The sequence below is a fragment of the Miscanthus floridulus genome, chromosome 2, assembly GCF_019320115.1.
Source record: "Miscanthus floridulus cultivar M001 chromosome 2, ASM1932011v1, whole genome shotgun sequence".
Taxonomy (NCBI): Eukaryota; Viridiplantae; Streptophyta; class Magnoliopsida; order Poales; family Poaceae; genus Miscanthus; species Miscanthus floridulus.
The window spans coordinates 143,590,200-143,656,318 of record NC_089581.1 but is presented as its reverse complement, the minus strand read 5'-3'; the positions used below and the strand labels follow the sequence as shown (position 1 = coordinate 143,656,318).

The following is a 66,119-nucleotide window of genomic DNA, read 5'->3' as shown; positions in this document are numbered from 1 at the left end:
GTTCTTATTGTCAAAAGCTTATATGAACCAAGCATGTTAAAAACCTCAACTCTTTCACATACTCGAGGTGGTATTGTCATCAATCACCAAAAAGGGGGAGATTGAAAGCATCTAGACCCCTAGTTAGGTTTTGGTGATTAATGATAATACGTGATTACTATGACTAACGTGTGTTTTGTAGAGACAATTAAGTTAGGTCATGGTAATGGAGATCGATTGGGCTATCATGGTGGTCATGCCTGTACGATGAAAATTGTTTTGGTTTTCAAAGGATGGACGACAAGGTTAAGGATGGACTACTTCTAAGTGTTGTTTGGTGTTGAAGAGACACTTAGAGTAGTTTAGGACTTTGTTTTTCCTTTGGTCGTACTATTAAGGGGGGTATGGACGGATAGCTTGACCTAGGTGAGTCTAGTGGATTAGGTGTGGTCAACACTTGCTAAACCTAGCACTAGGTAGCTCCTAAAAAGCCCTTAGATCTATTAGAGCAAACTTTATTCACGTATGATCAAAAATTGGAAGTGAATGGAGGGTCAAATACTGACCGGACGCTGGCTTCAATGTGACCAGATGCTGGCGTAGAGTCCGGTCAGTTTATTTGATCAAGGTGAAGTCGTCTGGAAGTGACCGGACGCTGAGAGGTGAAGTGACCGGACGCTCGGACGCTGAGGGCCAGCGTTCGGTCGACTCCAGTAAGGTTCCAGAGAGGGAAAATCATGACCGAACGTGTTCGGTCAGTGATGACCGGACACTGTCCATCGTTCGGTCACCATTTGATCACTGGAATTCAGGGTGAACTGATCGGCGCGTCCGGTCACCCCACAGAGGCACATAACGGTTCGTTTTTCAGCCCATGTTATAAATACTTCCTCTATTCGTGTGTGGGGGTACTTTTGCTCATTCCAACAGCTGAGAAACATCTTTATGAGTGCCAAGAAAAACAAGGTCCTAGTGAGGTGATTGAGATTTAAGAATCCCAAAGAGAGCCCTCATTAGTGAGATCAAGAGTAGCAAAGTGTGCATCCACCCTTCTCATTAGGCTTGCCGTGGTCAAGTGAGAGTCCGTGCTTATTACTCTTGGTGATCGCCATCACCTAGACGGCTTGGTGGTGATTTGGAGCTTGGTGATCATTCGGCGGAGCTTGTGGATGACCCAACTCAAGTTGTGAGCGGTTGTGGATGATTCACCATGACGGAGTGTCAAAGAATCAACCCGTAGAGAGCACTTGATCCTTACGTGGATCAAGGGGGAGCTACACCCTTGCGCGGGTGCTCCAAAGAGGACTAGTGGGGAGTGACGACTCTCCGATACCTCGGCAAAACATCGTCGTGTTCCTCCTTCTCTGTTTACTTTGAGCATTTACTTTGAGCAATTCAATACTTGTCTTTACATCCATAGAATGTCATGCTAGAGTAGAATTGGAACTTAGGTTGCAAGACTTTTTGTACGGTAGAACATTAGAAACACTTTATAGGCACAAGGGGTTAATTGGGCTAACCGTATGATTTAATTATTGAAAGAAAATTTAGAATTAGGCCAATTCACCCCCCCTCTTGGGCATCTTGATCCTTTCACCGTAACGTCGTCTGCTGGGCCGAGCTTTTTGCTGGGAAGCAGGTCCATTAGGGACCCCGGATGTATGAACCCGACACTCAGACTTACAATATCCTAGCCCGCATGAGGTATGACAATAATTCATTTTTATCAACACGCAACGTGAAGGACGATGAACGAGATTTGGATCACGATCATGATCATTGTGTGGTGATATTCCAATAAATTCCTTTCTCTTCCCATAATTCTCTTTCTATTTTATTCCATTTTATTTACTTGCCTTCATGCGGTGATTATTTGCCTGCTGGTGATTCCGTGAGGGTACATTCCTTCCATGTTTCCATTGCGTTCCACGGTGTTTGCGAGGATTTTTTTTGCCGCGTGCGCGGGATTGACTTCCGTGTGTGGGTGATTGACGTTGATTTTTTCCTGTTTGTGTGATTGATGGGGATTTTTTTATGCCGATAGTCATGGATCGTATGAGTGTTTTGGTCCTGCCGGGTAGATGTTGATAATCTGTATGCTGACAATCCGTATGTTTTGATTCTATACAACTAAAACATATGTATTATCAACGTCTACCCGGTAGGACCAAACACCCCTCAACATAGGTCCACCCGGCAGCACCAAAAACTTGTACCTAGCAGGACCGAACACCCCTCAACATAGGTTCACCCGGCAGCACCAAAAACTTTCCATATAATCGCTTCCCTACCGGCGCAATTAAAGGAAAGAAACCCAGAATGGAAGGCAATGCCGTGCTTGAGGAGGGAAAAAATTAATATGGAAGGCAATGGCGTGATTGACTGATTGAGAACGAGAAAAAAAATTATACCATAATTGGGAAGGCAATGCCGTGATTTTCCTGTTGCAACGCACGGGCACGGTCCTAGTTCTAAAAAAAAGATGTATAAATACTTTTTTTTTACAAATAGAAATACTTTTTCTTAGAGTAAAGGATGATTAACTAGACTATCCTAATTTATTTTTTATAACTTTGTTGTATACTCGGAGAAGCCTCATCATCTGCTTCAGCTAATCTACATGGTTATCCGACGACCTGAATTTAGAGTTTACACACTAAAGCGAACTTGAGGGGATAGTTTCGCAGAATCTACATGCTTTGATCCTGCCGTCAGCAGTCAGCACGTTTGCTTATTGCTCCGGCGTGCTAAAGTACTCACCAAAACCAAGCTATGTGCACGACTGACCATTCTGGTATCCAGCACAATCCCCAATCTCGCAAGAGCTGACATGGCGTCACTGAATGTTGGAGCCTCTACAGTTAGTTAGGACGACATGCTTGCTGTATACGTTTGCACTAAACCTAGCACCAAATAACCACGAAAAGTTTCGACCGAAAACTCTTTGATAATTCGATTATATTTGTCAAAAGTAGTATTACACTTTTTTTTATAAGGACTCGAAGGCCCCGTTCGCTTCGCTGAAAAAACAAGTCGAAACACTGTTTCGGCTGATTTATTATGAGAGAAAATACTGTTTTGGCTAAAAAATAAATTGAAAAAGACGAATTATAAGAGAAACGAACAAGCCCGAAGATGTATTAAACCCTAAAGCAGAGTATAAATAGTTGTAAACGTTGTTCCCAAAGAACAGATTTGTAGCAACATAGCTACGGCAGGAGAGTCAACATAGTGACCTGATAAGGGAGCTCCTTTGCAGAGGTACAAAGCAAAGCACAAGAATAAATCTGCCATTTCACTGGAGAGGACATAGTTTTTTTTAAGCATGTAGTTGTAGACCACGAGTTCCCTTTGTCCAGAGCCCCAAACGAAGCTTGCAGTAGTACGGATTGCTGCTGGCTGCCTTCTCCCTCACAAGGTACTGTACGCCACACCAGTCACAGTCACCTTATTTCATCATCCGTAAATGTCCGGTCCATAATTTAGTGGAGCGTTCGGCATTAAAGTTCTACTGTAGCAACAGAAACACTGTTCATACTAGAATTTGGTGAGAGAAAAACGCTGCTCCGGCTAGAAAAAAGCAACGGAAACACTGTTCATACTAGAATTTGGTGAGAGAAAAACACTGCTCCGGCTAGAAAAAATGGCCAGCCAGCCAGCCGAAGCTGACCAGCCGAACAACCTGTAGGGCCCACATAAAAATAAAAAACCCCATCCCAACTAACGAACATTCAACATGTTAGCTGGTTGGTTTCTGAGCTGATAAGCCCGGCTGATGTTGGTTTGTTGTGAGAGAAAAATATTGTACCATGGCTGATAAGCCCTGGCTGAAACCAACAAGCGAACATGCTGAATCATCTTCTCCCCGCAGCCCGCTCCTCTCATGGCGCACGCGCATCTTCATCTCGTGACTCCGCTCTAGCACGCCGCTCGTTCTCTCCTCTCTCCGGACCCAATCTTCCATGGTGGGCGTGAGCGGCGTGGATGGCTGTGGCGGCCTCGGAGGTGGCACGGATGGCCGAGCACGGCCTCGCAGGCGGCGCAGATGGCCGGACACACGGCCTCGCAAGCGGGGCAGATGGCCGGGGCAGTAGCCTCGAGGGTGGCGCGCATGGCTTGGGGAAAGTCTTCACTGGCAACACGGAGGGCCGGGACGGCGTCCTCGCGAGCGGTGCAGGCAGCCCGCGGGAGCGGCAACAGCCAGAATCCAAAGAGAAGGTGTCGGGTTCATAAAACCCGGGTCCCTCGGGGACCGGCTTCCACGCCAAGGCTCGGTCCAAGAGTCTAAAACGATAGGCCGAAAGGGCGGTCCAGTCACCGACCGAAAGGTCTGACCAAAGAGGAACAGTGCCCGCTCGTCGGCTACTTCGGCCCACCTCTCCGACCAGAGCGTTCGCTTCGACTCCAGCCGCCTCCGGACGGCCTCTCCGATCAGAAGGCCTGGCCCAAAACACTACTTCCGACACCGACCCCGTGTCGCCGACTCGAGTTCGCAGGAACTCTACTCACCGCTCTTCTCCGACCGGCACACTCAGAGCCGACTGGAGCCATCCGACCGGGGACGCTCGCTCGGTGGGAACCAGAAGACGTGCGGAGAAAAACAAGGCAAGGCTCATAAGTCAAAACCACTGTACCAGGGACCATACCCTGCACGGAATAGTACTCTGCAGCCACCCTGACACAAACAGTATTGTAGGCGTCGACATCTCCCTCTACAGTATTGTAGGGGTCGCTAAAACTCCCATACGGTAAGGCTCCCAACATGCCTCTGGGCATCGATAACGGTATGGGCGACATGATTTACCGTACCGGGTGAACATAGCGAGACTCCTCACATGCCTCTAGGCATCAAACAGTATTTGTAGGTACCGACGTCTACCATCCCTGAAAAAGGCAGCACGACCTCCCGCATGCATCTAACATTCTACAGTGACATCAACAGTGTTGTAGGCGCCTATCATTATCTTGTACCCGTCGGCGTGGGCAACGAGGCTCGGTAGGCGTGGACAACAAGGCTCGATAGCATACGTACCCTCACCCTCTCACCTGTAAAGTCATCCCCTTTATCTATAAAAGGGGACGTGCCCCTCCAACAAAGGGAGAGCCCTTCTTGAAGATAACAAGCACCGATCAAGTTCACTAGCTCACGACCACAGAACCGTCGGGTTCAGACTTCAAGCACACACTTGAACACTTACTCATAGCGCAGGTCCCGTCGCTCCCGGCCCTTCCGACCGGAGCCGATCGGACCTCCTGTACACCCCTTCTTCTTCCTTCTCGTTTATAACCCCACAACAAACTTCGAGCACCTGGGCTCAAGAATAAAGTCACTAACCGACCCAAACTGGACGTAGGGCACGTTGCCTGAACCAGTATAAATTCTGTGTCATTGAGTGCTAGGCCACCTCCGATCACAACGTAAGGTAAAACTACAAATATTCACTAGTTAATCACTTTCTGCACCGACAGAAGGAGAGAAATATTTTTTTATTGTTTATGGGTGGTTTATAGGCTTATGGATGACTTCTATTATGGCTGTTCTACTGTTGCTTCCACAATGTTCCAGACAGTCTATAAGGAATAATTTAGTCCCTATGAAATGCTTTTGGAGCACATTGTGGTTGTTTTAATACCAGCCGAACGGCCTTCACCTGCAGGGTAAATTAATGCGTCAATAGACATGATATATGTGGTTTAGTACTAAAAATTAGCAGCTAAATTTAGTACCAGAGGATCCAAACAGACTTGCTGATAAATCCGCTAATTGTTAGCTGATGAAGGACTGCTAACTTAAGCCATTTTTTTATTTTTGAGGAAGTTGATCTATTTTGTTACGTAAGGAGTTTGTCATTTTTTAATTTTACTTTTATTTTTTCTTTTCCATAAATTATATTGTATATCATTATAATTGCTTAATTTGAAAATCACGTTAGCCATGGATGCACGTTTATTGACTCTGGCCTGCCATGCATGATCCGTTGCTTTTCTAAACCGGACAGACGGTGAAGAGTCCTCGATCCTATGCGTTGGGTAATTAAAAGTAATTATGGTTTGGGTAATAAAGGCCACATTCGGCTTACCTTATAATCCAGACTATTCAATTTTTTTAGTCGAAACAGTATTTTTCTCTTACAATAATCCAACCAGTACAGTATTTTTAGCCGATTTAACTAAATTTCAGCGTGTCAAACCGGGAGCAAAGAAGAGTCCTGGCCGGACAGAGGCGTGAGGGAACCTGGTTGGTGTGCGGTGCGCGCGGATGGCACGGTGTCCGGATAATGTATGTATTTGTTATATATAACAAATATATATATATAACAAATATATATATATATATATATATATATATATATATATATATATATATATATATATATATATATATATAGGTATCACCGGGTAGACAATTATAATTACTTTAGAGTTTTTTAGTGTATAAGTAGATATATAGATTTAATAAGAAAAGAAAGTGTTCAAGGATATTATATTTTAGGAAAGAATTACTTTCCTTCGTTTGTTTATGGCATTTGTTTTATACTCCCACGTGTACTCCGTATACCTATATAAATTTTATATTTTAACGTATAAACGGCTCTTTGGTGTGGGAGGAAAATCTGCCGGCTGAAACCAGCAACCGAACAGCCAAATCTCTCGCCTCGGCGGCGCGGCCTCCTCGGCTACTCCTCGCCTCGCCGCCTGCTCGCCAGACGCCAGCCGTCGGCGCCGCAGCCCGCACCGGGCAAGATCAGGGCGGCGGAGCCTGCCCATTTCGCCCCCTTGACCCGCTCCGCCGAGGTAAAGCCCTGCTCCAAGTCTTTGCCGCTTCATTTTCCGTGGGGAGTTTTTCACGGTTTCTTTTCCTTTTCCGAGTGAAAGATTGGGGTTTTTCGGGAGGGAGGATGGGGAGAGGTTCTAGGAGTTGCCGAAGCGATTCTGCTCGATCGATTCAAATGCGGGCGACCCGATGGTAGCGCTAGCGCAGGGGGTTTAAGTGCGTGCTTTCTGGTCGGTTGCCAGGGTTTCAGTAGGGTTTTTTTGGGTTAGTTTCTCGATCTGATGCGATTTCGTGACGCGTTGATGCGCTTCTTTCTTTGGGTAAATCACGTTAGCTTTGCTTGTTTAAGCCATGTAGGGTTATTGGCATTTTTGTTTAATTCGCTAAAGGCACGGAAACTACAAGTGCAGAAACGAATGAAAAGTTCAGCGCAGACAACACATCCTCGCTATCAATGTGTACAGATTTTTCTCCTTGTGAAAGACATGCTAATGAAAGTTTGATATAAGCCTGCCTGAAAACTTTGAACGAGTCCATAAGATAACTACCTGAAAACTTTGAACAAGTCATTGAGACTTAGAGACCATGTGCTCCATCTATTTCAAAATCTTGTAACAGTATCCAATCATATCGCTAGACTGTGCTGGAACTCTAAAATTGTGCTTATACTCGAGAGATGGTAAGGAAATGTTTCGTGTTAACACTATCAGTACTCGAGAGATATGGTCCCTTTACTGAGCACAGTATATCACTCCCGTGCTCTTTAAATCACATAGTAGAAATGAAAATATTCGTCCTTTTTTCATAGCAGGACCATATAATTCCAAGACCCTGATGATGGCCACAACTGTTTATATTGATGATTCCTGTTCGGAGGTTATTGATCCCCCAAAGACTGAGGTACTGGATGTTGCTGAACTCCCCGGTGACCATACTCAGCACCCACCCAAACCGAATGTGGTGGTGTCTAGCAGTGTGCGTGAACTTCTGGAATGTCCAGTCTGCTTGAGTGCCATGTATCCTCCTATTCATCAGGTGCACATTCATACTTATCCATCACATGTTTATATCTATTCTCGTATTAATTAATAAATTAACCTGTTCAAATGTAGTCACTTGGATGAAAATTATGAGTTACTGGTTTAAGAGTTCCTTTCAGTATCATGAACTGCTATCACAATTTTAGTCTGACCTTTAATCTATAGCATTTAGAAACCTGAACTTTAATCTACAGTGTTTAGAAACCGTAACTTCTAGTCTTTTTTTCTTTTTGGTTAGCATGGTGCAAAATAGTAACATGTTCTGCTTTTATAACTTTTATATTCAACTATGAAAATCTTATTTCATATGATAGTAATGCCATCTTTTGTCTATGCAGTGCTCTAATGGTCATACCTTGTGTTCCGGATGCAAACCAAGGGTTCATAATCGTTGCCCAACCTGTAGGCATGAACTTGGTAACATAAGGTGCCTTGCTCTCGAGAAGGTGGCTGCATCTCTTGAAGTTCCATGCAAGTACCAGAGCTTTGGGTGCTCAGGCATTTATCCTTACTACAGCAAGCTGAAGCATGAGTCACAGTGCCAATATAGGCCTTATAGTTGTCCATATGCTGGATCTGAATGCACAGTTGCTGGTGACATTCCATATTTGGTAAATCACTTGAAAGATGACCACAAAGTTGACATGCACAATGGCTGTACCTTCAACCATCGCTATGTAAAGCCAAACCCTCATGAAGTTGAGAATGCTACCTGGATGCTTACGGTACTTCACACTATCATCAATATGTTGCTTAAAAATTTATGTGGTTTTTTTTTACTGTGGTTTGTTTCTGCAATGATAGAAGTCCATGTCTTAGAAACTTTTGTATACTTGTCAAATATTGATGTAGTGTGTGTTTATCGACTTCCATCTATTTGTAGCATATATACAATGAAGATGCTGACCATGGTACACTCTTGTTGGTCCAAAAATATATATATATATAGGTGCTGATCATAATACACACTTAAAAACTCAATTAGAGGGAGATACGTCCACCCTAACATTTTAGTTGTTCTTTACAGTTTGCTTCTGCAAAGATAGAAGTTCATTTTTGTATGTCTCAGAAACTTTTGCATATTTGTCAAATATTGACATAGTGTGTATAGACTTCCACCTTTTTGCCACACATATTCAATGAAGATGCTGACCATGGGACCGAATTAGGTGCTGATCATGATACACACTTAAAACACGACTAGAGGGAGAGATGTCCACCCTCATTTTTAATAGGTAGAAGGTGAGAATAGAACCCTGGTTGACTGGGTGACATACACCCTCGCTATCCAATTCATCTCAGGGGGATTCTCGCTTATTCAACTGAGGGCGTACCCAGTGCAGAGAGCTCCAGCTCTGTGCGGGGTCTGGGGAGGGGTGTCAGTGGCAAGCCTTACCCTTGCCTGTGTAATGCGAGGAGACCACCCAGGACCTTCCGGTCACAGGCGGTAAGACTCTACCGCTTGCACCAGGCCCGCCCTTCCGCTTATACAACTGAAAATATTTTTTTTTCTTATACAAACATACCGCATATATGTATCCATCTTCATCCCTTTTCAATGAAAAAGTCATGCTGTTATAAGGCTTGAGTGCATTACATTTCAGATTGCTTCTAGATTTGCTACCTTTTCTCACTGTTTTAAGTGCAATAAAGAAACACTGCTATTACAAAATCACTTCATGATCTGCTATAATTATCTCGTGCAGGTTTTCAGCTGCTTTGGCCAGTACTTCTGCTTACACTTTGAAGCCTTTCAGTTGGGCATGTCACCTGTCTACATCGCCTTCCTGAGGTTCATGGGAGATGACACAGAAGCAAAGAACTACAGCTACAGCCTGGAGGTAGGGGGCACCGGGCGCAAGATGATCTGGCAGGGGGTGCCCCGGAGCATCAGAGACAGTCACCGGAAGGTCCGGGATAGCTACGACGGGCTCATCATCCAGAGGAACATGGCCCTGTTCTTCTCGGGCGGTGACAGGAAGGAGCTCAAGCTGCGTGTCACTGGGAGAATCTGGAAGGAACAATAAGATGATGGTCAGCTAATACATCTCTTCCGCTCCGCTGCTGCCGTGAACTCATGAATCACACTGCAAAGAGCTTTTTGGCATGCGTAGGAATCGAGAACTCTGTGATTCATTCCTTTTTCAGCTTCTTCTAGCTTGCTATTGCCTCTTGGCTCTTGCAGGGTAGGTGCTGGTGGATGTAGAGGTTGGTAGTTGCTACTGATGCAGAGTTCGTAGAGATTTGCTCTATTTTATTTGAACTGTGTAGGAGTCGCCATTCTGTGGTATAGGAGAATCTAATGGCAACTCATAAGATTGAACTGGTTTATGCATGAGAGTTTATTATGGTGAAAATGCTACAAAGAATCCTTGTGGAGTTTGACGGCGGTGTCGCAGCACTCATCATCGTGGTGCTCTGGTTGATGTGGCCTCCCTCTCGCTGCTTTCCTTTGTCGCCGCCGCGGATCCGCATTCGCTCAGAGTTTGTGGTCCACGCAGTACGCGACCGTTCACTAGCCAGACAAATGATACGTGGGCAGAGGTGTGGCGGAGAGACAGAGGGCGCGGGCGACGGAGCATGAAATGGAGAGAGGTACGTGTGATTCTAGAATGAGATCTATTTGGATATTGCAATATTCCGATGAGAATACGATTCTAACACCCCTTAAATTTTACTATGAGAATGAGGTAGAATAAGATCCAGACAGGATCTAAGTATTTAGATGCCATTCTCATTTTTCTTAGCAGATTAAACAGGGCTTCGCTTTCCAGCTTCCAACAAGCATTGGACGTGTTTACTGCCTCTCTATGGACATATTTTGATACCATGAGCTAATTTTAGCTCAAATTAGCTTTAGTGCACTTAAATAGGAGAGCTAATTTTTTAACTAGTTGTTAACCAACTAGCTAGTCAAGCACAATTAATTTAGGCTAAAATTAGCCTAACTAGTAACTAGGTGTTGAAGCACCATTAGAACAGCTCGTGGACTTCATTGTCAGTGCTCAAATCAGGAGTATCCTCTGGAGGACTGAATTACTGTATGCTGTGATGGAAAAAATACTTAGCTTGCTTCAGATGGGCTTTACCGAGGAACCGGTATCATCAGCTATTGACAATTTTGACCAGAGAGCAACTGTTCAGGAGCTGGCTGACTCAATTTTGGCAAGGCGAATAGCCAATAGCATTGAGCAGAAAGAGGTAAACCATGGTCTATGGGGCACTGTGCAGATTCATTTAGAGGTAAAAAATGAATCTGACTTTCTAGGCGAGGCAGAAACTGATTATTCTTCGTACCAGCCCTCATACTCTGCTGTAAGCTATTATGCCAATGACAGCAACAATACACGGGTTAAAAGGGCAAAGCATATATTTATAGATGACACAGGGGCCTCCGGTAGTCAACCTAGGAAACCATGGTCTATGGGGCACTGTGCAGGGACAAGTGATATGCCTGTTAAGGTAGAACTTGAGGCAATGACACCAGGCCACCGTGCAAATATACAAGGTGACCTTGCTAAACCCCATTTTTCTTGTATGGAAATGTGGTAGAGATCCCAAAAGACACATGTCATCAACTCAAACAGTTCTTATATAGTGTGGAGCCTGAGTTTGTGAACAGTCAGTCCTTCTCCGCTCTAACTCCAAAGGAAGGTTACATTCTCAATCTTCCAGTGGAGAAGAGACTGTCGTGGTTCCAAAGTCTCCAATGACTATTGAAGAATCACTTCCATTCACCAGACAGTGGTGGCCCTCATGCGATACAAGAAAACATATCAGTGTTGTTACTACAGACGTTGCAGGGATTGAGCAGACATGTGAAAGATTGGGGAGCATGGTTAAAGAGTCAAGAGGAGTGCTTTTACAAGCAAGATAAATGCAGATTATACACCAATACAGGGTTTCAAACCTTATTTGGGTTGGCCGGGACAAGTTAGGCCCTTTGGAGCCTCGTCAAGTGGAAAGGACATTAGGCTACCGACATAACCACACAAATCTGTTTGAATTAAACCAACCTGATAGATTCGCTACCATGAAATATAAATCTGTTCAAATTAAACCAACTTGATAGATTCGCTACCATGAAATATGTATTTCAGACTGATACATTGTCATATTTTTATCGGTCCTGAAAGGCATGTGTCCAGATAGAATAAGAGTGCTATCCATCTATAGTGGTATTGGAGGTGCACAAGTAACACTTCATCGGGTAGGCATTCCTTTGAAATTGAAATGTGTAATATCTGTTGAGGAATCTGAGGTGAATAGGAAAATTCTAAGAAGGTGGTGGTTGAAAACTGAACAAACTGGAGTGCTAAGGCAGCATGCGGGAATCTGGAAGCTCAAAACACATGTGATTGAAGACTTTTAAAGAGTTTGGTGGTTTTGATCTGATTATCGGTGGGAATTATACATCTTACAAAGGTGGTACTACAGTAAGTACGACAATGGGCATGGATTCCAACCGCTTCTATGAGTATACCCTTGTTGCTAAAAGGGTAAGGACAGCAGTTGGACTTAGTTGATGAGTCCATCTTTGATGAGGATCGCATATCTTCATAAAACTAGCCTGTAGGAGGATGTAGAATCATCTGATCTGTAAATGTAGGATGCTACAAGTAAACTTTGACAAGAGGATGGTACAAGTAAACTTGACAAGTCTTGGGACATGATTATTGCAAGGAATTGACTTGTCCTTAAAAAAAATCACAGCACTAGGGCCATCCAAGACAAAAGCGTAGTATTTGAAGATTCTGCGGTTATATATGAGCTAATAAGCTCCATCTGTTCTCGAATATATAAGATACTGAACTACAAGATCATCATTCATTTATCATGTGAAGAAGATAATGTGTTCCAACTAAGCTATGAGTAAGAGAAGTGCAAAATCATATGCACATTGTTTACAAGAAAAAAGGCACACACATGTTTCAGAGCACAACAAATGCTTACCGTCTACTAGATACTACCTAGGAGCCCAGCAAACATCTTTAAAAAAAAAAGGCAAAATAAGGGGAGATATGAAACAAACCATGCCTAGCACACAGTCTCCATTGCTTATATTGATCAAACCCACTCTAGTTATGAATGTACAATATACATTTTTTTATGCAAACACAAATATACATGAGAAGCCATATCGTGAGGGCCAGAAGCCATATTGCCCTTCCCAAAATGCTAAGAGCATATCCAATCTCAAACTTGTACCCGATCACAAGATTTACAACATACAACAGGCCAAAGAATCAAGGAAGGCTCCATCTTTTCTTGCCTCTATGTAGTACAACCTCTAAATCTCTAACCCTTTGGCTTTGGGCCTTCTTCCATGACATGAAGAAGGTTTATCAATACACATTTGCATATATGAAGTACTATGAGATAGCACCTTAACTGCCAGGCACTATCGATAGTACTCCAGATGTGACAACTTCAGGGCCAAGAACCAGGCCTTGTTTAGATTGCAAATTTTTGCAATCTGGACACTGTAGCACGTTTCGTTTGTATTTGACAAACTTTGTCCGATCATGGACTAACTAGGCTCAAAAGATTCGTCTCGTGATTTACAACCAAACTGTGCAATTAGTTATTTTTTTTACCTACATTTAATGCTCCATGCATGCGTCCAAAAATTGATGTGATGGAGAGAGAGTGAAAAAATTTGGAATTTTGAGGCAATCTAAACAAGGCCCCATTCGCTATACTTTCGAAACACTGATGGCATACCCAATACCCCAGTCTCCAACTGTGTGCACACTATACAGCAGCCCAAGAACACATGGAAGGCTCCTTCCCTCTCTCCACCGCCTCTAATCAAGCAATCCTTAGGTTCTTGTATATACTACTACTATTAACAATTTAACATGAAAAGTGTATATGCCAAACAAGCTATCAAGAACAGCAATTGGGGCAGCGTACCAAGCCGTTCTCGTTGCACTCTATGCAGCGGCGGGCTCGCTCCTCTTCCTCCACGAACACCTTGCGCGAGCCGTCGCAGGCGGGGCAGGGCGCGAACCGGAACCCACCGCAGGCACCGCAGACGAAGGCCGGGTCCTGCCCGGGGGCGCCCTCGAGGATGTGGCGGAGCTCGCCGGACTCGTGCAGCCGGCGGACCTCGTCGGCGCCGCCGACGAGCACGCCCCCGACCAGGAGCTGCGGGAGCGAGAACCCGCGGCCCCGGGCGGCGAGGACCCCCTGGAGCTCCCGCCGGAGCGCGGCGTCCATGGAGACGTCGCGCTCGTCCACGGCGACGCGGAGCCCCCGCAGCGCGGCGCGCACCGCGCAGCAGTCCGCGAACGTGCGGCGCACGCCGCGGAGCGACGTCGTGTAGAGGACCACCGACTGCGGGCGCTGCGGCGGGGTGGGCGCCGGCGCCGGCGCCGGCGGAGGAGGCGGCAGGTGGCGCCCCTGGTACGGGTGGTGGTGGTGGTAGGTCAGCGATCGGGACTGGTGCCGGGGCTTCTTGTTCTTGGGGCACGCACCCGGTGCACCGCCGCTGACGTCGTCCATCTCCCCGGCCGCCTCCTCCGGCCGGTGAAGGGTGTTGTTTAGGGTGCGGAGCTCCGGCGAGAGGAAGGGGGAGACGAGGTGTGGCGATTGGGGAATGAGAGGAAGGCGGGTTTGGTACTTGGGTTCCAGTCCTGGTGGTCTGTGAGTTGGTTGTTGCCTTGTTGGTGACGAACTGACGATGGCGATGAAGCTTTCTGCTAACGATATTGTTGTCAGCTCTAAAAACCTTCAAGCTTTTACCTATGTGCTATTATAAAAAAATATAATTACCTATATATCATTACAAAGTTTGAGCAGAGTTACAAGTGCCATCGGTCTAAACTGCTCTATGCGCCTCCACCTTCCGTTGAGTTTTCTCCGTTTAGCAACTCTCTCACCTGAGCCCGGCTAGTCAAGAAGTCCAAGATGCCCTCCCCTCTCCCGATCCTACTCTCTGCACGTCAACGCCGTCCGCCGCCTCCCGCTGCTCCGGGGGCGAGCTCGCCCAGGCCGCCCGCGGTGGCTGGTCCAGAGCTCACGCGTGGCCGGATCGGAGCTCGCCCACGTTGGCCGGGCCGCCTCCTCGCATCATGCCTGCTGGTCACCGAGGACCAGCTGCGGCAGACGTGGCCCCGTTCCGACCTCACCGGCCTCAGCAACCCCTCTCGGCGCATCCATGGCGAGGACGGTGCAGGTGAAGGTAAGGGAAGGGGATTACTGCACGCTGCTGTTGCTGCTGCAGCTTGCCGCGGTGACGGAGGTGGCAAGGTGCAGGTGCTCTCAAGGGCAGCGGCAACAGACCCCGGGGGTTCGCATTCGTTGAGTACCTCAACGACGAGACGGCCCTCAGCGCCTGCCGCAACCTGCACAGCCGGGCCCTCCGTGGCCGCGACCTCCGCGTGGGCCTGGCGCAACGCCCGCCGCCGCCTTCCGACCAAGGGCGTGGGCATTGACGACACCACGCACGTCGCGTCGCTCCTCGCGCTCGGCGCCCGCCCCCGCGGCGCCGTCACATCGTACATGGCCGGGCTGAGCCACCGGCAACTGCGCGAGCTGCTGGACGCTCTGGACCAGGAGGACGCGACGCTCATGGAGCATGCCAAGCGGGAGTTCGCCGGGCTGAGCACGCTGATTGAGCAGGTGCGGGTGCTGCTCCACATGGCTTGGGCGCCTGGCGCCGCCGCGGGGTGCTCTTCTCCCCCAGATCCCGTGCGCCCGCCCTTCCAGGAAGCTCATGCACCGCCCGCGGAGCTCGCCGCCCAGCCCCGCCCAGCTCGCACGTGGCCGCCAAGCGCCACGGAGCTCGCCGTGCGCCCGCCCAGCGCCGGCAGCCCATGGACCGTCCGCGTCGCCGCTCGAGCCGGCTGCCGCCCTACGCGCGCGGATTTGTTCCCGCACGTTCCTACGCGGAGTCCCACGTGGCATGGTCGTGTCGCGTGCACCTGACTGCCCTCCTCGCCAGCGACGTCGGCGGCGGCGAGCGCATGGCTCCTGTGCTCGGTCACGCTGGTGGAGGAGCTCAAGAGCTACCAGCGACTCTCCATGGTGGACACCATCACTACTCCATCAGTGTCATCGTCTGGATCCCCGTCTAGGACCGCGTCATCGTGCCCCGTCGTGCGCTCCTATATTGGCCGGCCCCATGGGTTCACGTAGCTACAGCGGATGGGCATCGGCCTTGTCGTTTCCATCTTCTCCATGGTCGCGGTGGGCATGCTGGACATCGTTCAGCTGTGTGACATCGCGCGGCATGGCCTATATGCCGAGGACGACACCGTGCCCATCTCCATCTTCTGGCGGATACCGGCATACCGCCCATGCGGCCGGGCCAGCTGCGCTAGGGAGGCGTGACATCGTTGTCGCATGGTGCGGCATGATGCAGACTTGCAAAACCTGGAGTGGGTCAACGACCTTGGATCACGCCCGTGCTCGCCGCGTCGGTCCTTGGCTACACGGCCGCCGTCACGAGGAAGCCAGAAAAAAATTTAGGATGGACTGAAGAAAAGAATAGAGATTTTTTTATTTTTTTTAACCTTAGCCTCTTATACTTAATACATATATGTATAAAATTTTAAAGAAGGATTTATGAGGGCTCCACGTGCTCAGGATCGGTAGGGGGGCTAGAGCCCCCAGCCCCACCGCTGCCTCCGTCGCTGCCGCCAACCCCTTCGCTCTGGCGCATATGGGGTTAACTGTCCCTGTATATGTCCGATGGTGGTGGTGTGGACACGTAGTCTGGAACTAGCTCGTGCATGCGCTGCTGCCCTGTGTGTGGAGAACCTTCAGTGGCACTAGAGGAACAGGGAAATTTAACATGGCGTTCAAACATAAGGGCATTCTAGACTTTTTCAGCGCAGATTGACACCGTTGCGACAAAAGTGAACGGAATGGCGCAGAGGGCAGAAAAGTTCCGACCGATGACATTTGTGACCGCTCAAACTTTTAATGGCTTATGGATAATTGCAATATTTTATAATAGCACACAGGTAAAATCCTAAAAGACCTTGCATATTATAGGTCCATTAAATAAGCTCGCTTTAATAATGTTCGGAAAAGAAACGAATTAGCTTTCTCTTGTTTGCTTCAATTAAATTTGTATGACATCAGTACATCACTATCTATGGTTGATCGATCTTTACTTCATCTCTATGAATGTTCGTCCAATGCTTGTTTGTACTCCAATAATGCTATTGATTTTGGCTCTGTTGCACTACTTCAGCAGTATTTTTCAGCGAACGAGCATTGTTTTTCTCTCACAATAAATCAGCATAAACATCAACACAAGTCAAATTTTAGCGAAACAAACAGGCCCTATTCCTTTTACACTCTTTGTTTAATCTCAGTTTATCAAGAATTCAAGCAATTTGTGATGTCCTATGGTCGAAATAACTGAAAATAATAACATTCCTTGTCTAATCATTGCACACCAGATATACAAATAAAATAAGAAAATAGTAACTATTATAAATTGAATTTGGCCGAAGTTCATAAGTTCCGTTGAAGTAGCCACGAGGCCAACATCTAGTCATCTACATATTTTAGTTTCTTTTGAACTTTGAGAAATTTTCGAAAGCCATATATATGCCTCCTTTTTCATGCAACCATGATATACCCACAAGGCCCGAACAGTATACTCTGTGTGGGGTCTGGACCGAGGCCCTGAGCCCATTGCCCAGACGGGCTGGGCCTCACCTGACCTCCCCTTCGCAAGCGGATAACAGAACCGGTGTGGGCAAGCTCCGGAGCGTCAGGATAAGAAAACCGCGCGGCGGCTGGCAGCTCCTCCTGCGATTGCGAGCGCCCGTCCATGGCGTCCCTCTCCCCTTCCCTCCACCTCCCTTGGTACGCTACGCCCCCTTTTCCCGCACATCCCCTCTGCTACCTCTCAATAGTCAATTCTGTTGGACACTTGGAGTCTTGGACACCTTTCTTCTCTGCAAACCTTTGCTGAGGGCTGAGGCGCACCAAGTGCGGACTGCGTCGTGTTTCCAAGAGCCGGCGTTTTCTTGGTTACTGTCGTACTGCTCCGCCGTCAAATCAAAAGTCCGTTAAATGCAGCCATCAATTTTTCTGTATTTCAGTAACCGTAGGAAGTCGCAGGCTCATTTGTTCACACCAAATTTAGCTTGGGTTGGCAATACTGTATCTTAACGAGTCAAATGGGGTACCAATTTGGATGCGTTTAGTCCTCTGTCTTATAGAAACGATGCCTGGTAGTTCAGTTCGCCTATAGGCTATAGCTTGGATGTAGGGCCTTGTTTTACTTGCATGATAATCTGCCTGCTATATGTTTTACTCACAAAACATCGTATGGTATTAATGACAAATACCAGTAAGTGTACCAATCTACAACAACAAGAGAGATATCTAAAGTTGTACTAATTATCGGAGAATTAAGTTGGAGAGAGTCATCGAGCAGCGCCTGCGAGGAACGACGCAGAACAAACCAATTTGGTTTCATGTCCGAAAGATCAACCATAGAAGTAATCTTCTTAATAAGACAAGTTATGGAGCGGTTTAGAGAGCAAAAGAAGGACCTCCACATGGTTTTCATTGACTTAGAGAAGGCTTATGACAAGATACCAAGAAATGTTATGTGGTAGGCTTTGGACAAATATAAAGTCCCATCAAAGTACGTGACCCTCATCAAGAACATGTACAACAATGTTGTGACTAGTGCTCAAACAAACGATGGTAACACAGATTACTTCCTAATTAAAATTGGACTTCATCAAGGGTCAGTCTTAAGCCCGTATCTCTTTGGCTTGGTAATGAATGAGGTTACCAGGAACACACAAGGGGATATCTCTTGGTGTATGTTGTTCGCTGATGATGTAGTGTTAGTGGTCGAAAGCCACGCGGGAGTAAATAGAAAACTAGAGTTATGGCGGTAGATCCTTGAGTCTAAAGGTTTTAGATTGAGCATAACTAAAACCGAATACATGATATGCGACTTTGGCGGAGCTGCACAGGAGGAGGGAGATGTGAGTTTGAAAGGTCAAGTAGTGCCTAAGAAGGATACCTTTCGGTATCTGGGATCGATGCTACAGAGGGATAGAGATATTGATGCGTACGTTAGCCATAGAATCAAAGCAGGGTGGATCAAGTGGCGACAAGCTTCTGGCATTCTCTGTGACAAGAGGGTACCACAAAAGCTAAAAGTCAAGTTTTATAGAACGGCGATTAGACCGGCTATGTTGTATGGAGCAGAATGTTGGCCTACAAAGATTCGACACGTTCAACAACTGAGTGTTGCAGAAATGCGTATGTTGCGATGGATTTGTGGTCACACAAGAATGGACCGAGTTCGGCATGCCCAAAGGAGACCTCCAGAGGTACCAGTACATTGTGGAGTCTTAAGCCAAGCTAATAATATGAGGAGAGGTAAAGGAAGACCGAAATTGACATGGGAGAGACAATAAAAAGAGATTTGAAAGCTTGGAATATACCTAGAGATTTATGTTTGAATAGGAGTGCTTGGAAAGCAGCTATTGAAGTGCCTGAACCGTGACTTTGAGTTTTTGGTGGGTTTCAACTCTAGCCTACCTCAACTTACTTGGGACTGAAAGGCTATGTTGTTGTTGTTATTGTTGCTGCTCCTCTTAGCAATGTGCTACAGTATAGCCTCATGACCATGAAAGCATCCTTGAGTTCGAAGCTACAAGGTTCAAAATGTGAAGGCACCATTTAGTAACCAGTTTTGATATTTGGTAGCTTTTGGTGTTTTGTCTTTGGAAGTTTAGACTTTATACCCCATCGGTCTATCTTTCTAGTTAGTAGCAAATGTTGTGCTGCTCATTCATGTTTTAGATCCATTTTGATGTAATAGAGCGTTTGAAGCAAATTTATGCATTATTGATTATTAGGAAGGCTTGTTTTTTTCTTCTAAAGCTCAATATGCAAATTTTATTGGAGCTCTTACTTTCTCTGAAATAACCAGCAATTCAAGAACTGGCTTCCTTGGAAAGACACATGGGATTCGTCCTCGTGTTCTCCCTGCTGGAAGAGTTGGATTTGTCAGAACAGTAGTGGAATGCAAGGAATCTAGAATTGGAAAGCAGCCGATCGAAGTTCCATCTAACGTTACTCTGACATTAGAAGAGCAGTTTGTCAAAGCTAAGGGTCCGCTAGGGGAGTTATCTCTCAGCTTTCCAGGTGACGTGAAGATTGTGAAAGAAGAATCTGGTAAGCTGAGAATTTATAAGACTGCAGAGACCAAGAGGGCGAACCAGATGCATGGACTTTTCAGGTAAACATCAATTGGAAACTACAATATGAGTTTGCCCATATTATTTTTTACTGATTTACTTGTCAATAATGCGGTTCATTGTTTCACTAGATTTATTCCTTGTTTTATATATCTTCTCCTGATATTCCAAAAGTTAGATGCCAACTTCTGTGCTCTCTGCTCTTGTCAAAACTCTTATATTTGTGCTATCACTTTGTACAGTTAAGAGCAGTATTGATTCCCATGGTTATTTCACTGTGATAGTACCAGTGTCTTGAATAAGCTGTATCACACTTGCTATTTTCATATGCGAGTAGATAAACTGTCCTATGATCCTACTGTCTCTTACAACTACAAGGATTCAGATTCTAGATAGCATTATTCTGGTTCCTGTATTTATTTTCTTCTGACCTCTTGTCTCACCAGTGACCAATAAATATGATGGCCTTGCTTTTGTTCTAGACCTGAGAAACAACACTTTCTACTACAAAATCCACCAATCAATCTGCATTGAAATAATAAAACCACAGTTCTAGTAGGACTGACAAAGATTTGCAAAATGAATGCCTATCTTCTTGCATTTTCCATTCTCTGTCCGGTATTGGTAGGTACCAAGGAAACAGGCTATGATATTGCACCCTTCTGATGTCCAGGAACTGTAAAAATCTGTCTTATCTATAACAAACATCATCAAGTGTCTGTATCACTTCCGCTATGATTTACCGTGGTACTATTTGGTAAAAGCACCCACCTCCGTTAAGAGAACACACATGCTAGTATTTTATGCACAACCAAGGGTTGACCATAAAGGTGTGAAAAAATTACCATATTCTTTATCTGTCACACCTATGTTTTTTTCTTCGCGCTTCAGCTAATCCTTTGCTATTTGACTCACAGTATGTACATTTTCTCTGGTTAAGGAAAGGATCAATGATCTCTCTATTCTTTACTGAATAATCTTTTATGGTTTCCGATTATAGCTTGGTTAGAGAAATCTGACTATGGATTTTTTTTATCCTGTCTCACCTGTCCTCCATGTCTTCTTCTAAATACCCTGGTACAAATATTCAACGCAGAACATTGACAGACAACATCATCGTTGGTGTGTCCAAAGGATTCGACAAGAAGCTTCAGTTAGTGGGCGTCGGGTATCGTGCGGCGGTGGAGGGCAACGATCTCGTGATGAACCTGGGATTCTCCCACCCTGTTCGGATGGCCATTCCTGAAGGCCTGGCGGTCAAGGTGGAAGAGAACACAAGGATCATCGTGAGCGGCTATGACAAGAGCGCGATCGGTCAGTTTGCTGCCACCATAAAGAAGTGGAGGCCACCTGAGCCATACAAGGGGAAGGGTATCAGATATATGGATGAAGTTGTCAGAAGGAAGGAAGGAAAAGCTGGGAAGAAGAAGTAGAAAGTGTTTGGTTTTTTGTGTGTTTCATACTTCATTTCATTTTTCCCACTGTAATGATATTCGTCTGCTAAGGCTGAACCTAAGAAAAATCCTGTTCTGTGCTGATCATGGAGTATAGATGTACACTTTGAGCATCCCATGGTTTCGTTGTCTTCCAAGGTCTTTATTCTGCTCCATTGAAGGGGGAAAATGAAGTTCAGATTCTTCAGAAGCACTGGGCCTTAACCTGCATGCGACCCTGATCAATGTGCAAGTGTAGGCAAAGCAGGATATGGTCTTATTATGCATGTTGCATGATACTTGTAAAATGCCATGGATATGATTTGACCAGAGGCTGTTCCACAAGTTCTGGCAAGAAGGGCCGACAGTTGAAGTGAAAGAGAACAACAGGATCACTGTGACAGGTTATGAGCGGGCCTCGTCTCTAATCATCCTTGATTGGAGAATCACTAGAAGGTTGTATTCATCACCAAAGGCCAAATCTTCGTGTTTGATTAGGATGCTTTGGCAAAACTTTGGGGAGACTGTCGACAGAATATCGTCGGCAGTTCACCGAGGGGTATCCCGCGATGGTAGATTTGTCGGGGGTGCACGTGATCAGGAACCGGATGGTGACACAAGGCGCAGAGACAGTGATTTAGATAGGTTTGGGTCGTCTAATCGACGTAATACCCTACGTCCTGTGTCTTTGGTGTATTGTATTGAATACATGATGTCGAGTAGAGGACCCCTGTCTCTCCTTATATACTCTGGAGGGGTAGGGTTACAAGTAAAAGTAAAGTATCATATTTGGTACTATAAAATGTCTTGCGATGCACGCCCAGCAGCGCCGTGCACGCCTTAATCTTGTGGGCCAGGCCACCTCTGATGGTGCGGCCCATGTCTTGGGGGCCATACCTCCACAGCTAGTCCCCGAGCCTGATAGTAGGTGACGTAGTCACGTGGTGCCAGGGTCATAAAGTAGAAAACTAGCCGAGCAGGCAGCCAGTCCCCGGGCGTAGCCTCGAGATGAGAACAAGCACATTCACCGCAAGGTGAAGTGTGCCCACTTAGTCCCCCAAGCCTACTGGAAGATGAAGAATGAATCTTGTAGCAGGGTCAAAGGAAAAGAAGTCTGAAAGCTTGCTGACGTCGTCTGACATGCGCGTATCAAGACCCCAGACGTGCTGCCCAAGATCAGCACCCTAATCCGAACAGCATGGAGCAGCTTGTTAGCGCACCGATGAGACGTAGCAAGATCCGACCACCAAGAGAGCATCGAGGAGCGAGGAGTCTCCGGCGTCGCTGGCGATGACCGAGCACCGAGGCGCGAGGAGTCCCCGGCGTCGCTGGCGATGACCGAGCACCGAGGAGCGAGGAGTCCACGGCCTCGCTGGCGATGTCCGAGCACCGAGGAGTGAGGAGTCCCCGGCATCGCTGGCGATGACCGAGCACCGAGGAGCGAGGAGCCCCGGCGTCGCTGGTGATGACCGAGCACCGAGGAGCGAGAAGTCACCGGCGTCGCTGGCGATGTTCGGGCACCGAGGAGCGAGGAGGCCCCGGCATCGCTGGCGATGACCGAGCACCGAGGAGCGAGGAGTCCCCGGCGTCGCTGTCGATGTCCGAGCACCGAGGAGCGAGAAGCCCCCGGCGTCGCTGGCGATGACCGAGCACCGAGGAGCGAGAAGTCCCCGGCGTCGCGGGCGATGTCCGAGCACCGAGGAGCGATGAGTCCCCGGCGTCGCTGGCGACGACCGAGCGCCGAGGAGCGAGGAGTCCCCGGCGTCGCGGGTGATGTCCGAGCACCGAGTAGCGAGGAGTCCCCGGCGTCGCTGGCGACGACCGAGCGCCGAGGAGCGAGGAGTCCCCGGCGTCGCGGGTGACAACCGAGCGCCGAAGAGCGAGGAGTCCCCGGCGTCGCTGGCGATGTCCGAGCACCGAGGAGCGAGGAGTCCCCGGCGTCGCTGGCGATGTCCGAGCACCGAGGAGCGAGGAGTCCCCGGCGTCGCCGGCGATGTCCGAGCGCCGAAGAGCGAGGAGTCCCCGGCGTCGCTGGCGATGTCCGAGCACCGAGGAGCGAGGAGTCCCCGGCGTCGCTGGCGATGTCTGAGCACCGAGGAGCGAGGAGTCCCCGGCGTAGGCGACGAGGTCCGAGCACCGAGGAGTCCCCGGCGTAGGCGGCTATGTCCGAGCACCGAGGAGTCCTTGGCGTAGGCGTCGAGGTCCGAGCACCGAGGAGTGCCCGGCGTAGGCGGCGAGGTCTGAGCACCGACGTAGCTGACGACGTCCGTGCGGTGAAGTGTGCCCACTTAGTCCTCGAGCACGAAGAATCCGGGGCCGAGGAGTAACCGGCGTCGCTGGCGATGAAGCACGAGCGACGAACAATCTGATTGACTGGTCGGCGACTAAGTGAACATTGAGTAAAAACGACCGGCGGACAGTCCGATCAACTAGTCGGCGACGGAGTCCATGAACTAAGCGGTCCGACCAGTTGATCGGTGGAGAAGTCCAAGCACGAGGTGGTCTGATCACCTGGACGATGATCCTGCAATACAAACATGTAGAACGGGTAGTACATGATGTACAAAAAAATAAACTCCGGAGAAAAATTAGCAATGGTGATGAAACGACGTATGCAGTTCGACGATTAGTTGACGTGAAAATATATTTATATTTAATATAAACCGTCTGACCAGTTAGTGTGTAGCTGAGTTTCCAGCCCTAGCTAGCCCATAATCCATAACGTCGAGCGCGGATCCCATTCACGTGTAGAAGGAACAGGCGTGACCAAGGAGCCGCTGCCGACCACCCATAACGCAGAGCGCGGAGCCCGTAGCACGTGTAGGGAGGAGGCAGAGACAGGGCTGTCTCTAGAGGCGTCCGAGCATCAACTGGACTGTTCAGAGGTTCGGAAAATCGTTTGAAGAGAAAACATGGAGAAAACAGTTCGGAGAAACATCATGGCGATATACGAAGATTGAAGAATATTTAGAAAAATATTAAAGCGTGACTTAGCTTTGGACGGAGCGTCGGATCGGCGGCGTATGGCGTTATCTGGTCGGCATTGATAGCGAACACCCGACGAGCGGTGAGTTGTTGGTGAAGGCGACCTCAGAGGTGGTTCTGAGATCGGATCTGCTGTCGCGGGAGCTGGTGTAGCAGCGATGAATCGTCGTCGTCGACCGGCATGGATCTCCACGAGATTGATGATGAGAACGCGATGTTGATTTGAGGTCCATCTGGCTCGCCATGGATCAAGCGCACCCCCCTACCTGGCGTGCCAACTGTCGATAGAATATCGTCGGCAGTCTACCGAGGGGTATCCCGCGATGGTAGATTTGTCGGTGGGGGTGCGCGTGATCTGGAACCGGATGGTGACACAAGACACAGAGACAGCGATTTAGACAGGTTCGGACCGTCTGATCGACGTAATACCCTACGTCCTGTGTTTTTAATGTATTGTATTGAATACATGATGTCAAGTAGAGGATCTCTGCCTCTCCTTATATACTCTGGAGGGATAGTATTACAAGTAAAGTATCATATTTGGTACTATAAAATGTTTTACGGTGCACGTCAAGCAACGCCGTACACGTCTTAAATCTTGTGGACCGAGCCACCTCTGATGATGTGACCATGTCTTAAGGGCCATACCCCCCTAGGCATTTCCAGATCGATTTTGCTAGCCGAGGAATTCCAGTATTGGTGCCTAGTTCCGAGCGGAAGGTGCGCGGCTCCGTCGCGCGTCTCGGGCCACTCACCCGCACGGGGCCCCACCGGGCGTCAGATGCCTGGCCGGGTTGCCGCCAAGTGGCCGCCGCCTCGCGTCCCCGGCCCCGCCCCGCCTCGCCTTCCCTTCCGATATCTCTTCTTCGTCTCGCCGCCGCCGCGTGTGCACTCTCCTGTCCCAGCACTCCAGCAGTCCGTCCAGTCCCTGTCTTCTCTACCCCTCGTTGCTCTTGGCTCCGCGATGGCGGTGGGTTGCTTCAACCCCGTGCTCTCGCCGCTCGTTCCTTCGCCGCCGGGTAGGCGCCTCCGAGCGGCGCTGCGGTCTCAGTCTCACCCGCCGACCGCGGTCTCTCTCCGTCTGCTCGCGTGCGGCGCGGCAGCTGGTCGTGGCACGCGGCGGCTCGCCGCGGCGGCAGAGTCGCAGGCCGTGCAGGAGCAGCCGGCGCAGACGGAAGAGTCCGGTGAGGCCGGCGGGGCTGGTGCCGCCGAGGCGTCCTCCAAGCTGGTTCTGGTCGTTGGCGGAACCGGCGGCGTTGGTGAGATACCAATATCCCTGCTCTCCGTTCTAGCATTCTTTAGCACTTTCCCTATCAGAATTAAGATTTCGTGGCGAATTTCAGCTCCTAGACAGTAAAACTGCAGAGCTCATTTGTCTCTGAGTTTGACAATAACTTAATGTCAATTACTGTGTTTGAAACATGCGAGATACTATTAAACGTTGGAGGACGAAGGACAACATGTTTGTGTTGCATTGCAAATTTGCAATCTTACCGTTTTCTCCAATTTGTGTTGCTGTGTCCTGCAGCAGCACTTCTTAGCTTTGCTTACTAGATCAGTTGGCAAGATATTGACTGAGTTGTGAGTACATCCTTTCAGGGCAGTTGGTTGTAGCATCGTTGCTGAGCAGGAACATCAAGTCAAGGTTGCTCCTAAGAGATCCAGAAAAGGCATCGTCCCTATTTGGCAAGCAGGATGAGAGTGTACTGCAGGTACATCTGGATATTCAGCATTCCATCCCTCCACCCCAGTTTTCTCCAAGAAAATACACTTGTAGTGACTCCTGCTTATTTGAGTTTATCTTTCATGTCAGGTTTACAAAGCGGACACAAGAAACCCTAATGATTTGGATCCACAAATGTTTGAGGTTGGTCCCTTCCGTTTCTCTGAATTCATACAGTTTATCTATCTATGGGCTATCTATTTCTGCAATGATTGAATAAATCAAATATATAGGGGTCTCTTTTCTAGGGAGTTACGCATGTGATATGTTGTACTGGAACTACAGCATTTCCGTCTAAACGCTGGGATGGAGATAATACTCCAGAACGTGTAGGTATGTACTGCCTGATATTCTACAGTTGAAGTTAAACTTTCACCCAAGGTATCAGTGAATGTTAAAGAAGAACATGCCCTTCAAATTCCCTTATTTAAATAATCCAGACACACGCTTTTTTGGGCAAGGATAATCTTGATGGAACATAGGACCTTTAAATTCCAGAATGTACCAAATAAAAGGCTGAAATTTAGCTGCGACAGAGGCCTAATGGGTTATTTATTGGTTTGTGCTCTAAACATCCATTTATGTGTTCATTATGTACATTCTTCTGGTCAAATCATGCACACCTGTATGCTTTGTCATTTAAGTCCATGCATATCGGTGACTATAGCTATCCATGTTTATCACATGTACAAGCCAACAATGACAGTTATGGGTGAGACAGTGTCTTAGTTCACTGATCACACACATATTTTTGTGACAGATTGGGATGGCATCAGAAATCTTGTAAGTGCCTTGCCACAGACAATAAAGAGATTGGTTCTTGTGTCATCCGTTGGTGTTACAAAATACAATGAGATGCCATGGAGGTATATACCTTATGATTCTGAAGAGGAATTTCGGTATTTGCAGTTGAACTTCATGACATCATAGTATGATAGTGATGCTAAAGGTTACCCTTTTAAAACAATATGCAAGACATGTTTTACGTGTAAATCCTAGTTTTATAAACAGCTTATATTAGCTAATTTAACAATTAACTTCCTGTCAGGCAGTATCCTTGCCTTTCACCCTGGTATTTGTATTTACCACTGAGTTTTATGTTACCATAAGTTTAACCTTGGTCCTTGAGCAATCATTCTATGTATTTTTCAGCATCATGAATCTCTTTGGTGTGCTCAAGTACAAGAAGATGGGAGAAGACTTTGTCCGCAATTCAGGGATACCATTCACCATTATCAGGTATTCAGGTTTGTTTACAGAAAAGTGTTTGAGCGGGCACATCGTGGATATATTATTCTGACATGGTACAAGCTGTTTGCAGGCCTGGAAGATTGACAGATGGGCCCTACACTTCGTATGATCTTAACACACTTCTTAAAGCTACAGCTGGAGAGCGACGAGCAGTAGTCATAGGCAAAGGTTATTTCTTTTGTTCACCTGCATTTTATGATGAACCTTTTGTTTTGATAAGATCTTTGCTTCTTCTAACACTTCCTCATATCCTACTAGGTGACAAGCTTGTGGGGGAAGTTAGCAGACTTGTGGTGGCAGAAGCTTGTATCCAAGCTTTAGACATTCAATCCACTGAAGGACAAATATATGAGATTAATTCAGTGAAGGTACTCATTTTTTTTCTTCTAGAACGGGTACAGTTAGTTATTGGCAATTAGCTAATTATCATCAGGGCTCAATCAAGATACAATGTGATTAGATCCCTGAAAATTCACAATCTCTTTTTATTTTCTCGAACACACAAGAGAGTTGTGTATCATTTAATTAATAGAGGAAAGAAGTTGTTAGCATATAGGCCCTAACTGCCTTATGATTACAACATGCGCCACTAACCAACTGAGAAAGACGAAGTCCCAACAACCTAAAACCTATTCTGGCAGCAGAAACGACTGTAGTTCCCTTCATCCCTTGCCCCTGCTGCCTGCTGTACACCAGTGATCTTTCATTAAGCACGTCTTGCAACACTTTTTTTTTTGGTTTCGGACTCTGGAGATACAGCATTGGATTATTGAAGGCACAATCTTCTGGTGCTTACACAACTCCCAAGCAATCAATTGGACCAGGCTGTTGAAGCCTTCTGCAATGTCTTTTATCCAGCCTTTTTGCAGCACCATACCACGAGCTAGAGAGGAGATATCTTTATGTGGCATCACTGCTTGGGGTCTGACCCTAGAGTGTAGCTTTTTAGGCAGCTAAAGTGTTCAACCTGTGGCTTAATCACAAGCCCCGGTACCAAACCGCTTAGCTCTCAGGCTTATGGCATGGTGTTTTTTTTAATCGTTACCTGCATTCTTCCTTTTGAAACTTTAAATTTTGCTTTCCTTCAAATTAAAATAGATACGTGATGCTTCGCATCTTGTCATTGCATGCATTATTGTAACTTATGGCATAAATGTGTGTGCTGACACCAGCTAGAGTTGCATAATATCAAGATGGAACTCCTTAGACGTGCATTTTTGCTTATTTTCTGGTTATATAAGTGAAATATGTATATATGCTACTGATATGGACACAATATAAATTCAGGGTGAAGGACCCGGGACTGACCCAGAGAAATGGGAGGAGCTATTCAGATCTGTTCCATCAGACTAGGGGCATTCTGCGAAGGGTAGCGACGTAAATGTACATCATAATGTAATGTAATCCATAGAGACAGCATAATCCAATAGTCATTGAACAGTAGCGATCATGTACAGAGATTTAGGCCACTTGTGGAAAAGAATGTTTGGTTTGTGTACATAAAATGAGCATTCAGATATGAAGATTACCTCCCAAAAGTGTTAATTTTGTTGGAAAGTAAAATGCTCATTATCCTTATCCACTTTCAGATTTGATTTTTTTCTTGGAATGCATTCATACTTGGATTTTTCATTTCAATATATATTTCCCTTTTCAAATATGTAAAAATCAGTCAGAAATTTGTGCCGAATTATTTAAATTCGGTTATCCTTGTTCCTGGAAGGGAAAGAAGAGAGAAGATGGTGGAAACTAGACGAAGCGCCGACCGTGCGGAGACCAAGCCTCAATATATTTTTCTGTATCACAGTCCAGGCGCCATCGTAGTTTTTCAACCTCGATTTTCGTGTACCAGTACTGTAATGCTGCTGCAAGCTGGCGGAGAGCAGCCGTGGAAATTGAAACTGCCACCTGCGTTCCCACCTAGCGCGGGGAGTAGGGAGGTCGCCAGCCGACGCGAACCGGCGAACGCGATGCTGTACATCGTCGGCCTCGGCCTCGGCGACGAGCGCGGCGTCACGGTGCGGGGGCTCGACGCCGTCCGCTGCTGCGCCAGGGTCTACATGGAGGCCTACACCGCGCTCCTCACCCTCGGCCCCGACCCTCCTTCCAGGCTCGACAGTCTCGTGCGTGCGTTTTCGATCAGGGCTGCCCACCGCCTGTTCGCTCAAAAGCCTGCCTTGCCACAGGCCGTCGCTTGCGCACTTCCCCGTCGCGTTCTCCCTGCAGGAGAAGCTGTACGGGAAGGAGATCATGGTCGCCGACAGGTCACAATCACAACTGCTTGATTCGACCTTTCTGACATTGTATCAGCGCTGATAAGCAGCTTGTTCGTTTCGACTGGATTGGCTTATAAGCCATGGGCTGAAGTAGTGCTGACTGGTTTGGTGTGAGAGAAAAACACTGTTGGCTGGCTGATAAGCCAAGCCAGATACAGGTAGATACAGTCTGCCGGCTGAAGAATATTGGCAAACTTGAATTTCTATACATCCATCCATGGGTCACATGTGTACAGTTTAAATTTCAGTATTCAGCTTGTTCGCCGGTTGGTTTCAGCCAGGGCTTATCAACCATGGTATAGTATTTTTTTCTCACAATGAATCAGCACCAGCCGGACTTATCAGCCCAGAAACCAACCAACGAACAAGCTGATTGATTCTTGTGAGCAAATGCAATCATCGTTCAAACTGTTAGAGTGCTACGGAATCAATGTACATTGTTTTTTTATTCTTCTTGTTTAAGTTGCCAGTACTTTAAGGATCTTTCGTTCTTCCCCTCTCTCTTGTTGATATGCTTTAAGCCAAAGCTTAGAAACCACAAGCTGCATTTACTTTGACTATCAATGAACTTCCACGATACTACTTTGTGTCAGTGGTTCATTGTGGTTATCTTTATTAAAAATAAAAGTAAATACACAGAACTCTGATTAGACACATTATTCAGTGCAGATATTCATGCAAAGGAGCCGATGTCTCAGTCTTTATGCAGGTAATCTGGCATAGTTTGTTGTCTATGGTCATATTTACCTGGCAGTGCTAAAATGCTGTATCTTCTGAGCTTGCACGCTAACAACATTCTGCCTGCACTGCACTCAATTTACCCCAAGACTTTCTCAATCTATATAATAACAAGAAACTAGATTTGGCTGTCTGTGCTTTTATTTTCTAATAGTTTAGATAAATATATGTTTCGGCATTCTATTTACTGTAGTCGTGTTCAGTTCCAGAGGAACAAGGGTGTATGAACCACCAAGATTCATGACTGTAAACACTGCAATAAGCCAGCTTCTGGAGCTGTTTGAAATGCGCGGAGAACCAGGTATAATCTCTGAACTCGCTTTCTCAAGTTTTCATCTCTGTCACACATGGGATTACACTTGCAATATGGCCTACCATATAGCCACATATAGAATTGAACATATTTCCTATAATATAACACAGAAATATATTGCTAGTTTTTTGCTCTTCATACAATGCTCTAAATCCTGCCTTCCTCGATCATTAGCCTCACTGTTTGATATGCATTTACTTACAGAGCCGGCATATGATGTGGATTCACTGTGCATAGGTGTGGCTCGCCTTGGAAGTGACGATGAGAAGATCCTTGCTGGCCCTATGGGGAAACTCGTCGATGCAGATTTTGGCCCACCCCCTCACTGCCTCGTCATAGTGGGGGAGACTACTCCAGAGGAAGAAAAGATGCTACAATTTTACATGATCAAGTAGCGATATACAGCCTTACTCTGTTTCGCAAGACAGTGGCCAAGGCTCTTACATGGTTGAATGATTTTAAGCCTTCTGGTGTTTCTGTGTGTGACATTGGAGAAATCTAGTTCAGGATCTTTTATCTTTCAGTTTGGATTGTTTTTTCCCCCTTGTTTCTGGCTTGAACTGTATCGCTGACAACCCCAGCTAAACCTCTAAGATCTACTGGCTTTCAAGAAAAGCAGGGTCTTTGATTCGTTCAAAAAAAAAAAAAAACTACTCTGTTTCGATTCACTGTGGGAATTTCTCCAACCAAGAATTGTCAATCTATCTTCATGCTTGGAAGTCTATTTTCTTCAGTTGGAACTTCTTCCTGTATGTCTGAATCTTCTCCTCCATGGCAGTGACTTCTTTTTTTGATAAATCCATGGTGGTGACTGGTGAAGTGGACTGTGGAAAGCTCGTCAGAGTAATTCGATGGCCGCCCGACTGGCATGTATATCCCCTGCCAGCCTTCCCTGAGCCGTTGGATCTAAACCCAACGGCAGGAATTCGAATGTGTTAGGGGCTTTAGGGCTATGAAAACATGCGACGCTGACAAGGCAGACAAACTCCACCCCAAGCACGCGAGCCGCCGATTCCACCAGAGAGACGGCGGAAACGCGCTGGCGACGAACCCAGGCGGCCGGGGTGCCTAGCTCGCCGGTTCTTTACGCCTTCTCCTCCCAATTTCTTGGGATCAACGCCCTGCAAGTACACGGCGAGTTTTGCCCCCTTCGGCTGCCACTCCGTCCTTTCGCAGCCTGCCGCCGGCGCCATGATGTATATCGTGGGCCTCGGCCTCGGCGACGAGCGCGACATCACGGTGCGGGGGCTCGACGCCGTCCGCAGCTGCTCCAAGGTATACATGGAGGCATACACCTCCCTCCTCTCCCTCGGCCTCGACCCGGCCGCGCTCGCCAACCTGGTGCGTCTCCCTTCTCTTGTCCGCCCACCACCTGTTCGAGCAAATGCTCACGCGGCTCGTTCGGAGCTGTTGCTCACAGGCGTCCTCGCTTTCTCGTGTTTTGCGCGTCCAGGAGAAGCTGTACGGGAAGGAGATAACGGTCGCCGATCGGGAGATGGTGGAGGAGCGCGTGGACCAGGTGCTGAACGAGGCTGCAGACACCGACGTCGCCTTCCTTGTTGTCGGTGACCCGTTCGGGTAATGATTGTTTAGCCTCTTTCCCGTTTTTGAGTTAGCTGTGCGAAGGTGTCTGTAGATGGCATAAGTTCCGGGTACGCGTGACGGAACTCAGTGTGCTGTTGTTGAGTTGGTGGCCATGAACATGAGGAACTCAGGGTTGTATTTTAGCTTTGTGAGTTGAATTTTATTCTCTTTTTATCATCTGGATTCTGGATGAGATTTTCAGGGCAACTACACATACTGATCTGGTTGTTCGTGCCAAGAAAATGGGGGTAGAGGTGAAGGTGATCCACAATGCATCTGTCATGAATGCAATTGGAGTTTGTGGGCTGCAACTTTACCGCTATGGAGAGACTATCTCAATACCATTCTTCACAGACGAATGGAGACCAGATAGTTTCTATGAGAAGATTCAGAACAATCGCAAGCTTGGGCTGCACACACTTTGCCTGCTTGGTTCGTGATTCTTGCTTGACCTTTCAGCATTGTCTATATTCTTCGTTATCATGGAATAGGCAAGTGATCATTAATTTATTGCCATAGGTAACGTGTCTTATAGTTAAACTATAGTGCATGATATACTGACATTAACTAGACACTGATTATTGCAAGCAAATACAATGAATGTTCAAACTATTAGACTGCCACAGAGTTAAGATATAGTTTTGTTCAGACCCTAATCTATGTTATTTGAAGCCAAGATCTTTCTCATCATGTTCATTTCCACTTTTAAATGATATGCATTAAACCAAAGCATGGATAGCAGAAGTTGTTTTTCTTCATGTTGTACCATGTTCCTAATACTACTAGGGTCTTGGTTCGTTGCTATCATAATCAAGATAGCTGATTTAGTGTATTGTTCGATGCAGATATCCGTGTTAAGGAGCCAACATGGGAATCTTTAGCCAGGTAAATTAGCATCCTTTGCTGGCTTTAAATTCTGATTCTCAATACCTTGCAGTGCAGAATTGCAACATCTGGTAGTTTGACACTGAAAATGTCCTGTTACTAACATTCCTTTTCTCTCTCAACTTGCACCTGCTCACTGTTCAGTTTGATGCAAGCAGCTCTCAGTAGCTGTGCTTAATATTTACAATGGATAGATGATGATAGATCCATCTTTTGCCTATATATTTATGCAGAGGAAAGAAAGTCTATGAACCACCAAGATTCATGACTGTAAACACTGCAATAAGTCAGCTTTTTGAGGTGGAGGAAGCGCGTGGAGGATCTGGTAGACTATCTGAACTTCTTTTGAGGAGCTGCCTTTCTTTGAAAAATCATTTTGTGTCAAACAATAGCTACTTATGCTTATTGAAGTTAGGACAGTCTTTCTTCGGATTTTTTTTAAAAAAAATTCTTGAATCTTGATCTACTATAGATGTCGCTAGTTTTTTTTTTCATTGTTCAAGTGCTTCATATATGAACCATCTAGTCTTACTATGATATCAGATTTAAAGATCATTTTCTTCCAGCATATGGCAGGGATACATTGTGCATAGGAGTGGCGCGACTTGGAAGTGATGATCAGAAGATCGTTGCTGGGCCTATGGAGAAGCTACTAGATGTTGATTTTGGCCCACCCCTTCACTGCCTGATCATAGTGGGAGAGACTCATCCTTTGGAAGAAGAGATGCTAGAGTTTTACATGATCAAGTAGTGACATACACACCCTACACTTTGCACAAGTTCTTCTCATGTGAGTTTTCACATCTTGTATTGACAAAGGGAATGTTTAGACTTTTTTCATTGGCTGCATTGTTGAAAATGCTCGTAGCAATTTGGATGTAGAACTCCCGGAAGTGGTATTGAGGTTTAGTGCAGTATGCGACTGGGTGTACTAGCGGTTTACATCTCACATACTCCTTGTGTAAAACAAATGGTGAAATGTACCAGAAGTTTACATCTCCGAACCTTGTTTGAAATCTTCTTGTGAACGCAGGTCGCATCCATGTAAGGATCAGTTTGAAAAGGAACTTTTCTTGTACAGGATTGCTATTGGACAACCGCATGTTTCACCGAGCCCCAGCAACCGGTTTTTGGACCGTAGATTTCCTTCCCCTGCCGTAGACGCGCCGTGGATCCTCCTCCTCCGATTCCTCACCTTCCCAGGAAATCACCTCAGCACAGCACCGCCCCCGGCGGACGGATCCGGCTCCTCACTGACTCCTCCAGGCACCGCGCACGGGATCCATGGCGGAAGGGCCGGAGCACCCCAGCGCAGCTGCGCCCCGGGCAGCCGGGAACCGGCTCATGTGTTCCTCCGAGCGCGGCGCACGAGATCCGGGTGTACGTGTACCCTGCCGCGGAAGAGCTGACGCATGCATGGACGGCGGCGACGATGCTGCTGGCGGAGGCGCCGGTCAAGAAGCCCCGCGCAAGGGCGGCACGAGCGCGACCACGTAACTTGTTCGTGCTGCTACTCGTCTCGTCTTGTTCGTCGTCTCCCGTTCACATATTGTTCATAATTTGTATTTTTTTCTGAAATTTATGAAAAACAATTTGACATATATTTTTCTGATATCTGGAATCCATAGAAAAAAATTTGAAAATTTTGGCATGTATTTGTTTGAAATCTGCAATTATCTCCAAATTACATTAGTATGTCCAATAAATTATACTTAAGTAATCATTGTAAATATAGTAATAAGACAGTGTAAATATAGCTATAAGATAGTGTAAGTGTATGGAAAAAATCTAGTTGTTGGGAGAGGCTAAAACAACCGGTTGTTAATTGGACAGATTCTTGTACACTTCTTGTAAGATAAAGGGTGATGGAACATTTCCAGAACCAGAATAGTAGCTGTTGTTGTGCCATGCCATGTGTTCTTACATCATGGATTCATGGTGCATTATCACCTACATTTGCGATTCAAGTTCCATTGTCTTACATCGAATGACCCAACATTTGAACCCTTCTGGTAAGAAAGTTGAACAAACAAAAGAATTGTATCTTCACAAAGGAGGAACCACCGATGGACGGCATTGTCGGGTGTTGCATCGCTTCACAACTTGAAAGGCAAGGTTCAGCGGACTGGGGTGTAGTGCTCCATCTGCAGCTGGTGCAGCGCTGCCTCGGAGCCGAAGCTGTGGTGGCCGGGCGACCTCCGCGAGCGAGACCTCACGGGCGTCATGGGGCTCTTGGCCGCCACCCGCGGCGACCGCTGCACGACGGGCGGCCTTGTGGACCTGGCGAAGCCCATGTCGCTGGCGACGGAGGGGATGGGCGACATGGACGGGATCGGCGAGAGCAGTCGGTCGGCGAACGGGAAGCAGTGCTCGGAGTATGCGTCGGAGTAGGCGGTGGCGGAGCGCTCCTTGGGCGTGCTCATGGACCTGAACTTGGCCTTGGCGGACGCGGTGGAGGCCATGTACCCCGGGAACGGCGCCGGCGCCGGCGAGCACGCCGCCGCCGCCGCGTCGTCGTAGTAGCAGTCCCCCCTCCCCGGCGTGCGCCGCGGCCGGGTGAAGGACCGGCGGGCCGAGCAGCCGAGCCGGTCGACGGCGTCGTCGCCCTTGTTGGCGGCGCCAGCGCCTTCCCCCCCTGGTGGTGCTGCTGGTGTAGGGGGACTGGTGCGCGACGGGGACGTCCTTGTCGAAGGGGGGCTGCAAGCCGACCCACTCCTCCAGCCAGCTCCAGCGCTGGTTCAGCGTGTCCACCTCGTCCCTGGACATGACGGAGGGCGGCCGCCGGAGGCCGAGGCCCAGCTTCTCGTTGTGCAGGGAGGCGTACTGCAGCGCGCGCACGCGCTTGAGCGCGGCCTCCTCCTTGCTCCTCGTCATGGCGCTCATCTCTTCCTTGGAGAAGATGCTGCTGTCCCACCCCTTGTTGCTCGCCTGCTGCTGCTGCTGCTGCTGCTCCCGCACGGGACCAGACGAACCATCAGCCAGTCGGTTAGTCAGTGTCAGTCACAAAAGTCATTCTTCCCCTGCCGAGCAAAGAGCACCGGCGTGCAGGCCGCCGTGCCACCTCAGGTGGACTGTTGGATAAACCCTACGTGTCCATCTGGATCACCTGGCAACACTACACGAGACCCGCGCGGTCCACACCACACCACACCAGCACCACCATAGCAGTAGGCAGTAGCAGCGAGGACTGACTGGCGCGATCACGCAGACGCAGCAGCAGCACTGCACCTGCACTGCTGGACCTACTCCGGACGCATCGAAACAAACAGGGCGGGGGGCCCCCCGCGTCGCCAACGCCAACGACGAATGGAATCACCGCACACCACACGCGCATGTGCCGGCGCGCGTGATCGATCGGCCAGCAGTCACCTCGCCCGCCCGCCAGCCTTTAGTGCAAGTATAATAATAGGATGTAAGCCGACTAAATGCTGAGGTGGAGGAAAGAGGGGAGGAGAGAGAGGAGAAGCAGGCTGTAAACTTACAGCCGGCTTGGACACAAGAACCAAAAAAATCTATGAGAGACAAGTGGACCATGTATTAACTGTAAAGAACTAACTACTATATGAGTGGGCTGAAAGAAGGCTGCAAAGAACCTTACAGCCAGCAAGCCGACTGTATTATTAGTCTTGCTCTTACACATCAGGCCTGGTTTAGTTCCACCCTAACTTTTAAAAAGTTGCTACAGTACCTATCACATCGAATGTTTGCGGTCCGTGCATGGAGCATTAAATGTAGACGAAAAGAAAAACTAATTGCACAGTTTGATGGGAAATTGCGAGACGAACGTTTTGAGCCTAATTAGTCCAGGTTTGAACACTATTTGTCAAATAAAAACGAACGTGCTACGGTAGCTCCAAAATCCAAATTCACCCAGCTAAAAAGGGCTCAGTTTACCCAATGTGCGGCCCCAATCATTTCGCGTGTTCCGTTCATCCGTGCCGCAAGGCGAGAGTGACTTACGTGGACGGCGGCGGCGGCGGCAAAGAGCTCCCTGCCGCGCCGCAGCAGCTGGGCGTCGTCGTCCGCCGCCTGGTGCTGGTCGACGCCGCCGGCCCTGGACCGGAGCCCGGCCTGGATCCTCATGAGGGACTCGAGGCCGCGCAGCGTGGCCGCCGTCTGCCGCCGCACCGCCTGCCCGCGGATCAGCGCCTGCAGCCGCACCAGGCCCTTGAGCGCCCGCAGCGCCCGCCGAGCCTGCGTTTTCCGGCAGAGTCACCAGGGTCACTCAGTCAGCGACATGAACCCAAAAGGATGGCGAAATGCTCCCATTCGCAAACAGTTAACAAAAAAACGCATCAATTTATTAATGCAAGAACAAAAAATCTGCATTTTTGGACGGAATCTGCATTTTTTGGACGACTGACGACGTACCAGGTATCCGCGGTAAGCCGACTGGATGGCGACGGCGGCGTGCTCCTGCTCCTGCACCTGCCGGGGCAAGGGCGCCACCGGCGGTGGCTGGCCGGTGAGGCGGACCACGTGGGCGGCGGCGTGCGCGGCGGCGACAGCGGCCTCGGCGGCCGCCGCGGTGGCGAGGGCGACGGCCACGGCGTGCTTGCTCTGCTCGTCCTCCGCCTGCCTGATCTGGTCCGCGCCCGCGGGCGCCGGCGGCGGGAGCGCGAACGACTGCTGCGCCCGCAGCTTACCCGGTAGCCACCGCTTGCTCTTCGCCTTCTGCGCAAAAGCAAGAACCGATTCATCCACCATTGCCATGGATACCGCTCGCGATCGAGACATAAAATCAATAAAAAGATCGCAGAGGCTAACGAGATCGCGATAGGAGGCGTGGTCGAACCTTGTCTGCTGGCTTGGGCGTGGGCTTGGGGTCAGAGGAGGTGAAGAGCCGCCTGATGCGCTCGAACCAGCTCCTCCTCCAACTCTTCTCCTTGTCCATGTCGCCGACCGAGCGAGCGAAACCCGAGAGCGGCTGCACTACACTCTCTCTAGGCTGCACGGAGCGACGAATATCTGAATCAAATAAAAACACAGCGTCATCCGCATTGCCTGAAATGCAGAGGGAAAAGAACAAAAAAAAAAAACAGGGAATCAACAGGTGGTGGTTCACACCACACGTCTGAGTCGCAAGATCCAAGGGCCAGTTTGGATGTCCAAATTTTTGGCAAAACGCTACTGTAGCGTTTTCGTTGTTATTTGGTAATTAGTGTTCAATCAAAGTTTAATTAGGTTTAAAAGATTCGTCTCGTGGATTTCGTCTAAACTGTGTAATTAGTTTTATTTTTTATTTATATTTAATACTTTATGCATGCATACAAAGATTCGATGTGACAAAGAATCTTAAAAAATTTAACATTTGGGGTGCAAGGCCCAAGCAAATATGGACTGGAAGTGTGGCGGTGGCAGGACGGGACGGCACTTCGCCGGAGACGCAATCCACTGTCCGCGTCCGCGCAAACCAAGAAACCCAAAAGGGATTTCTGTTCTTTGTACTTTAAACAAAACAAAACAAAAGGATGAAGAGGGCTGCACTGGATTCAGGATCGCTAGCTAGCTATTGCCCTCGTCAGACGCCAGTGATCAGAGGACTCGAATAAAAAAATGAGCGATCAAATCCAAACGTGATGAAGTAGGCTGCTGCTGCTCTCCGAAACGAGAGGAAAACAGTCAGGCAGCAAGGCCGTCCGGGGGGAGGAGATGGATGGAACTGCTGGAAAGCCACGACGAAAGGGGAAGAGATCGCCACCGGGGAGGGAGAGGGAGGACAGGAAGAGGCCGAAATCCATGGAGTACCTGTTGTCTGGGCTCTGGGGGGATCCAAGAGCGCTGTTGCGCTCTCGCCCCTCGCGGCGCTAGCTGGACATCCTGAGGACACGGCGAGGGCGGGAGCGAGAGCGACGCTGGTATGGGGGAGTCCGGAGTCACGACGCGGTGTCGCGCTCACGCTCGCCACGCCTTCAGTGGGAAGAAGCCAGCAGATGATGCTGGCTCTGGCTCCCCATCTGAGACGAGCGAGGCACGAGAGAGAGAGAGAGGACTGAGGACCACGGCCGCGCCCAGTTTATATATGGATGGATGGCACATCTGCAGAGAGGATGAGCCCTGGAGATGAGGCAACACGCGAGACGTCCGCCCTTGGCCTTCCGCAATGCGCAATGTCTGCTCGCGCTTGTTCAGTGGGCCGCCCCGCCCGCCGTACGGGGAAAGAATACGAGAATACAGGTGCGCGTATTAATGGCCGACCAATAGCAGTCGTAGTAGTAAATAAATATAGATAAATTTTATTTATTGATCGAGGAATTCAATGGGCGCATCGAATTCCAGCATATGCAAAGGTTTTTTCGACAGGTGACGTCACTCTATCTCTCTATCTCTCTTTTTTTAAAACTTCCCTCTTGGCCAACGCAGGGAGCATTTGCATCGGTACTAGAAACATACCGGGGCCGCTACCGCATTGAATGTTTGATACATGTATGGAATATTAAATATAAATTAAAAAATAATTGATTGTACAGATTACGATTACTTTACGAGATAAATTTTTAAGCCTAATTAGTCTATGATTTGACAACGTGGTGCTACAGTAACATTATACTAATGACAGATTAATTATGCTTAATAAATTCGTCTCGTGAATTTCTAAGGACTTCTGTAATTTATTTTTAGCCTGTTCGCTTGGTCGTAAACGATCCTAAATTTTCATTTAAAAACGAAGTGAAAGCCGGTAAAAAAAAGGCTGGGGCTACAGGACACGGCGAATGCAGTGCAGTGCCTGAAAGTCGTTGCGTTGCGTTGCATTGCAGGCGCACTGGCGCTGCATGGGAGATCCGATCACTAAAGCCGGGAGGCACTCGCTTTCCTGAGTGCATCCGTGCACATGTCGCGCGGCACTCAGCAGTCAGCATGCACCCAGATTTGTGCAGAATATGATCACAAAATACGGAGTACTGGTATACATCGACACGGCTGGATGGCGTACAAAGCTAGGAGTAGTGGGAATGTAGGATGGAGCGTCGATCCGCAGCCAAACGGAACGGACTGCGAGAACAAGGAAGGAGTCGACATGATGGGGTGGGGGTGGGCACCTCAATAAAAGCGAGGCATCCGCGTCTGCTGAATCCATGTCCAGGAAAAGTGCCAATTTGACTCGCTTTCCACGGGACAAAGCTGGGCCTTCAGATCCAATCCCGCGCCATGCTGCATGAGCAGGCGGGCAAGCAATAATGGCATCGACCATGTGGCAGACAGGCAAATGGCCATGCTCCTAGCTGCAGGAGAACCACGGCACAGACCGCAGAGAAATGAAATCGTCAGATGACCACAGCACAGCCTCCTTTCACTTTCACTTCACACTTCACACTTCACACTTCACACTTCACACCCCCTGTTCTTGCACTGACAAAGCTTAACCGGTCGGCCACAGCCTTCCTCGACCACTGATCTTGGCTTATAGTCATACACTGTTATAGTACGTACGGAGTACAACGAAAGAGTTGAGATCAGAGCAGTAAACGGAAGTGAACAAGACAATGGTGACATTGCATAATCAGGCCGATTTGTTTGCTATTACAGTAATACTTGTTAGGTGCTGATCTGCAGTAGTACTGATTACTGCCGAAATGGATAGGCCATTCAGTGGTTGGACAGCCCACATAAGGCAGCTAAGCCAGTCCACAAACAAGGCTCCATCGCACACATGCACCACTGTCCACTGATCAACCGGTGCCTTATCTCCTTACCTTCCCTGTTCAGAACTTGACATGCACATGCTACGCATCCGACTTGTGATGTGGGCAATCATCGGCATGTGTGGGCCTCCCACAAACATCCTCGCAAACATGTTGCAGACCCTGCTGCTCTCTGTCAGCCCACCTGTTTTTCAGAGGCCAAAGACTTTGGGGGTCCCTGCCAAATATTCTGGCGCCCAAACTGTACCGGTCAGCACTGCAGTGAACTGTGAAGCGGATCCACTAAAGTGTGGTAAATTAGGATGGTCTGTCTCCGAGACCCTACGCCAAACTCTAGCTGACTGAACTTAGGCCCTGTTTAGATCCCACCAAAAATCCAAAATTTTCAAGATTTCCCGTCACATCAAATCTTGCGGCACATGCATGGAGCATTAAATATAGGTAAAAAGAATAATTAATTGCACAGTTTGTCTGTAATTGACGAGACGAATCTTTTAAGCCTAAATAGTCCATAATTGGATAATTTTTGCCAAATACAAACGAAAGTGCTACAGTAGCCAAAAACAAAAAATTTTCGCATCTAAACGGGGCCTTAACTGGGAAATACTTTATAAACTCCCTCTCGAGATCTTAACTTCACCCCATTTGGCCATTTGATAGCTGTACGAGTACTGCAGTGTCTCGGCACAACAAGAAGAATGGTGCTAGCAAGTGGCAGAAAACCAAGTGGTGTTATGATTATGAAAGACCAAGTGGTGCTTGATTATGACTCACAATCCAAACAGACCGGCTTGTGAACCAGATTTTAACAGTATCTAGGGTCTCAGACTGTGACAATCCCATAATCCATCTCCCTGTAATTTCTCCACAACTTCTAAGGGCAGTTAGATAACCTCTTCCTGAACAAACTCTGAAGCAGCAACATGCTCAGCCTTTCCATCATCAGGCATCGTACTTGTGTAGTTGTGTCATGTGAGAATGGTACCTGTGATTGTCGGCACGAAAATGTGTCGACACACGGCAAGCCGGAAGGATCTGCTTAGGATGATCCCGGAGATCCGCTTGGCTTCAACGCAGGGTTAACCGATCCTACAAATTCCTCCCGAGGCGTGCCAGTCAATTTAACCTGCAATTGACAAGGAGAGAAAATTTATTAGTAATTTAAAGTGGAACATGCCGGTCTTTGCCCAGATAGTTCCAAGTGTGCCGCTTCGGGAGCAGCCAGACAAGAAAATCGACTAAATAGCCGATACGCACAGAAATCGGCTGTTACGGACAGTAAAGCTTATGGATCGCGATTGATTTTATGTTAATAAATACAATGTCCGCAGATGTAAATGAGATCATCAGCTAGGTGGATATTACTAGTGTGAATCGTTGAGCCGATGAATCTAATCAAGAAAGGATAAAACATGCAAACGAATCGACTGTCTAATACAAATGGACCTACAAATGCTCTGACTCTAATCTGTCACCATCAACAATGAGGTTCGACCAGATCGATGACAGCTATGATGATAATAACAAACTAAAACCGAAGAATCTGTAAAATAATCTATACTTCGACAGGCTTTCCGAAAGACATGCTATACGTAAAGGCTCAAGCGAATCGACTGAAATAGCCGATTCAGATAAAAAGGGACTACAGCGTGTGAACAATCGACTATTTCACATGGATAAACCAACGGACTCATCAGACTTAACCTACTATCTCTAACAGTGGGGTTCGACTGGATCGATGCAGTCGTGATAAAGACAACAAATTAAACCTTTAAAGTGCACAGATCTATTCACGCTTAACAGAATCATGGACGCACACTGTAGGCGTTAAAGCATAGGCAATCGGCTATTTAGCTGATGCAGGCATAGCAAACAGTTAAGGTCATGCCTGATCGAGAACAAACCTACCAACTAACGTCCTCCAATCTACAGTGCCATCAGTGGAGATTGACTGGATCATTGCAGCCATAATAGCGAACAATAGACCAGATTCAACTAGCCAACAAACCTCTTTAAGATCATACGTGCCTTAACCGCGTACTATGCACGATCAAGATCGAAATAGAATAGCTGATGAAACATAACCCGTCGCTCAAAGTAAGAAACATTGTGTTGTAATAAAGCAAACAACGGACTAAAAGGATATGAGGCCGATCTAGATCGATCTCGACTGGACAGATTGATGTTGCTGCAAACTAATAGCAATAAGAACATCAGCAAGATCGGTAACTTAATGAATCTACCCGAAGGATGCCGCCCTTAGGTAGAGCCGATAACTTCCTTAATCTGGTTCGAGCAGTGGAGGTCGATCGGATCGATGCAGTCGTACTTGAACTAGACAAGAGTCGATAACTAGCTTATACTAGAGTTCGCAGTGGAGGTCGACCGGATCGATGCAGCCATACAAACGAAAGTATAAGCCATGACGGTACTTATAGACAAGCCGAAGATCGGTCGGACCGATGCAGCCCTGCTTGTTGAAGAACTCGCCAGGAACTACTCTACTCCTACTCCTAAGGGTTGGCATAGAGCCAAAAAAAGTAAATTGTATTTGATTGATTGGATGATGTCTATTACAATAGCTGGGTGTTTATATTTATACCCTGGGATGCTAAGAGTCCTAAACGAACACGACTAGATAACAAAAAGAAATATAGATACATGGACTCTAGTTTTCCTTATGTAGAGTCCTTGCTGATGAAGCTTCCTTGTTTGATACGTGTCCTTATTTTTTTCATCCTGATATGCACCTGGACATCACGTCCCCCTCAAATAATATTTCCTGTCCGGCTTGTAAATACCCCTTAATTAGAAGACTTTCTTGCTTTTGACGTCATCGGCCGATCTCTTCCTTTCCAGGATAAGCTTACCAAATTTTGGTGTAAACACAGCCCCCCTAGTTCGGAGTATGAATTTTCATGCTTCAAACTATTTTGATCCAATAATCTCCTTTCCCGAGTTAGTGACATCTGATTGCAATACTTGGCTTTGATGACTTACTTGAGTTGACTGTTCATCTGCTTTAGCCGATTAAGAGCTGGCCCTCGAGTTTATAACTATAATCGACTATCAAATCACTGGTAAGGAGCTGAAGAATTCACTGATAGCAATATTACCTTATTCCAAGCCTCACCTATACATATGAACTTTGAAGTGTCTATCATACCATCTTGGGTGGTTGAAAGGTCCTAATGGCTAGAGGGGGGATGAATAGCCTATTAAAATTTTCTACAACAACACTTAACAAACGGGTTAGACAATTATGAGGCAAAGCGAGTGTTGCGCTAACCTGCTAAAAATGCAAGCCACCTACCACAATTCTAGTTTATATAGTTTCTATCCACACAATAACTATGTCACTACACTAAGTTAGTATGCTCTCAAAGGCTAACTAAAGAGCCACACTAACCAAACTAACAAGCTCTCACAACTAGCTACACTAAAGAGCTTGATAACTAGTTTGCGGTAATGTAAAGAGAGTGAGCAAGATGGTTATACTGCCAAGTCGAGGAGTGAATCAACCAATCATAAGAATGAATACCAATAAAGACCAATCACCTCGAAATCAAATGACGACACAATGATTTTTTTATCGAGGTTCACTTGCTTGCCAGCAAACTAGTCCTTGTTGTGGTGATTCACTCACTTGAAGGTTCATGCGCTAATTGGCATCACACGCCAAACCCTCAATAGGGTGATGCACAATTAACATAAGATGAGGATCATACGAGCCACGGGCAATTCACTAGAGTACATTTTGGCTCTCCGCCGGAGAAAGGTCAAGAATCCCTCATGATCACCATGATTGGAGCCAGAGATAATCACCAACCTCCACTCGACGATCCTTGCTGCTCCAAGCCATCTAGGTGGCGGCAACCACCAAGAGTAACAAGCGAATCCCATAGCGAAACACGAACAACAAGTGCCTCTAGATGCAAACACTCAAGCAATGCACTTGGATTCACTCCCAATCTCACAAAGATGATGAATCTATGATGGAGATGAGTGGAAGGGCTTTGGCTAAGCTCACAAGGTTGCTATGTCAATGCAAATGGCCAAGAGAGTGAGCTAGAGCCAGCCATGGGGCTTAAATAGAAGCCCCCCACAAAATAGAGCCATTGTACCCCTTTACTGGGCACTGCTCGGGGTGACCGGACGCTCTAGTCAGATCGACCGGATGTAGGACCCCAGCGTCCAGTCGCCCGATGGTTGCCATATGTCATCGGCTTCAAACGCTGATCGCCTAATCTCAATGGTCATCAGTACATTTAAGTAGTGACCGAACGCGCTGCTCAAAGTGACCAGACGTAGGACCCCAGCGGCCGGTCGTTTCTAGTAAGGTTCCAGAGGTGAAAATTCACGACCGGACACGTCTGGTCGGTCATGATCGGACGCAGCACCAGTGTCCAGTCCTTTCTCTTCTTCTCCGTGCTGCCACGTCAGTGGGACCAAACGCACCCCACCAGTGTCCGGTCATGAAGTGACCCAGCGTCTGGTCGAAGACTGACCCTAGCATCTTCACTGCTTCTACTAAGCGGACGCTCCAGTCTAGTTGAGACCAGCGGCCGGTGCACTCTGTGAAATCCTGTCTTTTCTGTACATGGCACAGGTGGCACCGTCGGACTATCTGCACTCTACGGGCGAACACTCCACCGGTGAAGTTTCTAACCCTTGCTCAAATGTGCCAATCACCAAGTGTATCACCTTGTGCACATGTGTTAGCATATTTTCACAAATGTTTTCAAGGGTGTTAGCACTCCACTAGATCCTAAATGCATATGCAATGAGTTAGAGCATCTAGTGGCACTTTGATAACCGCATTTCGATACGAGTTTCACCCCTCTTAATAGTATGACTATCGATCCTAAATGTGATCACACGCACTAAGTGTCTCGATCATCAAAACAAAAAGCTCCTACCGTTTATATCTTTGCCTTGAGCCTTTTGTTTTTCTCTTTCTTCTTTTCAAGTCCAAGCACTTGATCATCACCATGGCATCACCATCATCATGTCATGATCTTTATTTGCTTCACCACTTAGAATGTGCTACCTATCTCATGATCACTTTGATAAACTAGGTTAGCACTTAGGGTTTCATCAATTCACCAAAACCAAACTAGAGCTTTTAGTGGTTGAAGAATGGAACATATTAGAATCCAGTCATCCTCACTTCTCCTACTCAGAAAACTTGGGTTTTTTGAAAGATTTTTAAATTAAAACATAGCTTTGCTCCCCAAATGATTCTCTCATATCGCCCAATGTGCATAGTTCCTCACCAAGACATTGTTTCGCCTCTATTTACCCTACTTCTAAAAAGCTTATGTGGAGTTCGGGTAGGGACAAAGTATGTAGCACACTTACCTTGCGTATCGTAAAGTCAAACCCTGGATCCAAGGAGAGAAGTGTCATACTCTTAGATCAAGATGTGCATGTGTGTGGAATATTTAGTGGCTAACCTAATTCTATTATGCTCTCTGAAATATATATTCTCCCTCGTGGAATATTTTTGCGAGAACATGGGTTATCTTTATTCTCATCTCTTTTTCTTTTTCCCTTTTTTTCTTTTTTACTTTGGACCTCTTTTGAGTCTATCTTTTTATATTTTTGCATAACCCATGTCTCTTTTTACAACAACTTTTGAGAGAAATATTATCAAGAACTTGGAGCATTTATTCTGAGAAAACCTAGCAAACATATTTTTTGTCTTCTAGTGTAGAAGTAGAACATTTTGAGGTGGATGAAAAGCATGTTTTTGCATACTTCTAGTGTAGAAGCAGCACACATATGTAGCGTGTACGTGATCTTGATCTTGGGAGCATGATAAATCTCTTAACAAGGGTCAACAAGACTTGACAAATTCAACACAAAGTAAGCAACCTATGTGGATGGTTTTTTTTATGATAACATATGGCCTTGGTAGGAAATTCAATATCATCAAGGAGACAAGCTATTGATTTTGAATTTTTGTAAGAAAATTTCCCAAGTAATTTGCAAAAAGAAGCATGGTTCCCTTCATCACACCATATCTCATTCATCAACTACTTAGACGGCATACTTTCCCTATAATAAATTGTTCACAAGTGATAGGAAAAGCAATGAATAAAGAATATATACCTCATATCTGCATCCATGTACCTCTAGCCTAAGTCTGGTCACCTCAGTGTGCTTTGCGGCCTGCTCGGTGACTTTTGTCAACTCATGGAATCCTTGGTTGTCGCCGAAGAAGTTGGAAGTGGTGCCGGCCTAAGCAAACAGACAAATCCTGACGTATGGTGGCCTGGAGCAATATCTAATCATTGTTGGCTGAACGAACAGGTTAGAATCAGCCTTGAAGTCTTTGATTAAAATATTCAGCTGATGCGACTCTAAGTTCCAATTTTCAATGATGTTTGATCTTCATTGGATTTTTAGGAATAAATGATTCTTTGGTTTGAAAGGTAGGGTTTTGAACTAGCAGCCGATTTTCTTCGGGGAAGGTCATTAGTTCAGATACTTCGCCAGAGGAATATGCTTAACATTTATTCCTTTCCCTACTGCTGTTTGTATTTTCTCTGTAGATGTGAGAACACGTAACAGAACCTTCAATTTTCCTTCCACGAGATGACCAGCATAGCTTTCGAGTCAAGTGTTGTGACAGATTTATATGTGCCAAACTCAGTAAACGTAATCGGTGTTGGGCCTAATTCATTGCTAGAAACAGAAACAATAGACTTCGATGCTGGATGCTCTATCAATCATGTGCAGCTGAGCTGACCACTACCGATTTCTGTATATCTGTTGCTACATCTTTTGGTCTTGGTAAGAGGAGTACTCATGCCCTGGCACACCCACATTGGCATTGTAGATAATAAAGCCAAACTGGTCGAGCTCTAGCTAATGTAGCCATGCACATGTATAGTGCCTCGGTTCTCGGCTACCATATTTAAAATATACTTCGAGCACTCATAGCCGATACCTTGGCGCTTAACTTGGACAAGTATTTGCAGGATCTTGATAGACCATTTGAGGAATACCAGGCCCCCCGATTATAGCCACGTCGGCGCTGGCAATAAAGTAGTAGCAAGAGAATCTTGGTCGTCTTTTCCTTTTCTATCAGGAAACCATCAGCTTTATGCTCTTGCCGATCGGCTACAGACTCCATTTGCTTGAAGGGTAAGGTCATGAAGTAACAGCTGATTCTATCTCAAGAGAAGTGACTGGTCTTCATTGGCTTTTCTGCTCAATCTATCTTTGGTCTTCTCTGTGTCAACCACTGAATTACAAATCTGTCGGGAAGATCAAGATTGTGACAACCATGCCATCTGAGCTTTGTCAATATCAGCAGCCAACACCAACGCAATTGAGGATGATCGCAACTAGCAAGACAATAACAACGGTGATGATACCAATAGCACAACGGGTGATGCTGGTCGCTGATGATGATTCCAGCGCTGGATCATGCGTAGGCATTGCCGATGCGCTTACATCGCACTCCTATAGCTATCTCTACTACTGACGAATATGCAATGGCCTTTGTTATATTCAGTCCTTCTTGGGCATGAGCTTGGCCTTTGTCGATCTCCTTGTTGGGGATCTAGAGCCCCTAGGTGAACATGCCATCGAGCAGCTCACGGGTACCCCCAAAGAATGTCATGGCGACAAAATCGATGTTGAGCATGCCGTAGAACATGAAGATGAGCTCGGCGGCGTGTAGGTGGGTGTGCAGCGGCAGGCTCCCCGATGCGTAGTTCATGCAAGAGCTCGAGACACCGAGCGTATTCATCTCAAGGATCTTCTCGGTGTTGGTTCCATGATGAGCTGCGTTCTTGACGTTAGGCTTGGCCACGATGCTGGAAAAGAAGTCATCCACAGTGGCCGCTTTTGCCTTGTATGGGACTCATTCATTTTCATCCTGCCTTGTATCTAACATATCGAGATAAACGAACCGATATCTCTAGCCGATGTAATAAGCTTTATCATCGGCTTTTGTTTCCCCAAGTTAGGATCACAGCGCTAATACTCTTCTTCTGATATCTGCGCACATAGGTCAACTGCTCTTGATACCTAATCAGCCCTCCTCAACATAGGTACTGTAGTGGTGTCATGAACTGATATGTTGGCTGCGGAGAAGATGGAACTATAAATTGATTCGTCGTCTGCACAAGTTAAAGTCTGCCCCCATGCCGACTGAATTAACCGTGCATAGCCAAATATAGTAATCGGCCATGCATGAGCATATCTCGAGAAGCCAGACATGTATTCCAATTGTCTGGTCATGATATGTCCACTTTTCCTTAGTCTGCTAGTTTCTGTTGCTTTTTATCTTCACGTGACGAACGAGGGGTACCTAGACTTCGTGTCTCGATCTCTTTCCAAATAATTCCCAATCGGTAATAGAGTTCCATTTGGCTCGTATAGTAAGTGGACTCAACTTTTCTTTTGTCTCAGTAGCAAAATTTGGTCAGTAGTGGTGGCATCAGCTCTACATAGCCGATTGTGCATTTAGGGCACCATCGATGGGTATCCAAACCCCCCACGTCGCGCGTGGTCATCCACTGCTAAAGTACTATTTTTAGCGGCAGCCCTACCTGAGCCGGCCACGTTGTGTCTGCCAGGCCAAATGACTCCATCGCTTGATGCATCAGCTGAAGTGGAAATTGAGCTATACTGGCCCCCCAAGCCGGTCTTTGTACATTTGTTCTTGGAGTCTATGGAGGTGAAAGATCAGCCGATGCAGACAAGGGGAGTAGCCGATTCTTATTTATACATGGATACACCACGGTCTTTGGCAATCTGGAGCAGGAATCCTTTGTATGACTTTCTTCTGAGCAACTACTCAACTCCACGTATTTTGAGAAGCGTATACCATGCATGGACGTATACACACTTGCTAGCTTCTTCATATATGTCAACATGTATATATGCATGCGTGGCACTGTAATGTGTTAGCCTTTTCCTTTTAAATGACGTGAAGTGCTATCCTCATAGCCAATTCCATTTTAGAAAGTGATCGGCCCTCATCTATTTGGGAAGCAAATATGTAGTTAGCAGGACCCTTGTTCTATATTCAATGACACCACACTGTTGCCGTGAGCATGGTGGCTTGGACATATCAACAGGAATCGGCTATCTTTTCTATCCAGCAAACCATCGGCTTTATGCTCTGGCTGATCTACTTTTGTTGATGTCATCGGTCCAAATACTTCATTCTGGTAAAGTAGCTATTTCCTGGGCCGATGAGGATAGTAGTAGATCGACGACAACTGCAGCCATGATATAATAAATATTCTGGCTAGCCTGCTAATAACATATGTTCCATTCAAATATTTTAACTCTATAATAGCCATCACCAATCCAAGATTTAGGCATCAGCAGAGCTAGCCATTATCGTGTTTCCCAGATCAGTTGGCCTCTTGAATCTACATAACTTCTCTCTATATTGACGGCTTTGTCAACAGTAGCCGATGAAATTACACCAATAGCCGATCGCTGGTCCGTTTAGTTAACAAATTCAAGTAGAAAATCATGTTTGCTTGTGGTAATAGCATGTATCTTGTATGTATTTAGCAGATGCATTACCTCCTTGGAATCAGTAGACGCACTACGCTTAGTGTCCGCACAGCTTCATGAATGTCCTGGACTATTTGCTGGATCTTTACACGGTTACAAGATTGAACGCTCTTTCTTGAAACTTGATGATCTGCACAGTGGAGCAATGAGATCTTGTTCTATGTGGATATATCATTTTTGTCTTGGTCCACTCAGCGACACTGATCCCCAATCCATCATCGGCTTCAGAATGTCAGGGCTGACTGAGTGTCTTGAGCCGATGGAAGTGACGGAGCAGCCGATGATAATAGCCGATGGATGAAAGCTCAATTCAATCTCAATACAACCATTGGTTTGACGCCTTGAATAGTTTGACGCTTGCACGTATGGCTTCTAGCCTTGTTTGTTTGCATCTGCTCCACTTTTGCTTTGATTTAATAAAGAATCCATATATGTTCTGCTTGTAATCTCTGTGTTGTATCCGATCCGCATTATATGCAATTAACGCGTTGACCTTGGATTCCAATTTGTCTGTATTAATTTTCCATTTTTCTTGGACCGATAGCAAAACACCTTGCTCGTGTGATAACCTCTGGAAACTTTCCTATGTGTGCCCCTTCTGAACTTGTCCTTGATATCGGCCATTAAGCTGATTTATTGGAGGGTCATCGGCCAAGTGCAGAATAATATTGTATTTGTTCTTCTTCACTCCTCTTGGCTGAACCTTGTCGATGGAACATAAGCTGATAAGTATCTGACTTCTAATCAAAGGATTGTGGTCGCACCGAGCGTGCCAGAACGTGTGTCGGCATGAAAATGTGTCGACATACGGCAAGCCGGAAGGATATGCTTAGGATGATCCCGGAGATCCGCTTGGCTTCAACGCAAGGTTAACCGATCCTGTGAATTCCTCCTGAGGCGTGCTAGTTAATTTAACTTGCAATTGACAAAGAGAGAAAATTTATCAGTAATTTAAGGTGGAACATGCCGGTCTTTGCCCAGACAGTCCTAAGTGTGCCGCTTCGGGAGTAGCCAGACAAGAAAATTGACTAAATAGCCGATATGCACAGAAATCGGCTGTTACGGACAGTAAAGCTTATGGATCGCGATTGATTTTATGTTGATAAATACAATGTCCGTAGATGTAAATGAGATCATTAGCTAGGTGGATATTACCAGTGTGAATCATTGAGCCGATGAATCTAATGAAGAAAAGATATAACATGCAAACGAATCGACTATCTAATACAAATGGACCTACAAACGCTCTGAATCTAATCTGTCACCATCAACAGTGAGGTTCGACCTGATCGATGGCAGCTATTGATGATAATAACAAACTAAAACCGAAGAATCCATAAAATCATCTATACTTCGACAGGCTTTTCGAAAGACATGCTATACGTGAAGGCTCAAGCGAATCGGCTAAAATAGTCGATTTAGGTGAAAAGGGACTACAACGTGTGAACAATCGACTATTTCACATGAACAAACCCACAGACTCATCAGACTTAACCTACTATCTCTAACAGTGGGGTTCGACTGGATCGATGCAGCCGTGATAAAGACAACAAATCAAACCTTTAAAGTGCATAGATCTATTCACGCTTAACAGAATCATGGACGCACACTGTAGGCGTTAAAGCATAGGCGATCGTCTATTTAGCCGATGCAGGCATAGCAAACAGTTAAGGTCACGCCCGATCGAGAACAAACCTATCAACTAATGTCCTCCAATCTACAGTGCCATCAGTGGGGATCGACCGGATCGTTGCAGCCATAATAGCGAACTATAGACCAGATTCAACTAGCCAACAAACCTCTTCAAGATCATACGTGCCTAAACCACGTACTATGCATGATGAAGATTGAAATAGAACAACCGATGAAACATAACCTGTTGCTCAAAGTAAGAAACATCGTGTTGTAATAAAGCAAACAACGGACTAAAAGGATATGAGGCTGATCTAGATCGGTCTCGACCGGGCAGATTGATGTTGCTGCAAACTAATAGCAATAAGAACATCAGCAAGATCGATAACTTAATAGATCTACCCGAAGGACGCCACCCTTAGGTAGAGCCGATAACTTGACCTTAATCTAGTTCGAGCAGTGGAGGTCGATCGGATCGATGCAGCTGTACTTGAACTAGACAAGAGTCGATAACTAGCTTATACTACAGTTCGCAGTGGAGGTCGATCGGATCGATGCAGCCGTATAAACAGAAGTATAAGCCATGACGGTACTTACAGACAAGTCGGAGGTCGGCGGGACCGATGCAGCCTTGCTTGTTGAAGAACTCGCCGAGATCTACTCTACTCCTACTCCTAAGGGTTGGCACGAAGCCGAAAAAATAAATTGTATTTGATTGATTGGATGTTGTCTGTTACAATAGCCGGGGGTTTATATTTATACCATGGGCTGATAAGAGTCCTAAATGAACACTACTAGATAACAAAAAGAAATATAGATACAAGGACTCTAATTTTCCTTATGCAGAGTCTTTGCTGATAAAGCTTCCTTGTTTGATACGTGTTCTTGTTTCTTTCATCCTGATATGCACCTAGACGTCACGTCTCCCTCAAATAATATTTCCTGTCCGACTCATAAATACCTCTTAATTAGAAGACTTTCTTGCTTTTGACATCATCAGCCAATCTCTTCCTTTCCAGGATAAGCTTACCAAATTTTGGTGTAAACAATGATAATGGGAATGACACTCTATACAGTCAGCAAGCAGCATCCTATTGTCATACCTCAAATACAAACAAGAGTTATGTGTTTTCATTTTTATTTCAGATTCAAACTAAATCCACATGCACCTCAAAATGGGATTTTTCAAGGAATTTTTTTCTCGACAAAAGATTTTGCGCCTTATTGTAATTAAGAAGAAGAGTTTAACCGTACAAATGTATGACGCGTTTCTGACGAGCGCCCTAAGAGGTCTTACAACCGTAGTGTAAATGTCCCAGCCCGGGAAGACGACTCAGATCCACTCTACACGTTGAATGGACCACACCTCTAATTAACTCTCTTGCGCTTTCGTCCTCGCTTCGCGCAAAAGGTTCGAACTGGAGTTAATTCCCTCCTAGGCTCAGGCTTGTAAGTTGGTTCAGTTTCCCCTCAGGTTTCGGTATGGGACTAAAGTCCCGTAGCTATAGTGTTCCACTGTTACAATACAAGCAATCCGAGCTGCAGTAGCTTGGCCATTCAGCCCAGCCCATCAGACCGGCCCAACTTGACCCATTTAGCGGGGTCTCACATACATCCACCCTTAAGGACTCGACGTCCTCATCGATGGTCCAACCAACCTACCCAAACAGGACAAATGTCTAGGATCGACTCTCTTGGCCACGTCCATATTCCCAGCTTCCCGGCCCAAGTGCCATGCTCTTGCAGAGCCATGCGCAACCTGTCCGAGCTCCCGAGCCATATATCTATGAAATCGCGAGAGTTGGCTCTGGATACCATTTGTAAACACCCCAGCCTGAGAAGACGACTAAGATCCACGCTACACGTTGAATGGACCACACCTGCTAATTAACTCTCTTGCGCTTTCGTCCTCGCTTCGCGCAAAAGGTTTGAACCGGAGTTAATTCCCTCCTAGGCTCAGGCTTTTGGTTCAGTTTCCCCTTAGGTTCCGGCATGGGACTAAAGTCCCTTAGCTACAGTGGGTCGCTGCTACAGTACCAGCACCCGAGCTACAGTAGCTCGGCCATTCGACCTAGCCCATCAGACCGGCCCAACTTGGCCCATTTAGCGGGGTCTCACACGTAGGCTAGACCATCCTAGCAAATAATTTCTAACTTCGATATCCCATAAAAGATCTACAACATACGCCAAAAACCCATACGCCAAAGAGTATTATGTGCATTCAAAGTTTCGTAACACCAACTTTTCATATGCAAATGAATGCAAACAGACAATCTCAACTAGGGATAGCAACGCGTAGGGTAAAGTGCGGGTGAAACAAATAGTCACTCATGACAAATTGTCTAACGGGTAAAATTTCATAACCAGACCCATACTTCACATGAGTTGGATAACGAGCGCGTAGGGTAGAATCTTATACCCGTACCCACACCCCCGGGTGAAAATTTTTGCCCACACATACACCCATCAGACACAATACACAATACCACAGGTACAATTGCCATCCCTAGCCAACAAGTCAAGGCAAGCCAAGCCAAGCAAAAGCTATCTAGGAACCAAGCGCGTCTGCAGTCCCTAAAGCAATGAAGGTTGGGAGCAGCATAGGGGTCAGCGACGTCGTGAATCGATGGTGGAAGGGGGTCACAAGCCTCGTCGTCCACCACCTTCCATTTAAGGGAGAGGAGAGAGACGAAGGACAGAAGGGGCTCTTTACCCATCGGGACCACTTTTAGCTCTTGTTACCTTGATCTCATTCACTAATGAACTAATCGTTACTTCGATATGGATTAACTGTTAGCCCCGCCTTTTAACCGGTCCGTCTAGATCCCCTTCGACTAGCCGCTAACTGTTAGCCGGAGCGGAGGGATTCAAGCCTTATGTTAACACACAATGTTATGGAGAAACTTAACTACATATGAGATACAGAAAAGAAAAGACAAATAACTACATACCATTTTTCCTTAGAAAATATTAAAAACTCTTTGTCTTCTTTCGAATGAGCCTGGTATTCTTTCCATGAAATTCTGTATGTCCACATAATTATCCATGATCTACTGTATGCATTTTTTCATAAAATTTTAAAATGCACAAAGTGAACGTTCGTGCAAAAGTTTTTAAATGGCTGTACGTTGAGGCGATGCTCAATGTGGCTAGACTGCAGACTGCACACAGCAGTTCGTCCCTTCATGGCTTCATGGTTGCTTAATTGACTCGCACGGAAGTTGCAAGCCTGCTGAAGAAATAGGAATATTGTGGGATAGTTCCTGTGAAGTCAGTCTCTCAGCTAACCAATCAAAATTAGGGGTGTTTAGATGTATGGACTAAAGTGTCACATGAGATGTCACATGGGGTATTAGGCTTAAAAAATTCGTCTCGCAAATTAATTTCAATCTATTTATTTAGTTTCGTAATTAGTCTATTTTAATACTCTATGCATATATCAAACATTCAATGAGACAACGACTAAAGTTTAGGAGGTGGAACCAAACACTCCCTTATACTAGGTCCCTCTAGGAAAACATCCACCTAAAAAAATACGCACAAGAATTCGTCTATATTAAAATTAAAAGCTAATACAACGTTCAAACCAAATCCGATGGCCACAGTTTGATGTGGGATGGCTTCTCACCCCCGCCCTCCATCCTACGCGGGCTTCAAATGCACCCGGCATCACCCGGCTCGACAGGCGCGCGACAACCAGGGTTCGATCCCTACTCCTACCTCCCTCCTCCCTCCGAAAAAGGAAAAAAAAACTGTTGCGACCCCGCGTCGTCCCCAAGCGGAGGCACGGGCGGCGCCCCAATCTCCGCGCCGGCGCCCCCTCTCCTCTTCTTCCACCTCACCGCTGCTGGATCGCTCCGCCGGGAGGCCTATGCAGGCGCAAGGAACGGAGCGGTGACCTCCCTGTAGCCTCGGGTCACTGCTGCTATCCTTGGTGGCAATGGCGACGGCGGTGCATGGGGACACCGGATCCGGTCCCTTGGTGTCCAGATCCGGTGTCTCCAAGGACGGATCCACGCGGTGCTTCGTCGGGCAGGGGGGGGGCAACGGATCCGGCGTCCCCTGTCTCGCCAGTAGCGGCGGAGCGGCCGTCCGAGGCGGCGGCGCATCGGGCGCTCGTCAACCGGGTGCGCACCAACGACGTGGACGCCGCCCGTGAGGTGCGCCACCTCACCCGGGCCTCCGCAAAGTGATTTCGCCTAATTGTCATACTGCTCTGGCTCGATTTGGTGATTGGTAGTCATGGGATGCAAATCCCATGTGATTTGGTCGTGTCTTGCACGGGGTACTAGAGACGCGTGATGTTTTGCAAGAAATCAAGTAATAACTTTTCTCAAATCCACAATTCTTTTCTCTCTTGACTTGGTAGATTCCGGATGAAAGACTCATGATATTCTTTCATGCCTCGCAGGGAGAGCTAGAATACACCTGAGATTTGCAAAAAGGCACGTTATTTTACCGAAAATCTTAGATACTTATCCTGTATATAGATCAATAGAATGGTGCTTTACATAACTTAATTAGTCTTCTATCCTGTTCAGGTTATACAAATTATGTTCTTGATGGACCTTTAAATTATGTTCTTGATGGCCCTGCTTCAACTTAAGGAGTTTACCATTTCAGGTTAGCTGTGCCAAATGATGCAAAGATCTATTAATTGTTTCAAATCTGTGTGCTCTTGTCTTGTATGTTAAAAGATTTCAGCTACATGCGCGTTTGTAGGCCAATGATGCATTTGGAGACTAGAAGGAGGAAGGTGCTGCTGCAAGAAGATAAATTTGTGTTCTTTTTCTGATATGTAGTTATGTTCCATTTTTTCCTCTATTAGAGCACAGGTGCTTTTAGTGCAGTAGTGCAACATTTTGAAAAGCTAATAAAATTCATAGATGGGGCTAAGAATGCCTTCGTGCTGTTATTAATTTCACTGATGAGATCAAATCATGCATAACTTGGTACAAAATTATTCTGTCCATGATTTGCAGTGTGACCTTCTGGAAACTGGTCATCGATGTATGTCCTGGTGTTTCTATTCTACATTTATAATTCATGACCTTTCATTTGGCTTCTTTTAAATTTGCTGTTGAACAATGAATGCATGATTGTATATCATCTTCGACGAGATAAACAGTTCGTTTTATCGGATGGTGAAAATCTGTTTAGTAGTGTTTTGTAGCCATGCTTTCAGATTTATTTCTTTAATTATCAGTGTACATGAATATTACAGGGTGACTATTGCATCCTTGGAACAAAAGTGTTCAGTACAAACTGAAAAGTGACCATGTCCTGTCGGTGTTTCGAACCACCGACTAGTAAATTTGTGTTTGCGCGTCGGACCTAGATGGTTGTGCTCGGAGGACACAAGGGTTTATACTAGTTCAGGTAGAATGTCCCTACGTCCTGTTTGAGGCTGCTCGTGTTACCGGCACTTGTTTGTAGTAGGAGTTACAAATGGGCGAGAGAGGGGGAAGGTCCCAAGTCTCTGATGGAAGGATCGAATGGAGTTGAGTCTAGTTGAACTCAGTTCCTTTCAGCGTTGAGCTGTTGTCTCGTTGTGTGCCCTTCGTGAGGCGTCCTACTTCTTCTTTTATAGATGAAGGGGAAGGCGCAGGCGCAGGTTACACGAGAAAAAGAGAGAAGCGAGGAGGAAGAAGGCTTCCGGGGTCGTGGCACCCATCATCCCCTTTACGTGGGTCCCCTCAATCCTGTAGATGATGATAGAGACAGCTTCACGTCGCGGCCCTGTTCATCACTGGTGCTATACGCAGGTGTCATTAGCCGGTCGTGGCGCTCCATTCTGCCCCGACGGGCGGTATGGTTAGCAGACACCCCAGTCGGAAGTCATACGGAGATTTGGTAGCACAGCGCCGGCACGCCTGACACTGTTGGCGACATGAGTCTTTAGGTATGTCCCGTCATGGCCGTGGGTCACGTCAAGACGTGCCTACTACCTTTCTAGTGTTAGGAGTTTGATCCTGGGTCCGTACTCTTAGATCCGTAGTGGTTGGATATGATAGAATCTTCTAATCTAATGTCTCCCAGGAGTGCTCGTCTTCCATTAGACACTAAGCACTCGAAGGAGAACACTAAATTACGCGGTCTCGTCGGGCACACCCCAGGGGAGAACAAAAAAATACACATTTTTCCATCAAGATCACAAATGAGAGAATAAAGCTTACATCTTTCTTAACCATTTCTTACATCACTTTTAATACAACATCAGAGTACAATATGTATTGTTATAACAACAAAATGTAATCATATTATCAGAGTTATGAACAATTTAAGTTAACAGCGGAATATAAACTTATGATCAGAATTACAATAGAAATAATTATCTATTCATGGCATGATGAAGCATCAATATATAAACTATATCAACAGATTATAAAACTTTCATTTATAAAAACATTTAGTGAGAATTATAAATAAAAACTACGATCGTAGCGTAAAGGAATCATCTCTGAGCCCACCAGGAGGAATCCACACACAAGAGTCAGCTCTAGCATCCACCTGTCACCTGCAACAGGGAGAATAAAACCCTAAGTACTTAATTGTACTCAGCAAGACTTACCCGACAGAAGGTAAGAAAAGACTCTAAGGATATGCAAGGCTATCTGACTTGTGGGTTTATTGCATCTGCAGGAAGCATTACTAAAAGTGCGTCCTTATATTCGATTTTTATTAGCAGTGCATTAGTTCATTATCTAACCATTCTATGTAAACACCTGTGCTACTTTCAAGCATGTGGTAAGCAATCAAATTTCCTTTTTCCATCTTTCATCTTCCAGTTCTTACTATGGTGCTAGACACAAAACAAGTCGTACCGGATTGTCCGACGATTCGCGAATCAATGCCCTCAGTTGGGTACCCCGAAAACACACGCTCCGCTTATACCCTGGGCACAAGCAGGACCAACCCACTACCCTCCTGTCATGGGGTCCAGGTCCCCATCCAAACTGGGACTCCAAGCTCAGTGTGGTGCAAGAACCTTCTAACCCAAAAACTACCATGATAGTCGGCCTAAAAAGAGCCAGAACCCATGACAAGAGAGTAACAAGTCTTCCAAGCGCCCATACACAAGTATGTGCTCGGGATAATAAATCTGTGACTTGTCTCGATGACTTATGCAACGATAGGTCTTTAACCAACACAGACAGGGAAATCAGTGTAACCAAGCTATGCCCCGTGGCCGCAGGACACAACTTCTTACACCCACCAATATCCAAACCATATCCCTGCCTGGTCACCATTTTCCTTTCCACTATTTATATTTTCCAAGTAATAATAATACGGTAATATATTTCCTATCTCTCGCTAGTGACACGCAATTACTCGGCTTTTATCGGAGTCCTGTAGCATAGCAATCTACATGATCCTGTCATACTAGTAAGACTCATAGGATAAAGATATATATGCAGGTGGGTTGCATTCAACTCCTTAAAACTTAATGCACAAATATAATTTAAAGTGCAAAAAAGTAGGGGTTATGCACCGGGGCTTGCCTGGGTAAAATATAACCAAAAGTTAGCATTCCATCATGGCAACATAATCTCCAAAAGCTCCAGCAACTCCTGATGACTCCGTGATCCTTCGACGTCCCTATTATGATATGCAATGCGATGTAATACAAGAAGTAATTAATCAACTGCAATTGTGACTTGTAGAAATACGATTTATGCCTCTCAAGTTAACGAGCTAGTTCTAACGATGACCGTACTTAGACTACATATCCATGTTGTTGAATAAGGCATTATTTCCCAACAAATGTTTTAGTCATGAAACCCCAAGGCATTTCTTTATCTATTTTATTCTATCGATTTAATCTTTATCCGAACTATGGCATTATTATCTATCTAGCAAACTAATTATTCTAGAGCTACAAAAATTACATTGAACAACTAATAATATTGGTAATTTACTGTAAAATTTTCAGAGTTAATACCATCACCAATTTATCACGAAAATTCCTACAAGTTCTCATTTTAACAATATTAAGCATGTTAAAATAATTAGAGAAATCCTAAAAACATACCGAACCTATGTGAACAAAATACACTATTAGATAGATCATGATTTTATAAACCTAACAAAATTGGTTTCATAATTTTTGGACCACTACACAATTTTATATTGATTTTACAAGTTTGTTTCCGAAACTAATTAACATTTGCTTTATAAAACTAAATGGGCCAGCGCGTCCTATTCAGCCCAGCGGATGCGTGGCCCATGCGCTCAACTTGCGCACATGGCCCAGGCGTGGGAGGCACTAGGCCAGCCCCGGTGGGGCACGACGTGCGCGGCCCAGGCGCGGGCAGCAGCCCAGCTAGGTATCCCGAGACCGGCCCATACGGGCGATCACGACCCAAGCAGCACGAATCGGCCCAGGCGAGGCACAGAGCAGGCCACAGAGACGCAGGGGGAGCAGCCCAAAAGGCCGACCCACACGGACGAGCCCACTGGTGCGATGGCAAATTTGCACGAGGGCCCCCCGAGTTCTCCTCAAATCATCCCGCAGTGCAATGCACTATTCATGTGAGTAACATATTTTACACCTAGAACCCTGTACAAACTTTCTACTTGAATTCTTACCCTTCTCTCTTCCATGGCAAAATAGAGGAACAGAGGACCACCGGCTTCGGTCGATTTCCATGTGGTGGAACGGTGACCAAGCGGCACAGGAGTAGCATCGGACCCACCCATGTGCGTAGGCGTCGACGGTACGGCCAAAGACGGCCCATGGCACCCTAGCCACGCACTCATGCGGCCAGCCAAGGGGCGACGGCGGGGTGTGGCAGGAGGCGGAGCTGTGCAACATGGGGGGGGGGGGTGCGCCGGCAGTGACTAGATGCCGGGAGGCTCACGGGCCATGAAGGGACCCGGCCTGGCCGTGGCGCAAACTGAGGTAGTGAGGAAGAAGAGGGGACGCCGGTGCAAGACATGTGGTTGCTCGTGAAGAAGAGCTAGGTGGCGAACTACAGAAGGCGCAGCAACGACGGAGGTGAAGCAGCGTGGGTCCACGCAGCCCGGGCCCGTTGCTCGCACAGCGGGCGTGACGACGGGAGGCGCTGTGACCTGGGCCTAGGCGCTTGCGCGAGCGACAACCGGTGACCGAAAGGTGCTGTGGTCCAGCGTGGCAACGCGGGCTCAATGCATGGGAGGCAATGCATCGACCAAAGGGGCGTGGGGACTCACGCGTGCTCAAGGTGTGCTCTAGGCAGCGGTGGGAACTCTAGCGAGCGGGCATGGGAGAAGCCGCGGGCGCTAGTATGAGTGAGGCGGGGTGGAGCCTTGCATGGGCTCAGTGAGAGGAAAGAGAGCGGCGACGTTCTAGGGTGAGGTGGCTGCGGGCATGCCAGGCAAGGGGCGTAGACAGCGGTAGCCACAAATGGTAGTAGCCGAGTAGGAGGGGATGGCGCAACTGAGGGGTTAGGGAGCGGTTGTAGGAAAGGAGAAACGACAGCTAGGAGGAGAAAGAGGAGCGGCAGCAGCACTCCTCCATGGATTCGGTCATGGCGACAATGACACAAGGCAAGCAGAGGGAGGCAAGCAGGGGAGAGAGTGAGAAGCCAGTCTAGCTCGGCTTGGCCTTTTCCTAATGCGCCGCGACTGCGGAAGAGGCAGCATAGCACCAGTATCGGCATGTCATGGCCTACCTAGGCGTCCTCGCCATAGTGGCTGGCACGGGAACGCACATGGCCATGTGATGACGGTGAAGACATGGCATGCTGGCATGACAGCGCAAGCAGAGGCAAACAAGGACAAAACCGAGGCAGCAAAGACAAACAAGGCAGGCAAAGGCAGCAGAGGCATTCATGGTGCCGCAGAGATAACACGACGGAACTAGCAATGAGACAGAGAGAGAGACAGTGGTGTAGGTAACATAGACAAGACAAGTGACATTGAAAAGCAGGCGCATGAGAGAGAGCAGGAAAAAGAAAAAGGACCTACTGCTGCTTGAATGCTTGGTACGACGGGCGCTCACATAAAAATATCAGATGTGATGCAAGCGAGGGAGAGAAGGATAGGGGCACAGGCAAACAGACACGCCGAGGTGTAGAGCAATGCAGAGCCACGATGAGAGACATGACGGTGAATAATTGTCATGCAACGAGCATGCTGTATGCCATGCCAGAAGAAGTAAATGAAGCCTGCAGAGCTGCTACGCTATCTGTTGGCTAGAATTGTCGTTCAATATTTCTGAATATCTTTACGCACTGAGTAATTTGACTTGGGCATTAATTCGAGTCCACAAAATTAAGTCACACAGGATTCACTTATCACATCAAGTATGTTTTAAATAAAAAATCTGAGAAACTCGTTTTGAAAATTTTACTTAGGCCTAAATCGTGGTACTAAACAAGATTGTAACACTAGGGGTGTTACATTGGAGGTGGTACAGACCCCTGTCGGGTGAGGCAAAATCCCCCCTCGAGGGGTCTGGTGAAACGAAGTCCCCATGCCCTCGGGGTCAGGTGAGACGGAGCCTGCGTCCTCAGGGTCAAGCGTGATAGAGGTCTGCGCCCTTAGGGTTGGGCGAGACGGAGCCCGTACCTTCGGGGTCAGGTGAGACCAAAATACGTCTTGACCATCTAGGTGAGTTAGCATTCGTGGCCATCAGCTTTCTTCTTCCAGGTATCCCCAATATTGATATTCGACAACTGCCCCTGAGCCTGTAGAGGAGTAGGATACTCCTTCGAAGGCTTTTTTGGATGGAAGGATTCTAAGGGTCTTGATCTCCCTTTGCGAGTCATGTGATGTCTTGGTTGGGTAGCGACCCCTTTTCATCGTGTTCAGATTCTTTAGGAGCATGCAGTTGTAGGATTCGGAGGGTCAGAAAAGATCTTTCTTGATTCTGATCCCTCCCTATGATCCGATCGATCCTCCATTGTCATGTGACCGCGTATTCGGTCTCCTTGCAAGTCCAACTTCCCCCGAGTCCCCACGCGTGGCAAGGGTCCAGTCGAGGGGTCAGGTCATCTTGTGGTCATCCTCCCTCAAGCATTTTTTGATAAAACGGAGGGGTTGAGCCGTGCCATGTTTTGCTCGATGGACGAATCATGATACTCGGTGAGCTGTTAATGGGCTAGTCTGAGTGGGGCCCCGACTTCCCATTCGTGGGGGTCTGGCATGGGTCAGCTAGTGACCGACTCCAGATTCCTGACGACCAGTCCATATAGTTCTCGGGTCCGTTCGACCGGTCCCAAGGTCTCGTTGCCTTTCTTCGAGGAAAAACCATAGACCGTGCATCGCCAAGACTCGAACGTGGGTCAGGATGCCCGTGGCGCTGGTGCACTCAGGTGCTGATCGCTAGCGGGCCCATCCTTAACCACCCCTCACTCTAAAGGTGCCCTAGAGCGGTTGTGAACCTATCGATGGGCCAACCTTTGAACTCCTGGGCCTTAATGGGCCATGGAAGCATTTTTAGCTCCGTATCCCTTCTTACCTATGGCGGCTTTTGGCCCATCGAGGGGCGAACCGTCGCCTGGCGCACCCTTCAAGGGGGCGACCAGGGGTGGCGTGCGCACAACTTCTTGAGAGGCAAAGTGATGAGGCACGTGAAAGGTCCTAATATGGCTAGAGGGGGGTGAATAGCCTATTTAAAAATCTACAAATCAACTAGGGCAATTTGATTAGTATAACAAATAGCGAAATGCAGACTTGCTCTAGCTCTACAAGGGTTGCAAGCCACCTATCCAACAATTCTAGTTGCTATGATCTCTAGACACATAATTTGCTAGGTCACTACTCACTAAGAGCTCTCATACTTGCTAAACTAAAGAGCTCCACTAGATGAACTTAAAACAACAAAGCAAGCTCTCAATTCTAATTGCACTAAAGAGCTTGCTACAACTAGTTTGCAAGAATATAAATAAGTGAGTAGGGTGATTATAACGCCATGTAGAGGAGTGAACCAATCACAAGATGAACACTAAATCAATCACCAGGAGAATACCAATAGGCAAGAGACAACTAAATTTTCTCCCAAGGTTCACGTGCTTGCCGGTACGCTAGTCCCCGTTGTGTCGACCAACATTTGGTGGTTCGGTGGCTAAGAGGTGTTGCACGAACCTTGTCCACACAATTGGACACCGCAAGAACCTACCCACAAGTGAGGTAACTCAATGACACAAGCAATCCACTAGAGTTACCTTTCAGCGCTTCGCCGGGGAAGGCACAAGACCCCTCACAATCACCATGATCGGAGCCAGGGACAATAGCCAACCTCTGCTCAACGATCCTCACTGCTCCAAGCCGTCTAGGTGGTGGCAACCACCAAGAGTAATAAGTGAATCCTATAGCGAAACACGAATACCAAGTGCCACTAGATGCAATCACTCAAGCAATGCACTTGGATTCTCTCCCAATCTCACAAAGATAACGAATCAATGATGGAGATGAGTGGGAGGGCTTTGACTAAGCTCACAAGGTTGCTATGTCAATGCAAATGGCCAAGAGAGTGAGCTTGAGCCGACCATGGGGCTTAAATAGAAGCCCCCATGAAATAGAGCCATTGTACCCCTTCACTGGGCACTACTCGGGGTGACCGGATGCTCCGATCATAACGACCGGACGTAGGACCTCAGCGTTCGGTTGCCCGATGCTGGCCACAAGTCATTGGCTTCAAACGCTATTCACCTGATCTCAACAGTCAAGTGATGACTGGACGCACTGCTCGAAGTGACCGAACACTCCAACACCAGCGTCCGGTCATTTCCAGTAAGGTACCAGAAGCGAGAAATCACGACTGGACATGTTTGGTCATGCTCAACCGGACTCACCCAGCGTTCGGTCACTCAACGCCTCCTCTGTGCGCACCACACCAGTACAATTGGACGCACCTAGCTAGCGTCCGATCACTTTCAACGCCAGCATCCAGTCAAAGACTGATGCTAGCATGTTCACGGCTGCCATTGACCGGACGTGCCGGTTCTACCGAGACCAGCGTTCGGTCACTGCATGACCAGCGTGACTAACTTCTTTTCAACTCTATCTTTTTCACCCTTGCTCAAATATGCCAACCACCAAGTGTATCACCTTGTGCACATGTATTAGCATATTTTCATAAACATTTTCAAGGGTGTTAGCACTCCACTAGATTCTAAATGCATATGCAATGAGTTAGAGCATCTAGTGGCACTTTGATAACCACATTTCGATACGAGTTTCACCCCTCTTAATAGTATGGCCATCGATCCTAAATGTGATCACACTCGCTAAGTGTCTTGATCACCAAAACAAATTAGCTCCTACAACTTATACCTGTGCCTTGAGCCTTTTGTTTTTCTCTTTCTTCTTTTCAAGTCCAAGCACTTGATCATCACCGTGGAATTACCATCATCATGTCATGATCTTCATTTGCTTCACCACTTGGAATGTGTTACCTATCTCATGATCACTTGATAAACTAGGTTAGCACTTAGGGTTTCATCAATTAACCAAAACCAAACTAGAGCTTTCAATCTCCCCCTTTTCTGTAATTGATGACAACCCTTACACAAAGATATGAATTGAGATTTAATTGAATCCACGTTGCTTGCCCAAGCATATTTACCATGTGTAAAAGGAGATGGACAAGTTTCATGAATCCCATATGGTAGCAATTGCTCCCCCTACATATGTGCTAATAGTTTGTATTGAAGCTTGCATATGTGCTTAGATAGGAAATATAGGAGACAATGTCTACCGGATGATGCTAAGGTATAAGATATGGACCTTTGAAGCATGATACCAATTGGAGTGCACCAATATACCATCCTTAGCACCATTAGTAACTAGACATACACAAAAACTAGAATACCCCATGAGATCAACATTACACGCAAGGATCTAGTTTCCATATGATGAACATAAGTCTAGTTACTTTAGCCTATGCATGCTAGTTTTTTATTTCACCATTCAAGCATATAACTAGCATACACCACACAAGCATGAATATTTGAAATTTACAACTCGTGCCATGCAAGCAAATATATGAAATGCACATTCAAATGCAACATATAAGTTTATGAGCTTGCTCCCCCTACTTGTGTGCATTTTTGATTGATCCCCTTACAATGTCTTGATCCCCTTACAATGTCATTTCATCTTGATCCCCTTACAATGTTATTTCATTTGTTCG

General features: G+C 46.8%; 6 protein-coding genes and 3 pseudogenes across 11 annotated transcripts; 7 read left to right on the top strand and 2 right to left on the bottom strand.

Annotated features, from left to right (window-relative positions):
• Positions 1 to 6,592: 6,592 nt before the first annotated feature.
• LOC136531659 (E3 ubiquitin-protein ligase DIS1-like) lies at positions 6,593 to 10,163 on the top strand. 2 transcript variants are annotated; one of them, XM_066524312.1, is made up of 4 exons: positions 6,593 to 6,774; positions 7,566 to 7,789; positions 8,133 to 8,519; positions 9,501 to 10,163. In XM_066524312.1, the coding sequence occupies exons 2-4, from the start codon at positions 7,589 to 7,591 to the stop codon at positions 9,819 to 9,821; spliced, it is 909 nt and encodes a 302-aa protein (XP_066380409.1). In that variant the 5' UTR covers positions 6,593 to 6,774; positions 7,566 to 7,588; the 3' UTR covers positions 9,822 to 10,163. The 2 variants fall into 2 exon arrangements, with proteins under 2 accessions (XP_066380409.1, XP_066380416.1); XM_066524319.1 differs by having other exon boundaries at positions 7,563 to 7,789.
• Positions 10,164 to 10,374: 211 nt separating this feature from the next.
• Positions 10,375 to 11,918, top strand: LOC136531652 (probable inactive DNA (cytosine-5)-methyltransferase DRM3; annotated as a pseudogene).
• A 166-nt stretch (positions 11,919 to 12,084) lies between these two features.
• Positions 12,085 to 15,324, bottom strand: LOC136531675 (uncharacterized protein At5g39865-like). 2 transcript variants are annotated; one of them, XM_066524338.1, is made up of 2 exons: positions 13,711 to 15,324; positions 12,085 to 12,391 (listed from the first exon to the last, which is right to left on the bottom strand). In XM_066524338.1, the coding sequence occupies exons 1-2, from the start codon at positions 14,299 to 14,301 to the stop codon at positions 12,383 to 12,385; spliced, it is 600 nt and encodes a 199-aa protein (XP_066380435.1). In that variant the 5' UTR covers positions 14,302 to 15,324; the 3' UTR covers positions 12,085 to 12,382. The 2 variants fall into 2 exon arrangements, with proteins under 2 accessions (XP_066380435.1, XP_066380428.1); XM_066524331.1 differs by lacking the exon at positions 12,085 to 12,391 and having other exon boundaries at positions 12,400 to 15,324.
• Positions 14,707 to 16,232, top strand: LOC136537201 (uncharacterized; annotated as a pseudogene).
• A 1,237-nt stretch (positions 16,233 to 17,469) lies between these two features.
• LOC136539943 (large ribosomal subunit protein uL6c-like) lies at positions 17,470 to 21,555 on the top strand. Its single transcript, XM_066531927.1, has 3 exons — positions 17,470 to 17,622; positions 19,721 to 20,029; positions 21,085 to 21,555. The coding sequence occupies exons 1-3, from the start codon at positions 17,588 to 17,590 to the stop codon at positions 21,419 to 21,421; spliced, it is 681 nt and encodes a 226-aa protein (XP_066388024.1). The 5' UTR covers positions 17,470 to 17,587; the 3' UTR covers positions 21,422 to 21,555.
• Positions 21,556 to 25,172: 3,617 nt separating this feature from the next.
• LOC136539942 (uncharacterized protein At5g02240-like) lies at positions 25,173 to 28,968 on the top strand. The gene is made up of 9 exons (XM_066531926.1): positions 25,173 to 25,665; positions 26,006 to 26,118; positions 26,220 to 26,273; positions 26,378 to 26,462; positions 26,890 to 26,995; positions 27,282 to 27,368; positions 27,451 to 27,548; positions 27,639 to 27,748; positions 28,668 to 28,968. Exons 1-9 carry the CDS (start codon positions 25,188 to 25,190, stop codon positions 28,731 to 28,733), a joined length of 1,197 nt encoding a protein of 398 aa, XP_066388023.1. The 5' UTR covers positions 25,173 to 25,187; the 3' UTR covers positions 28,734 to 28,968.
• A 188-nt stretch (positions 28,969 to 29,156) lies between these two features.
• LOC136539941 (probable diphthine methyl ester synthase) lies at positions 29,157 to 31,209 on the top strand. 2 transcript variants are annotated; one of them, XM_066531923.1, is made up of 4 exons: positions 29,157 to 29,644; positions 30,326 to 30,365; positions 30,598 to 30,695; positions 30,912 to 31,209. In XM_066531923.1, the coding sequence occupies exons 1-3, from the start codon at positions 29,240 to 29,242 to the stop codon at positions 30,636 to 30,638; spliced, it is 486 nt and encodes a 161-aa protein (XP_066388020.1). In that variant the 5' UTR covers positions 29,157 to 29,239; the 3' UTR covers positions 30,639 to 30,695; positions 30,912 to 31,209. The 2 variants fall into 2 exon arrangements, with proteins under 2 accessions (XP_066388020.1, XP_066388021.1); XM_066531924.1 differs by lacking the exon at positions 29,157 to 29,644 and having other exon boundaries at positions 30,010 to 30,365; positions 30,604 to 30,695.
• Positions 31,210 to 31,500: 291 nt separating this feature from the next.
• Positions 31,501 to 34,791, top strand: LOC136539940 (probable diphthine methyl ester synthase). 3 transcript variants are annotated; one of them, XM_066531922.1, is made up of 7 exons: positions 31,501 to 32,048; positions 32,161 to 32,285; positions 32,494 to 32,723; positions 33,137 to 33,176; positions 33,410 to 33,501; positions 33,743 to 33,966; positions 34,258 to 34,791. In XM_066531922.1, exons 1-6 carry the CDS (start codon positions 31,899 to 31,901, stop codon positions 33,925 to 33,927), a joined length of 822 nt encoding a protein of 273 aa, XP_066388019.1. In that variant the 5' UTR covers positions 31,501 to 31,898; the 3' UTR covers positions 33,928 to 33,966; positions 34,258 to 34,791. The 3 variants fall into 3 exon arrangements, with proteins under 3 accessions (XP_066388019.1, XP_066388018.1, XP_066388017.1); XM_066531921.1 differs by having other exon boundaries at positions 31,502 to 32,048; positions 34,210 to 34,791; XM_066531920.1 differs by lacking the exon at positions 34,258 to 34,791 and having other exon boundaries at positions 31,503 to 32,048; positions 33,743 to 34,174.
• Positions 34,792 to 35,027: 236 nt separating this feature from the next.
• LOC136539939 (protein IQ-DOMAIN 3-like) lies at positions 35,028 to 39,262 on the bottom strand (annotated as a pseudogene).
• Positions 39,263 to 66,119: the final 26,857 nt, after the last annotated feature.

Coding starts and splice junctions, on each gene's coding strand:
- LOC136531675 (XM_066524331.1), bottom strand. CDS start 14,301: ATGGACGACGTCAGCGGCGGTGCACCGGGTGCGTGCCCCAAGAACAAG.
- LOC136539942 (XM_066531926.1), top strand. CDS start 25,188: ATGCCTGGCCGGGTTGCCGCCAAGTGGCCGCCGCCTCGCGTCCCCGGC. Junction 26,274..26,377: donor TGGATCCACAAATGTTTGAG/GTTGGTCCCTTC, acceptor TCTCTTTTCTAG/GGAGTTACGCATGTGATATG. Junction 26,996..27,281: donor TACAATGAGATGCCATGGAG/GTATATACCTTA, acceptor TGTATTTTTCAG/CATCATGAATCTCTTTGGTG.
- LOC136531659 (XM_066524312.1), top strand. CDS start 7,589: ATGATGGCCACAACTGTTTATATTGATGATTCCTGTTCGGAGGTTATT. Junction 7,790..8,132: donor TGTATCCTCCTATTCATCAG/GTGCACATTCAT, acceptor TTGTCTATGCAG/TGCTCTAATGGTCATACCTT. Junction 8,520..9,500: donor ATGCTACCTGGATGCTTACG/GTACTTCACACT, acceptor TATCTCGTGCAG/GTTTTCAGCTGCTTTGGCCA.
- LOC136539940 (XM_066531922.1), top strand. CDS start 31,899: ATGATGTATATCGTGGGCCTCGGCCTCGGCGACGAGCGCGACATCACG. Junction 32,724..33,136: donor GCACACACTTTGCCTGCTTG/GTTCGTGATTCT, acceptor TGTTCGATGCAG/ATATCCGTGTTAAGGAGCCA. Junction 33,502..33,742: donor GGAAGCGCGTGGAGGATCTG/GTAGACTATCTG, acceptor ATTTTCTTCCAG/CATATGGCAGGGATACATTG.
- LOC136539941 (XM_066531923.1), top strand. CDS start 29,240: ATGCTGCTGCAAGCTGGCGGAGAGCAGCCGTGGAAATTGAAACTGCCA. Junction 29,645..30,325: donor GAGATCATGGTCGCCGACAG/GTCACAATCACA, acceptor TATTCAGTGCAG/ATATTCATGCAAAGGAGCCG. Junction 30,366..30,597: donor ATGTCTCAGTCTTTATGCAG/GTAATCTGGCAT, acceptor AGTCGTGTTCAG/TTCCAGAGGAACAAGGGTGT.
- LOC136539943 (XM_066531927.1), top strand. CDS start 17,588: ATGGCGTCCCTCTCCCCTTCCCTCCACCTCCCTTG. Junction 17,623..19,720: donor CCTTCCCTCCACCTCCCTTG/GTACGCTACGCC, acceptor TGAAATAACCAG/CAATTCAAGAACTGGCTTCC. Junction 20,030..21,084: donor CAGATGCATGGACTTTTCAG/GTAAACATCAAT, acceptor TATTCAACGCAG/AACATTGACAGACAACATCA.